General features: G+C 36.3%; 5 protein-coding genes and 1 long non-coding RNA gene across 10 annotated transcripts; 4 read left to right on the forward strand and 2 right to left on the reverse strand.

Annotated features, from left to right (window-relative positions):
* Window positions 1-3,110: 3,110 nt before the first annotated feature.
* On the forward strand, window positions 3,111-3,832 carry LOC104092132 (calvin cycle protein CP12-3, chloroplastic). Its single transcript, XM_009597653.4, has one exon. It carries the CDS (start codon window positions 3,305-3,307, stop codon window positions 3,674-3,676), a length of 372 nt encoding a protein of 123 aa, XP_009595948.1. The 5' UTR covers window positions 3,111-3,304; the 3' UTR covers window positions 3,677-3,832.
* An 8,759-nt stretch (window positions 3,833-12,591) lies between these two features.
* On the forward strand, window positions 12,592-17,632 carry LOC104092134 (chlorophyll a-b binding protein 7, chloroplastic). The gene is made up of 6 exons (XM_009597655.4): window positions 12,592-12,821; window positions 12,890-13,056; window positions 13,442-13,588; window positions 14,176-14,308; window positions 14,876-14,968; window positions 16,878-17,632. Exons 1-6 carry the CDS (start codon window positions 12,705-12,707, stop codon window positions 17,178-17,180), a joined length of 960 nt encoding a protein of 319 aa, XP_009595950.1. The 5' UTR covers window positions 12,592-12,704; the 3' UTR covers window positions 17,181-17,632.
* On the reverse strand, window positions 17,436-18,937 carry LOC104092133 (uncharacterized). Its single transcript, XM_009597654.4, has 2 exons — window positions 18,414-18,937; window positions 17,436-18,278 (listed from the first exon to the last, which is right to left on the reverse strand). Exons 1-2 carry the CDS (start codon window positions 18,880-18,882, stop codon window positions 17,761-17,763), a joined length of 987 nt encoding a protein of 328 aa, XP_009595949.1. The 5' UTR covers window positions 18,883-18,937; the 3' UTR covers window positions 17,436-17,760.
* Window positions 18,938-25,101: 6,164 nt separating this feature from the next.
* On the forward strand, window positions 25,102-30,684 carry LOC104092135 (galactan beta-1,4-galactosyltransferase GALS1). 4 transcript variants are annotated; one of them, XR_004505956.2, is made up of 4 exons: window positions 25,116-26,388; window positions 27,001-27,910; window positions 30,109-30,235; window positions 30,328-30,684. XR_004505956.2 is itself a non-coding variant. In XM_009597658.4 (3 exons), the coding sequence occupies exons 1-2, from the start codon at window positions 25,343-25,345 to the stop codon at window positions 27,359-27,361; spliced, it is 1,407 nt and encodes a 468-aa protein (XP_009595953.1). In that variant the 5' UTR covers window positions 25,102-25,342; the 3' UTR covers window positions 27,362-27,363; window positions 27,522-28,210. The 4 variants fall into 4 exon arrangements, 2 of the variants coding, with proteins under 2 accessions (XP_009595953.1, XP_070056415.1); XM_009597658.4 differs by lacking the exons at window positions 30,109-30,235; window positions 30,328-30,684 and having other exon boundaries at window positions 25,102-26,388; window positions 27,001-27,363; window positions 27,522-28,210; XR_685342.4 differs by lacking the exons at window positions 30,109-30,235; window positions 30,328-30,684 and having other exon boundaries at window positions 27,001-27,423; window positions 27,522-28,210.
* An 8,361-nt stretch (window positions 30,685-39,045) lies between these two features.
* On the reverse strand, window positions 39,046-48,327 carry LOC138909142 (uncharacterized). Its single transcript, XR_011415704.1, has 2 exons — window positions 39,557-48,327; window positions 39,046-39,361 (listed from the first exon to the last, which is right to left on the reverse strand). It is a non-coding gene; the product is annotated as an uncharacterized lncRNA (long non-coding RNA).
* A 1,416-nt stretch (window positions 48,328-49,743) lies between these two features.
* On the forward strand, window positions 49,744-51,876 carry LOC104092137 (protein RGF1 INDUCIBLE TRANSCRIPTION FACTOR 1). Of its 2 annotated transcripts, none has more exons than XM_070200315.1 (4): window positions 49,744-50,079; window positions 50,279-50,479; window positions 50,571-50,786; window positions 51,243-51,876. In XM_070200315.1, the coding sequence occupies exons 1-4, from the start codon at window positions 50,077-50,079 to the stop codon at window positions 51,549-51,551; spliced, it is 729 nt and encodes a 242-aa protein (XP_070056416.1). In that variant the 5' UTR covers window positions 49,744-50,076; the 3' UTR covers window positions 51,552-51,876. The 2 variants fall into 2 exon arrangements, with proteins under 2 accessions (XP_070056416.1, XP_070056417.1); XM_070200316.1 differs by having other exon boundaries at window positions 49,744-49,910.
* The last annotated feature ends 20,213 nt before the right edge of the window (window positions 51,877-72,089 follow it).

The following is a 72,089-nucleotide window of genomic DNA, read 5'->3' on the forward strand; positions in this document are numbered from 1 at the left end:
ATCCAACCACGAGTCCAACCATATAAATTTCACCAAAATCCGACATGAACTCGAACCTCAAATCTTCAATTAAAGTCTATGAAGATTTCTACCATTTTCAACTCAATCTTTACCCATTTGAACCTAACAATCTTTCCATGACCTTATTAATATATATACATAATACTCTTACACCCAAAAATTATACTATAAATCACCCATCTTTACTCCAAACCCGAAATTGAAGAATTGAGGAAATAAATTCTTACCTCTTTGAAGCCCTAGCAAGATCCTTGTGAAATCTTCAAACCTTGAACAAGAAATTGATGGATAAATGACTAAGTCTTCACTTTCTCTCTCTAAAATGCTCTCACCTCTCTCTAAAATATCAGATGAAACCCTTCAAAATGACCCCCAATAGTGTTTTATAAGAATGGGGTCGGGTTTATAAAATCAGAAAAATGAAGCTCCAGAACAAGTTCTGCGGTCGCATATGCGACCGCATATCGGTCGCATAATCGGTGTCCAAAACTAGCAAATATCTGTCTGTGTAGCCCGCATACCTGTTCTGCGGTCGCATAGTGACCGCAGAATAGTTATGCGGTCGCATAGTCGACCGCAGATTTCATCCAAACTGGCCCTCTTCTGCCTCACTTCTGCGGCCATTATGCGGCCCGCAGAGTGATTATGCAGTCGCATAATGGACCGCAGAAACACGTTTTTCTGCCAAAAATTTTTCTTTATTTTCCGGTGCATTGTTCAACCCAAAAAGTCCGAACCGCGGCGAGCTTGCGAGACCACAAAACCTTAATTTCTTTAGCAAAATTTCACTACACATACGTCAACATCTGGTCAACCTTTTCAACTGAATTTCGAAACCTTGGAACTAGGTGTTCCAAATCATTCAAAAACCTCACTGGACCCGAACCAATTACCCCCGGCAAGTCACATAACAAATGTAAAGCATAAATTGAGCAGTAAATGGGGAAACGGGGTTATAATACTCAAAACGACCGGTCGGTTCGTTACACTTTTATTTTTGTAAATGTGGATGGCAATTGATATTTGATGTTTTCTCTAATATTATTAAACACCATTGGTAATTCACTATCTCGCATCTCACTTTATGATCTTTCTACTACGACTAATTTCCTATTTATTATAATTAATTTGTTTGTCATTTTCCATTATTGATCATGTATTTTTCCTTTCTTTTATATTTCTTTGATATTTGATTTTGCATATGTTTGTTTAAATTGAAGATAAATACATTTGATTTTATATTTATTTTACATTTAATTGCATATTAATGTGGCGTAATTACCTTAAATGGCTAGAAACTAAAATGATTAAGGGTGTAAATTTCATATATCTTAATTCCTTTACCTTTAATAGTTGGAAAAACGATACCTCTATCATCTTTTAATTAGGAGCGATAACTTCTCTGAACAATATTTATGGTAAGCTAGAATTAAAACGCAAGCAAAAAACAGTATGGAATATGATTCCAACAATAGTGGGTTGGTTACACTTCTTTTTCTATTTTTCTACTATTTCTTTTTTATTATTCTCTCTTTTATTACTCAATGTTCACATTTATTAATTTAAATGGATTGTTTAATATTTAGTCTATATGTTTATTACATAGTCTTTTATTTTATAAATTTTGCATTAGATGTTAAAAAATCACAAAAATGATAGAATCGTGAACATTTTGTTTTTTTTAGTATAGATTGATTTTCTTCTATGAAATTTATGACAATAATATTCTATCATAATTTAAATTATTTTTCATAACCGCGCGTAGCGCGGCTAATACACTAGTTAACATATAAAACATAACTATGTAGGTAATTTTCAAAATTAATTCTTCGAAACTACACTAGTTAATACTTCCAAATCTAAAATCTTGTTGTTTTCAATCAATAATTTTTTTGGCTTTGTTTGTACTTTTAAGCTTTTTAAATGTTTAGGTAAACATACTCATAATTATAATAAAATAAATCATATGTCTATCTAACGTGAGAGTGTTCATATTTTTAGAGTTAAAAGAATAGTTATTTTACCCAATTCAGATAAGGATTGTATTTATATATATCTTAAAATTTATTTGATTTTAAATTCCTAAATATTAGAAATTTATACGTAGTTCAATTAAGGAAAGACTTAATAGTCAAAACTTTATTTATTTTAAAATTCTAAATATTAGGTATAGTTAAATGACGATATTGTCTAGTATAAAATTATTTTTAACGGGTAAAAAAGTCGAACGATATTTAACTAAGGATCTTTGTGCTTTTAATATAGTATAGATATAGCTATAGACTAGTTTTAGCTTACTTAGCTTATAAACTCATTTGGATTGTTCGTAATTAAAATTTACTTAAAATCAATGATTTTGTAAAGATTCCACTTACAATCCTGATTTTTCGGAGATGAAATATGTTTACAATAGCTTGATTAACATAAAAGGTGTGTTTAGTATAACGGAAAATGTTTTCCGTGAAAAATATTTTTCAAGAAAATATTTTCTTGAAAAACAAGTAGTAATCTTATTCATTTTCTGGTGTTTGGTACGCAAATTAAGAAAAATAACTTCTTAAAAGTATTCATAAATAATTTAGATACAATAAACATGAAATCATAAACTTTTGAACGTACAATAAATATTTCAGCCATAAATTGATTCATGGAAATGGTATGGATGTACAATCAAAATATGTTGGTTTTGATATTTTTAGGAGATTAAATAATATAATACTTATTTGTGAATGAGACATAGTTATTAGTTATTACTTATTATTTGTTTACTGTCACAGTTAAGTGCAATTGTTCAAATATTAAGTTACGTATATATGTTCGCGTATATACTGGTTTTGGAACAATACTTAAAAGATAATAATCACGAGAATTAGTTGCAAATGAGTCATATAGAAATATCAAACTAGGGATGACATTTGAAAGATGATTCGAGGCCCGATCGAAAGTGAAAGAGTGAAGAAAAGGAGAGAGGAAAAGCTAAAGCTTGAAGAACAGTTCCCATGGGCCCCAAATATAAAAGCAGTTAAAGTGGGAACCTTATCTTCAAATACAGAAATATTCAACAAGATGTCGTTTTATATGATAGTTGAACCGTACTAGATAATGATGTTTGCTATGACGACGTGGCTTGAAGAAATAATGGTTGACAGAGATACAGCATTCTAGTTTCACAAGAAATCTGCACATTTTTCTTTTTCTTTTTCACATAAATCAAGAAACAAAAAAGGACACTTCCTAGATCTGCCAATCTCAAAGCTCAGCTTTCTCTACCTTTCCACTCCTAATGGCACTGAACCTGAAGGTATCATGTCCTATTGTTTCCAGTGGTTCTGGGCTGAGATCATGGGCTCTGACGAGGAAAGGTTTGCAAAAGGTGACGATGAGCTCTGGCGGATCAGGAGCGCCGAAGTATAAAGGAACACAGATGAGAGAAAAACAACTGACGGAAATGATAGAGAAGAAAGTGAAGGAAGCTAAGGCGGTGTGCGGGGAAGATGCCAGATCCGACGAGTGTAAGGTGGCGTGGGACGAGGTTGAAGAAGTCAGCCAGGCTAAGGCCCATTTGCGCATCAAGCTTCAGCTCAATCAAGACCCACTTGAATCCTTCTGTCAAGATAATCCTGAGACCGATGAGTGTCGCATCTATGAAGATTAATTAGACCGTTAAGAATTGGGGTTTGATTGTTCTACTTCTATCTAATGTATTTCTCTCTACTTCCTAAATGGATGTTTGAGCTTTCATTGCCAGCATTGCTTATGATTTAAGTTATTTATTTACTATAATAATACCCTCAATTTGGCCCTCTCTCCACTACTCAGTTTATCTCACTATTCCATCACTTAATTAATGTTGCATACCGTAAATTAAAAAAAATATTATTAAAAACCAATAGTATTTGTAGAGGCCGAGACTGCCAAAACTCCAGTAATATATGAAGTTTGAGAGACGGAGGGCATATCCTCCATTCTCTATTTTAAAATAATGCTACAACCTACATTTGGAGATTGTGCGCATTTAGTGACAGCAATAACATTTACGAGATTAGGAACATAATGAGGTACTAAGGCTAGTAAAGGTGTAGTGTTCAACGTCATTAATCTAACCATTTCTGATAGACCAACTTTTGATTCATCATCATAAATTTTGAACATATGTGATAGATTGTTCTATTTGAATATCTGATAAAATAAAATAAAATAAAAAATGGACTCATTCCGTGATACTTTCCTTTTACGATACTTGTCTATTTTTTGAACTACATTGAAATGATAGAAAGTTTGGGCAAAGACTTTCATAGTTGGTCTACCAGTGAGAACTTATAACCGTCTATGTATAATCAAGAAATTCATTATGATTGCATCTTTTGAAATCCTCCATGTCATCACATGATATCACGTAATAGACTTATTATATGATGGGAGCGAGTTTATTATATTTTGAGTTGCATTTGAGTGAAAGAGCAATGTCTATGTGTTTAAATGGTGCTTCTTCATATACTTTCACCTTAATTATTGGTACAAAAATATTTCACAAATTTCAAAACTTAAAGTAACATAAAATTAATATTATATTTGTAGCATCGAGACATCTATATTGTATTTTCACATTGAAGCTTATGAGCCGCATTTGATGTTTGAGACATATAAATTGTGTTTATGTATTGCTAGTTATAAATTGAATGCGAGTTATAAAACGCGTTCGATGAATGCTACTTATAAAATTCATTTGCTTAATGAGACTTATAAAACGCATTTACGGATTGGCGACTTATAAAATGCATTTACAGATTGCGACTTAAACAACGTATTCTACGACTGCGATTTGTGATAATTGTTGTGAAAGCTGAATATATAGAGAGTGATTAAATCACAACTACTATATCTAAATGTAGCTAATAAATTATAAGTGAGACAATAATAAAAAGATAAAAAGAACTCCAGATTTAATGAGGTTCAACAAAATTTAATTTTTGCCTAGTCCTCTGACACAATCAACTCAAACTTTATTTCACTCCAAAAATATAAGTGAAATAATACAAGAGAAAAAGAAGATTCAAATGCCTTAGAAGATAAGAAAGCAAGTGAGAGATGTTTTACAAATGAACAAAACTCTTGCTATTTATAGAAGGTAAATGACACTAATAATGTCATGCATGACATCATATTAAGTGTGATCATGCAATGTAAATGCATGAAAAATGCATCTACCAATTTCTTCCTAAAAAGAAGCTTCAAATGTTCACACTAGTTCACATTAATCTTGTCAAATTCAACAAATCTCCGCCTTGACAAGATTTTACTTTTTTAATTTTCTCTCACTGATAAATTTTGATTGTGTCTTCAACTTCAATCTTCAAAGTTCAACAATGTTGATCAAGTTCAAACAATGTTTAAACTTGATCGTAGGCACTACTTTTGTTAGCATATTGGCAGGGTTGTCTGTAGTCCGAATTTTCTGCACCATGACTCCACCTTCTTCTATAATATCCCGTACAAAGTGATATCGAACATCAATATGCTTCGTCCTTGCATGATAGACTTGGTTCTTTGCTAGTTGGATAATACTCTGACTATCATAAAATAGTGTGATGCTTTCTTGACCAATACCAAGTTCTCTAAGCAACCCTTGAAGTGAAATTGCCTCATTTACAGCCTCCGTAATTGCCATGTACTCTGCCTTAGTAGTAGACAAAGCAACCGATGACTGCAAAGTAGACTTCCAACTAACTGGTGCATTTGAAAAAGTAAAAATATAACCAGTAGTTTATCTACGCTTGTCCAAAGCACGCGCATAATCCGAGTCACAATATCCAACCAGATACTAACTATCTTCCTGCTCAAAAATCAATCAAATATCTATAGTATTACGAATATACCGTAGAATCCATTTCGCAGCTTGCCAATGCTCCTTTCCTGGATCATGCATATACATGCTTACAACTCCGATAGCATATGAAATATCATGTCTTGTACAAACCATTGCAATATATCAAGCTACCAACGACATTCACATATGACACTTTTGACATATACTTTCGTTCTGCTTCATTCTTCGGCGACATAGCAACACTAAGCTTAAAGTGAGGAGCAAGAGCAGTGCTAACCGACTTCGTGTTCCCATTCATGCCAAATCGATCTATTACTCTCTTCAAGTATTTTTCTGAGATAGATATAGTTTTTTTGAATATCTATCTCTTTTTATCTCCATACCAAGAATTTTCTCCGCCTCACCTAAATCCTTCATCTCAAACTCCTTTCTTAGTTGAATCTTCAACTTCTCAATTTCTTCTTGACTTTTGAAAGCTATCAACATATCATCAACGTATAGGAGAAGATATATGAAGAATTCGTCTTCGTGCTTGCGCAAATACACACAATGATTGTATTTGCTTCTTCTGTACTTATGTCGTAACATAAACTTGTCAAATCGTTTGTACCATTGTCTAGAAGATTGTTTCAATCCGTACAACGATTTATCAAGTTTGCACACAATATTTTCCTTTTCAGCAACTTTGAATCCTTCTGACTGAGTCATATAGATTTTCTCTTCCAAGTCTCCATGTAAAAATGTAGTTTTTATATCTAATTGAACTAGTTCCAAATTCAATTATGCTACCAAATCCAATAAAACTCTAATAGAGGAGTGTTTCACGACTGTAGAAAATACCTTATTATAATAAATTCCCTCCTTTTGAGCGTATCCTTTGGCCACCAATCTTGCTTTGTAACGAATATCTTCTTGGTTAGGAAATCCTTCTTTCTTTGCAAATACCCATTTGCACCCAATTGCTTTCTTTTCCTTCGGGAGATTGACCAATTTCCACGTGCGATTCTGATGAAGGGACTGCATTTCTTCATTCATGGAAATCCTTCACTTATCTTCTTCTGAACTTTGGACTGCGTCTTTATAAGTGGTAGGAACACCATGAGCTATAATTGAGGCTGCACAAGCCACCGTCTCTATGAGACGAACATATTTCTTTATTGTTCTTTTTGGGTTGCTGATTGATATTGATTCAAGTTGTTGTTGAGGTTCTTGAGTTGGAATCTCCCTCTTTACTGGCTCTACTTCCATAGGAAAATCTTTTGTTGTTTTCTCGTTTTCTCCCTGTGTTGGGAAAATTAATTTTCCCTCAAACTCCACCTGCTTTGAAGCACCATCAGTTTTGGCATCTTCAACTGTCACCTTATCTGTTATGGCAGATTCATGAAAGGTAACATCTCTGCTGAATATAATTTTTCTTGTATCTAGACACCATAAGTGGTATCCTTTGACTCCAATGTAATCCCCATAAATACAGCTTTCTTTACTCTCGGATCCAATTTTGACTCTTTCACATGATAGTATGCAATTGAACCAAATACATGCAAAAAATTATAATCTTCAGCAGGTTTTTCATACCATTTTTCAAATGGTATCTTGCCTCCAATAGCAGCAGATGGTAGATAATTAATGAGGTGGCATTCATATGTTATTGCCTAAGCCCAAAATTCTTTTCCCAAGCCAGCATTGGACAACATACACCGAACCTTCTCAAGCAAAGTCTGGTTCATACGTTCTGCCACTCCATTTTGTATTGGTGTATTTCTGACGGTGAAATATCTCAAAATGTCATCATCTTCACAAATCTTATTGTAAAATATCATTTTTGTATTCTCCATCGTTATCTGTGCAGAGACACTTTATCTTTCTGCATGTTTGAGTCTCTATCATTGCCTTCTATTTGAGAAAAATTCCCAGTAACTCATCTTTGGTTTTCATAGTATACACCTATACTCTCCGGGAAAAGTCATCAATAAAGGTTACAAAATAGTGTTTCCCACCTAATGTGGATAGCTGTTCCAAATTTAACCCTTGTCTGTTTCCCCTTGACACAATACTCACAAGACTCCAAATTGTATGTCTTTACTCCTTTTAACAATCCTTGATCTGATAAATTTTTCAAGGATTTTCCTCGAGCATGTCCCAAGCGCATGCTCCATAGCTTGGTTGCTTCTGACTCCTTGTCATCACTGGATGTCACTATTGTTGTCCCAATAACTGTACTACCGTGATAGTGGTACATGTTATTATTTCTCTGAATTCCCTTCATTACCACTAGTGCACATAAGCATATTCTCATTACCCCATTTTCTGCCACAACTTTGAATCCGCTTAACTCTAGGGCTTCTATAGAAATGAGATTTTTCGTCAATTCTGGTATGTATCGAACATCTGTTAATGTTCTGATAAATCCATCATGGTTCCTTAATTGGATTGAACCAATACCATATGCGGTAAGAGGATTGTTGTTTGTGGTGTGCATAACTCCACATTCTCCTTTTTGAAAATCAACGAACCAGTCCCCGTTGGGACACATATGATAGCTTCAAGATGAATCCATCAGCCATATGTCAGATGGTTTGAATGGCTCAGTTGTAACTAGTGAGAAATTAGAGTTGTCGCAATCAGCTACATTTGAATCCATGAGAGCCTTCCCTTTGTTAGGTTTGGCCTTGTTTTTCAACTTTGGATAGTCTTTCTTCCAGTACCCCTTTTCTCGGCAAAAGGCGCATTCATCTTTGCTGGGTCTGGATCTTGACTTGGATCTTCCTTTCTTCGTTCTCATATGATTCTAAAAACGACCTCTCACGACCAGTGCTTCTCCTTCTCTACTATTTTGTTTTTCTCCCTTTCTTTGTTCATTACAAGGTAGAACAAACTTCTTTGAGAGACACTTCATCATTCCCATGAAGTAGAGTAGTTTCGAGGTACTCGTACTCATTGGGAAGTGAACTTAATAACATTAAGGCCATATCTCCATCACTAAAATCACATCCATATTCTGCAAATCTGTCGCCAACTTATTAAAGCTGGTGATATGATCATTCATTGTAGTACCAGGAACATATGTGAAGCGTAACAGTCTTTATTTTTCATGTAAAGTTTATTTTAACTGTTTTTCTTCAAGAATTTATCGTCCAATGCATTCCACAATTTACTTGCAGAAGTTTCTTTTGTGTATGGATACTTCTGTTCTCTTACGAGATAAGATCGAATGGTACCACAAGTAATGCGGGTGATAATCTTCCAATCTCCTTCTCCGATATTGTCTGGTTTCTTTTCTTCTATGGCAATATCTAGCCCTTGTTGAAAAATGACATCAAGAACCTCAGTTTGCCACATCCCGAAATGTCCTGACCCGTCAAAAATTTCAACTGCAAATTTCGCATTTGACATAATTCTTGTCATAAGCGAAAATGCCAACGACGTATTACTGACACCCAATGTAGACTCTTTATTTTTATTATCTCCTATTTTTGCTACAGATATTATTTATTTGCTGACAGTACATAACACAAAAGTAATTCTTTTCTGATATCGAAGTTCAGAATATACTGCAACCACAAAGCATACTAAGATAGAACCTTGGCTCTGATATCAATTATTGCGTTAGCCGAATATATAGAGAGTGATTATATCACGTCCCAAAATCTCATCTGTCGTGATGGCGCCTATCTCAATACTAGGCAAGCCGACAATCTCAATAAACCACCATATCTTTTAAGTTTAAAAACATAATAGTTAGATTCAGCGGAAGAAATCTCACAAATACATATATAAACACTCCCAAAATCCGGTGTCACTAAATACATGAGCAACTAAATGAGTACAAGATCTGACTGATAAAATCACTGTCTGCAAATATAAAACAGTACAATAACAACAAAAAAAGGAAGGGAGTCAAAGTATGCGGACGCTAAACAACTACCTTGATAATCTCCATAGAATAAATTCTAAAATCTAGCAACCGCCGTATTCGGGAGCACCTGGATCTGCACACGAGGTGCAAAGTGTAGTATGCGTACAACCAACTCAATAAGTAACAAGACTAACCTTTGGGCTGAAAGTAGTGACAGCCTCAACAAGTATAGTCTAGTATAAAAATAACAATACAGAAATGTAGGCATGCTTTCATGTTCAACAGTTACTCTCAGTACAAATAAAATAGATCAATTCTGAATAATGTGAGGAATATGATATTTATGTATCTACATGTCAATGTACATACTGTATGTGATGCACCTTAGTGAAAACTCTATGTACTCCCGATCTAAAAATACTCAATCACTCAGTATTGTATATGGCCAATCCAGCCCAGGGAAGATCTATCCCAAATATATATATGTATATCCATCAACTAACAGTCAGTCTCTCAGTACTATATAAGGCCAATCCAGCCCATGGGAGGATCCATCCTCGAATATCAATTATTCGGACAAGATTCATGTCCAAGGAAAATTCATCCCTCAATATAAATACTTCGGGCAAGATATATGCCCAGGGAAGATCCATCCCTCAATATAACTGCTTCGATATATATATATATATATATATATATATATATATATATATATCAACTACGCTCACTGCGGGGGTGCAGACTCCGGATGGGCTCCATCAGCCCAAGCGCTATAATAGCCAGATTCAGGCATAAATAAATAAATATAACTATCATTCAGAATCTCCAGTCTCTCGGGCTCTCAATGACATGAAAAGTCAACATGGCATGATGATATGAAGTATCAATAAATGACAAGAGAGACTCAGATATGATATGCAAGTGATAGATGTGACTAAGTACAACATTGTAAATTTAAACAAATAGTTCAACAACAATACGACCCATGTGAGTCCCAAAATATATCGGCGCGTAGCCAAATCATGTTATTTAACATGATTCTCAGTTCAATTTTTCTAACACGTGGAGGATGTGCGGATAATGACATTTATTTAAGCATGCAACTCCACGGAATTAATTAAGTCACAATTCCTATGATGCATTCTCACACGCCCGTCACCTAGCGTGTGCGTCATCTCCAAACAATTCATATAATATGTAATTCAAGGATTCATACCCTCAGAACTAAGTTTAGAAGTGTTACTTACCTCAAACCGTGTAATTTCTCACTCTGCTATGCCCTTGCCTCGTGAATTAGTCTCCGAAAGCCTCGTATCTAGCCACAATTAATTTTATTCAGCCAATACAAATTATTGGAATTAATTCCATAAGAAAATACTAATTTTTCAATAAAAAATCAAAAATAAATTAAAAATCGGTCGTGGGGCCCACGTCTCGGAACCCGACAAAAGTTATAAAATATGAACGCCTATCCAACCGCGAGTTCAACCATATAAATTTCACCAAATTCTGACATCAACTCGACCCTCAAATCTTAAGTTAAAGTCTTTGAAGATTTCTACCATTTTCAACTCAATTTTTACCCATTTGAACTCAACAATCTTTCCACAAACCTTATTGGTATGTATATGTATAAATAATACTATCACACCCAAGAATCATACTCTTAATCACCCATCATTTACCCCAAATCCGAAATTGAAGAATTGAAAAAAGAAATTCTTACCTCTTTGAAGCTCTAGCAAGATCCTTGTGAAATCTTCAAACCTTGAACATGAATTGATGGATAAATGTCTAAGTTTTCACTTTCTCTCTCTAAAATGCTATCATCTCTCTCTAAAATGTAAGATGAAACCCTTCAAAATGACTCAAATAGTGTTTTATAAGAATGGGGTCGGGTTTATAAAACCAGAAAAATGAAGCCCCGAAACACACTGTGCGGTCGCATAACACTTCTGCGGCTCGCGAAATGGCCGCGAAATGTGGCCTCCGGAACTGGGCAAGGCTGCCTCAGTCTGCGGTCGTTATGCGGTCCGCGCACATATTTTGCGGTCGCATAATGCACCGCAGAACTGATATACGGTTGCATAATGCGCCGCAAACTTTCCTCCACACTTGCCCCACTCCTGATTCACTCTGCGGCCATTATGCGGTCCGCAGAGTGATTATGCGAACGCATAGTGGGCCGCAGAAATGACTTTTTTCCGGCAAAAAAATTCCTTTACTCTTTAGTGCATTTTCAACCCCAAAAGTCCGAGCCGCGGCGAGACCTTTGTACTAATTAATCTATCTCGGCACCACAAAACCTTTTCAACTTAAGTTTTAAAGCTTAGAACTAAATGTTTCAAGTCATTCCAAAACCTCACCGGACCCGAACCAATTAACCCGGTAAATTATAAAATAACTGAAAAACATAACTTGAGCAGTAAATGGGAAGACGAGGTTGTAATACTCGAAATGACCGCCCGGGTCGTTACAGATTAAATCACAACTATTATATCTTAAGGTAGCTAATAAATAGTAAGTGAAACAATAATAAAAAGAATACCAGAAATTAACGAGGTTCGGCAAAATTTGATTTTTGCCTAGTCTTTGGACACAATCAACTCAAACTTTATTTTACTCTAAAAATATAAGTGAAATAATATAAAAGAAAAAGAAGATTCAAATGATACATGTTTTACAAATGAACAAAATATTTGCTATTTATAGAAGGAAAATGACCTTAATAATATTATGCATGACATCATATTAAGTGTGATTATGCAATATAATTACATAATACAACTATCAATTTCTTCCTTTCGTTGTGAAAGGAATATTCCCGCTAGTCGGCGTTAATCTTGTCATATTGAACAATAATTACTACTTATTTGCAAAAAACAGTCTACTTTTGGGTTTTTGAGGGTCGGAAGGAACCACGTCAGGATCTCATTGGGCGCACGCACACAAAAGTAAACGTAATGAATCTGAAGGGATGAAGAGCAAAGGGTAGAAGCCATGACTCTGCTCCAGCTTCCCCATCCTTCATCCTCCACTTTCATAACCCTCCCAAAGTTTTCTCCCAGTCGAAGTATACTCAATCCCTTTTCGCGCCACAAAGCTTCATGGCAAGAGGTCTGTGTGTTTTGTTGTTTTTTGCTTCTTCTGGTTGCAAATAACTAACCCGTTTTATTGAATTGAAGCTCGCCGGCGTTTTGGTATTCTCAGCGATTCCATTCACCGCCGTCAAAGCTATTGCCAACAGTACCTTCGGCGAAACACTCCGTAAACGCTTGGAAGAGAAAAAGAAGGTAGCCGTAGAGAATTCCGCAAAGTTCCAGGCACTCGCACAAATGGCGAGAAACGATAGGTAATCATCCTATCCCTATGTCGTGGTAAGCCATGCCCCTTTGTTTTCTGCTCTCTTCCATTTTACTGTATGTATTTATTTTGCCAAGAGTTATTTCCTGCTGGAAGTGAATTATCAACTGTATTAAAAGCGTAGTACAAATGTACAATATGGTGGAGAAACCATGAAAAGGAAGATGCAGACTTTCTTAAATGTAATACTAGTACATTTACTGCATTCAGCCGTGTACATTTCAGGACTATGATAGCCAAACTTTTGTTAGATTAAGCTGTATAAATCTCCGTGCTTAGAATTTTTTGTCTGCCTATAGTAGATACATTTCCACTTTGTTTTTACAACTGCAAGGAATTCACTAACCTGTAAATCTATTATCTCTACTTTGCAGTATCTGGTATGGAGAAGATCGCCCCCGCTGGCTTGGTCCAATTTCTTATGACTACCCTACTTATCTTACCGGGGAGCTACCGGGGGACTATGCATTTGACATCTGGGGGTTGAGCAAGGATCCCGTGGCCCTCCAGAAGTACTTTAAGTATAAAATTATCCTTTTGCTTCTATTAGTTGGTTAGGAATTACTTTTGTTCCGAGTAGATACTGATGATATTCATCAACAAGAGCAGCAGCATATTTCATAAATTGATTTTTGACCTTTTACGCTTAGCTTCCCATTAAATAATGCACATTGCCACTACTTTCAATAAGCTATTAAGAAATAACCATGATAGTTAGCGATTAGGTGATTTGTAAAATTCCCTACCCTCTTTTAGTCGGAAACAAAGTAGACATGTTTCTTGAGAAAAAATTGTAGCCAAAACATGTTAGATATTGTTATTTGAGGGGAAGGGGCAAAAGAGTTGCAAAATTTGTACCTGATGAGGGTTTAGGGCCATGCATACTTGCATAGGCATGAACGTTGCTCTACTGCCATACTTGTTTGGGATGAGAGATTGAAAATCTTCCAGCGTGGTTGTTTAGCAGAGTTCTCAATGTATAACCTTTTGGTGTTCTCGAAATATCAATAAACACTCATTCACACAAACTATTCTTGTTCAGAAACCATGGAGAAGCTCTGTTAAATTTCTCTTGGAACTTATTTCAGTTGTCATGGTTGCTTCACAGTTACGAAATACTGCACGCCCGGTGGGCTATGCTGGCTGCTCTTGGTGCTTTGATTCCAGAACTGTTAAACCTGACAGGACTCTTTCAGTTTGTCGAACCTGTTTGGTGGCGTGTGGGCTATTCAAAGCTTAAGGTTGGTATTTTTTGTGCATCTGCTGTTGCTCTACTTCCTTGTTAACAGCTGATGCTGCCATTAGCTATTTATATTAAGAGTTCCAGATTCTCTCATGATTGATATTTGCCCTGCTAAATTAAGGATCAGACGATCACCCTTTCTCCTACCGTTCGCTGACAATTTGCGTAAATGTGATGCAAAGTATAGTTCTAGCATTTATAAATATATAACACAATGTTTAGCAATGAAATAGTTGTTAGACTCTTTACTTGTCTTTTTTCCCAGAACTTCTAATGTTTCTTTTAGTTTTGATGTACTCAAATGGTCCAAGCCAAAGTTCTCTTTACAAGTTTGGGTCCACTTGCGCTACTTATCATGCTCTTTTTATTTTGACTGCTGAAAGGATAAACCATCTTTCTTCTGCTGGGGGCTTATAGTTACTTATTCTTTTTATGATAATGATCGCTCACCATTCTTATCAAATATCCATTGGATTGTTGAACCCCTAATGACCTGATGAATTCAGTATCCAGAACTTATGGCATGTGCCTTTTCTCTTATTTATTGCTCCCTATCTTTTTCCAGGGAGATACACTTGACTACCTAGGGATCCCTGGACTCCATTTAGCTGGAAGTCAAGGAGTCATTGTCATAGCCATTTGCCAAGCCCTTTTGATGGTGAGTATAAACACTTGCTCTGTGTGTATCTTTCTAGTAACAATCTTGATACCTAATGCTTTTACCTTAGTGCCGTTCTCAATTTACTGCACCGCAACTCCCTGCCAGGAATAGAAGTTCGGTTTAGATAATTCCGTTGATTCATAAAAATTGTTTAACACGCATAATACTCCAGTCTAAGGTAATTTTCCTAATTTTTGTTTCGATTGTTCAAAAAATGTTTCCTCTTCTCAAGGTCGACTCCCTACAATGCCTTTTCAACACCTTATTTATTTAAAATGTAATATGGGATTTGCTTTTAAACTAAATCAGTTAAACTATTCTAAGGGTTAACTTTAAATCAACTTTTTTAAGGTCTACTTCAAATTATATACAGTAAAAACGTTACTTCTGACCTCAAGTGCCTTCTCTAGTAAAAGAAAGGCACTTGGAATTGGGACACAAAGAGTAAGAGTAATTAATTGTGTGCACAACTCCATCCAAAGTCTTTATCCACATGAAACTTTGCGCAATTTTGTCTACCAAGGCATATACGACACAAGATGTGATTTAACAATAGCTGAGGAAGAATGATAGAGATCGACCTCAATGCAATAATTGGTGGTTTCTGGTGGTTGAACCTTTCCATATCTCTGATAGTTGAAGTTTATAGACTTTTATCTGGAAAGGGGTATCAATGGAGTCTTATTTTCTTTTCATACTCCCTTTGTTCCAATTTATGTGAACTTGTTTGACTGGGCACGGAGTTTAAGAAAAAATGAAGACTTTTGAAATTTGTGATCCTAAACAAGTCAAAAAGGGGTCCAGAGTATTTGTGTGATTATAAAAGCTTCTCATTAAGGGTAGAATTGAAAATTTAAGCTAAATTGTTTCCGAATTTAGAAAAGAGTCATTCTTTTTGGAACGGACCAAAAAGGAAATAGGTTCTCATAAACTGGAACGGATGTAGTATCTATTTTCTGGTTGTCTAGGTTCATTTATTTTAATTTTGCTGTAATCCCTTGGCTCCTTTTATCCTTCTTTTGGCCCTTGGTTAATATTGGTTTGGATCTCTAGTGTTTCAGATTACCTCGAAGATCCTGCTTCACATTGCTAGACTAAGCTTTGTGTATGAAAGTTTGTGTGCAAAAACGGTTTTCTGGTTATCTTAATTCTTCTTGTCAAAGGTGCAGTCTGTTTTGCAATGCACTCAATGTGTTAAAAGGTAGGGATTTTGCTGTCAAGGAGATGATTGAGAGTACAGTGAATCTATGAGCCGAAAGTAATATGAGCTTTTGGGCTTTGGCTCATGTTACTATTTTTCAAGATTAAGATAGCAACCCCATAGGTCAAGCTCTTTCTAGAAAGTGAAGTACAACATAGATTTGTGTTCAAATTTCATTCATATAGCTGATACTTGATTGGTTAAAATGATTAATGAATCGCTGCTTTCTTCTGCCATATTTGTCATGATAATTTAATTGTGCCGGTCTCGACCATTGCAGCTGGTTGAGAGAGTGAATATTCTGTTGAGAACTTTTGATGGTGCGTTGAGATAAAGGAGAAATGTTGATCTTAAGTTCCAATTGAATATTTCTCTGTTTTTGCAATCAAGGAACAATTTGCTACTTATTTCCCTTAAAATCCTAGACTCCTAGTGTCTGATGACATATTGGATACTTGCCTGTTTGCCATAGCTGATGAACACGTTGAAACAATTTCCATGGAGATAATCCCATGCGTAGGGAAGACTTTAAAGGATAATAAATTTTTATAGTCGATAGTTGGCAATTTCTACTCAAAAGAAACCACAGATCTGTAGGAACTGGACTTGGGAAGTGGCTTTTTTTCACATTATTAATGAGGAATGTGACTTGACTTTCTTCTTGCCTTGTAATTGGCTGTTCTTGTCATACTTTTGCGCGCATAGGTTGGACCAGAATACGCAAGGTATTGTGGGATTGAGGCTTTGGAACCCCTAGGGATTTACCTGCCTGGTGATATCAATTATCCTGGAGGTGTTCTTTTTGATCCACTGAATCTCTCTGAAGATCCAATGGCTTTTGAAGAGCTAAAGGTGAAAGAAATAAAAAATGGCCGCCTTGCTATGGTTGCCTGGTTAGGCTTTTATGTCCAAGCGGCTCTTACAGGTAAAGGCCCTGTGCAAAATCTTCTGGAGCATATTTCAGATCCATTTCATAATAACTTGCTCTCTCTTCTAAATTCTCTGTAGAAAGTTCACTTACCCAAGTTGTGACAGTGGGGGTTAATCCTATACCCTCCAGCTATAATTGTTGTCTTATTTGTATTGTGACGCTGTTATACATGAGCTCCCTAGTTTATCTAAACTCTCTTCTAAAAATGACATCGTATGTTGAAAAGGGGAAAACATTTTGCACCCAGAAGAGTATTCGAGGTTGTCCATATCCAGCGCAATTAACCTTATATGATCTTGTTTGTAATGGGAATGTAGAAAAAACTCAAGTGCTGGAATTAACCATATAGCTTGTATTTATGATGCGATGTAAATGATAGGGAAGAAAATATACTTCTTTTACATGTTATGTGGCACGCATCCTTTTTGTAATATGTAGAAATTTGCTCATTATGTATCACTTGAAAGTTACAATAAGCTAACTTACTAAACAATTTAATGAATTATTTTTTCAAGTCCTTTAAGAAGAATATTAAGGAATTTTTAATTTGCATTTTTCCCACTTTCTTGAGAGTCTGAAAGAAAATGGGAAAGGGAAAAGGGAGAAAGGGGTTTGGAAATATTAGTTGGGAGATAAGGGGGCTCCCTACGCGATCCTTCATGCAATCCTTCTTCTGCTAGTGCTTCTCCTTCCTCTCCCGATGTTCTGAACCAGAGCTTCTCCGACCCCTTCTCCTAATCCTTCAATAAGACCTCCAATAAATTCAATAACAACCTGAGAAGCAAGACGAGCAGCAGTCCCAAGCACATTGGGCTTTTCAGGAGGCTTGATTCCATATTCTTGGAGGCCGTTGATCATGGATTTAGCACACAATGCATGAAGATGGTAGTCACAAACTGTGCAGCTATACACTCGACCTGATGATCTTTTCTTCTTGCACGCACCGCACACCATTCCTGATTGAACATTACCACCTCCAGCCCCACCTGATAAAGCATTTCCTGGTGGTACGACTTTAAGTGGGTGTGGGTGAATGGGAAGTTTAACCTCGGTGGAAAGCATGGCACAACAGGGATGCATTTGGAAATTGCAGGAGTTGATTCTGCATCTGAATGTGAATCCTTTGGTGGATTTGCCGCAGACATCACACCTTGGCCACGTTATTCCAGCTTTAACTGATTTGTTTAGGAAAAGAAGATATGGAATTCTGGGGATGAGAAAAGTATACCAAAGAATATAGAGGCATTTAAGTTTGTAGAAGCATATATCTTAACAAAAAATGTACCATTTTGTTCAGGAAACATGTGTACCTTGTTTAGGTTTAGCATGGAAGACGAGTTGGTGTTGGCCATGGAAAGGATGAGCCTTAAGAGAGGGTGGAGATAAGGCACAAAAGTGATGAAGCTGAAAATCACAATCTTGGCATGCATACCTACGGCCAGCGCCAAACTCCTTGCAACCGGAGCAAGTAAATAGTTCCGAGAGAGTAATCTCAGCAAGTGGGTGCTTTGAGTGAGTATGATGAACAATGGTTCCATTGTGATGAGCATGAACCCCGTCGTGATCATCAGGTGGCTGGGGCGATGTTGGGAACTCTATGTAGGTTGGAGTGGGAGATGGCTGGTTACCACCCTTGGTCTTTGCAGCCGAGGAATGAGCAGAGGCAGCTGAGAGTGGAGCTTGTGTCAACGAGAACGAAGAGGTATTATTGAATCTTTTCATTGCTACTAGAGATGTCCCTGATCTCCTTAGGGGCTTTATGTTGGTGTTCTTCATCATGTTTTTGTTTGGTTCCAAAAGCGAAATTCTGAAGAACCTTAATGAGTTGAGTGTGAGCTAGCTCATATATTTATGCTTGGTCGGATGCTGGCAGAGAATTTTGTACGAAATTCAAAATAGCCAGATTTACAAGTGGTAATTAAAAAATAGTCACAGTTTCAAAAAGTAATCGAAATTTACCCATTCTTCATGTAAAGATAAGTCTGAACGAAAACACTGTTCAAAATCCGGAAAATATTCCAGCATAATATACTGAAGTTTGAATTTTTTCCATGTGAACTTCCAGTATAATATACTGGAGTTCCAGCATAATATACTGGTCCAACATAATATGCTGGAAGTTCATACAGAGGTGCTCCAATCTCTAGTATATTATGTAGGAACTTTTCGTGTTGCAGCAAAATAATGGCTATTTTTAATGACTTTGCAAACGCTGACTATTTTTCAATTACCAGTCCGAAAACTGGCGAGCCCGTGCTATTTTTACGATAATTTCTCTTGGCGTATCAAGTTAAATTAGTCGTGGATACAGTAGGTTGATTGACAAATTAAAAATAATCTAATTACGACGAATCATTTGAATGAATAGATATAGATGAATCATAAGTTGATACAACTAATTTGGAATTGAGGCATAAGGATTGATTTATCAGGTGAAACCAAAATGAAGCAATTACATTTGGTCGATAAAGTCAAAGATTAGCTTTTAAGGATTTCTTTGGTAGTGGACAAGTTTGAATTTTGAGGGAAAATGAGGCCCCTCTACCTAGTCCCTTTTATTCTCTGCAACAACAGGAGCAATATTTTTCAATCAAGCCTGTCCTTTTTTCCCTTTTTCTGTCTTTCTTACTACACCAGTAGACAACAAGAGCCATGGCACGAATCAAAATCACTTTCTGGGAAGATACTTATTCTGGTATAAAGTAAAGGTGTGGAAAATGTTAACAAAGCTGCCTTCTTAATTTTCTTTGGGGGTATTGCTTAAAAGAGTTGGCCACGTTCACTAAGGGGGCTTCGTGTAGATTGTGGATTAAAGATCAAGATCTTTACCCCCATTCCAATTTGCACAAAAGCTAAACACTACTACCGTATATGGTAGAATTTGAGCAGAACCTTTCTCTGTTGTCGAATCTATTAATTTCTGCATGATTAATAATTTACTGTAATTGGTTGGACTTTGTGTTCCCTATGATACCCAATTATTGCTGCTAATTCCATTCCGGAAATATTGCTACTTTCTCATACATATATACACACCAATTACAAACTAACAGCATATATCTTTTTCTTTATTTTCCCTTTTAGTTACTTGATTTGAAGATAATATATGGCATTTAATTATGTCGTATGTACTTCCAATATATCTGCATAATGTTACTGTAGGATCAGGAATTTCAATATTAATCTTTTCAAAGTTGTATTATTCGCACTTTATCCCTCTTTCTTCCATTGTTGATTGTCATCTCTCATTCCCACTTTGGTTACGTATTAGTGCCATATGGTTCCCAAATATGTGAATGCCCAAGGGCCAAAACGGTCGATCACTCTCTCTTTAGGATATGTTTGGAAAGCCACCCTATAATTGGAATTGATGTAATTACTAGGTGGTAATTACACAACCTAGTAATTACACAATATAGTAATTACGCTGACATGTTTGTTTGTCATAACGTAATTACAGTGTAATTACAAGCGTACTGTTTGGTTGCACAGTGTAATTACTCAATTAGATTAAATTTTAAATGAAGTAATTATCAAAACTTAAAAGTTAATATCATAAATATATGCTTATAAATGATATTAGATTTGGTATTTAAGATGCATTAATTAATTATAAACTTGAATATAACGAACTTGAATATACATTAATTAGTAATCATATATTTAAAACTAATATTGTAAAAATAATTGATATATATTTTTCAAATTAATAATATTTAATAGAATTAATTATAAAAACTAAAAACATACGTTTTGTAAGAACATCTGGAATGCATGTTTGATAAAATAATATAATGTTATAACATTATTCAAATGTTTGACAAAGCTAACTTATCAATTCTAACTAAAAAGATCGAACAACATGCAATATGAAATAACAAGCCAATACTACTACGAGATGAAAAACAAATACTACTAAAACAAGTAAATTAGAACCATAAATATAACATAATTTCAAAATCCAAAAAAAAAAAAAATTGTTTAACATATTTCAAATTTCAACATAATAAAAATAAGTTCCAACACAACTTAAGAGTAGGAAACATAATAAGTTTATAACCTCATTCAATAATGAAATTCTAATTTATGACATTGCTCATTAAATGTCAAGTTTGTTAATGACTCATTATTTTTAATATTAGGAGGTATAATTTCAAAACACTAGAATAACAATGAAGTTGCACTAAATAAATAAAATAAAATAAATAAAAATTAAAATATACGAGCAATTACATGAAATCACAAGAAGTAAGGTAGAGAAATAAAAGATAAATAATGTACAAAGAAAAATATATTTTAAAATTTAAAAGGAAATTAAAAAGTAAAATAAAATTAAAAAATTAAAATAATGGAAATAAAAAGTTATAAAGGAAATAAATTAAAATAGAAACAAAAAAGAAAGAAATTAAAAAGTAACCTTGTAATTACATGGTATAATTACTACCAATTCTCACCTCCCCTTGAGAATTGGAGAGTGTAATTACACCTCTCCAATTATACTCAATTACATGCTGACCAAGTAATTACTTAGCGAGACAAATATGCCAAATTGTGTAATTACATCCAAATACACCCAAATCCAATTCCTAGGTGGCTTTCCAAACAAGCTCTTAATGTCAAACCAGTTCCCTCCCCCAAACTCCTCACCACAAAAAAAATAAGTTGTTGTATGTAGGAGTGTACATGGGTCGGGTTGGTTCAAATTTTCTAATTACCAAACCAAACCAATTGTATTGGGTTATTAAATCTAATTACCAAATCAAACCAATAAAAGTCGGGGTTTTTAATCTCAGTTTTTCTCGTTTTTTCGATTGTTTTTTCATAAAGTCTTCATAGCACAAAACGTAAAATTTGTGCTCCAAATATTTCTTTAATCCTAGTAAGCCAGAACTATATAAGGTGGTTTTCAATAAAATGACATAAATATGAGATGAGTCATGGCATTGTACTAAAGTATTCAACAATAAAGATAATAAAATCGCATAAAATAAATATTATTACTAAGCCATAATGAAGACAAACATAATTTAAAAAGAAATTTAAATTATGCAAAGAGGCATAATTTAAATAAAACAAGTAAGAAATCATGCAAAAAGGAAACCAAATATCACTTATGAAAGAGATTTCACCATGCGAACGGGCCTCCCATCGGCCCTTTGAAAGCTCGTGCCACGAGCGCTCGGAATAAGGCCTTTGCGATACAATGCCCTAGACCCACTCCTTGAGTTGGGGAACCGCGTTTGGGATCCGGGCAACAGCTGCACCGTCATAGAACATCGATAAGAAGGAAGGAAAAAAACGATAAATAAAACCTTGAAAACAAAATTATATACTTACGTTTCATGTTCCACTTCTTAGGGAACGACATGTGCTCGGCCGGGATCAAGTCAGAGGTCCTCACTCGGATGAAACGGCCTAGCCATCCTCGATCCCTATCTTCATCGATACTCGAGAACGCAACTTTACTAGCCCGACGGGTAAGCTTGATCAGTCCTCCCGGTAGAGTCGGGGACTGTATAAACGCATAAGGTGGTCAATCGTGAAAGGGCACCCCTCAATCTTGCTCACAAAGAAACGGAGGAGGATTACGATCCTCCAGAAAGAAGGGTGAATCTAACCGAGGGTTACCTCATATCTCTTGTAGAAATCGATGATGACCGGGTTCAAGGGATCCAACGTGAAGGGATACGTGTAAAAACTTAAAAATCCCTCAACGTGGGTGGTGATGGCTTCGTCAGGTTCAGGAACCACCACATGTTTGTCAGCCCAGTTGCAATCCTTTTTGACTTCAACGAGAACATCCTCGATGATCGAGCAGATGTACCTCGAGACCGCCTCACATCGGCCTGGTACGGAAGAAGGCTTTTCAACCTTGAAATCGGCATTGACCGGGTACCCCCCGGGAATAAACATTTTCAGAGGAGGCTCCGGTGACGGTTCCTCGATAGCAGTGCGCGAGACAGTTTCCTCGGTAGGCGGCCGCGAGGAAGAGGGAGTTTCTTCGCCATTTCTTTGAAAAAAGAAGGGAAAAAAGGGAGTTAAAAGAGTATGCTTCATGGTTTGGGATAAGACACAGCAAAAGTTCTTATAAAAGGATTTCAGAGTAACCAAAAAATCAATGCTTGGAAGTGTTGAAATTTCTAAGGTACGAGGTCAGAAGGTTTGAAAGTAAAGTTTGAATGAACTAATAAAGGGGGTATTTATAGTTTCTCAGCGACTGTTCACATCTGGGAGTGGCCGACCGGCAACTGACGGGCATTTAATGCCATTAAGACGTGATTAACGAGACGTTTCGACTGTTTTGTCGTTTCTGTCACAAAATATCGAAGTTAGGATCGGAAGTTCATGTCGTTTCTCGTTATCTACTCTCCGAAATACGAGGGGACTATCTGTATACGGTCGAAATCGAGCTCGCCTACAACTTGGTAGATTAGGCTTGGAACGTGGCAACCAAGTGAAGATCAATCTCGAGTCCCACCGATCTAGAACCCGATGTCGGAATGCCTACCTTCGAGGAGCAGTGAGTCCGTTGTCAACCTTAGCTGCGAACGAGCTCAGAGAAACATTGTTGAGTTAACTAACAGAAGACCAAAATATCCGCGACCAATCGGATATTGCGGCGGGAATCTCGGCACGTATCAGTAAGTAACCGGCAATCAGCGAATCAAGTGATTTTTACCTTTTATGGAAATGTACCTAGAGTAGGACTACTCTACTATAAAAAGGGTATCTGATAATTCATTCAACACATTGTAACATGCATCCCAAAACAATATATTATTATTCTCTTTAAGTTCTATTATTCTCTCGTTGTTCTCTTATGTTATCAATCAAAGCACTTTTGGCTCGAGGGTGGCTAACCTTCCAGGGCTAAGATTGTTCAACTTATGTGGTTAGCATTTACTTTTTCATTACTTATTCCAATTGCACTCTAATTTGTCGTTTTGTACCAAGTTAAATCACGTATTCTTAAACCCACTTACAAATTCAATTGTTATCCGATTTTGAGGGTAAACATAAACCAAATCAAACCAAACCATAGTCGATTTTTTTCTCGGTTTGACTCGGATTATCGGGTTGGTGCGGTTTGTCAGTTTCATTTGTACAACCCTAGTTGTATGTGCAACTTATCTATTTTCTTTTTCACATGTTTTTCTAGTCCGTGCATCTGTTTTGACTTTACACTAATTTAGTACAAAGTCTAAATATTAATTAACTTTTTATTGTATTAATAATAGTAGAAGAAAACATAAAATTGTTTTTACAAACTAGTTTAACAAGGAAACATCACATTAAAATAATTAAATAGATGTAAAGGTTTTAAATCAGAGTTAGGGGTCAATCCATAATTTCTCTCTTTTCCCCTGGATTAGGCAAACACGAATTTTGCCTCCGTTATGAAGGAATTATAGTCTTTGGTCAAGTCTAGTTTGTGTAATCCAAGAGTATCCATGTAATGATACGTAAAATGCGCTATTTACTCCCTAACTTTTCAAATAAAGTTCTATGTTTCGTTTTTAACTTTTAATAAGTTTATCTACATATTCAAATTGTGATCAATCAGAATCGGATGTTCTTACTTAAACTTTAGGGAGGTCATCAGTCTCCAGAATGCTACCAACAGAATTTTTTGAAACACTATACTCTATACTAGTGTTCAAGTTATCACACATTGTAGAGTGAAAATATTATTTTGTTTTAGAAAGTAATAACATTGTAAGAACACAAATGCACCTTTTTATATTTTCTTAAAGTAAATAATAAAACCCAAACACGATTGAGGGAGTACCTGAGGAAGATAACATATAGTATCATATACTATTTGAAGTAATGACTAAAAATAGATTCAATGACATAAACTAATTACTTTACAATCAACACAACTGTATTTAAGAGCTGGTAATGATAAAAATTGAAAAGGAGGTGGTGAAGAAGTGAATTCAAGGAAGTAGTATAGTACAAGTCCAAGAGGGAAGAGCTATTAATTTCAGCTTCATAAGTACTATCCAGACTCGAGCCCTGCGTTTATGTCGTACTAGTATAATATTTCCAGATCAAGAAAAAGAAATGGCAAAACCGGTAATAAAGTAAAGATCCAAGTGCCTAGTGGTAAGAGGAGGAAAGCGTGGACAGAAATGTTAGATTGCATAGACGACAACTCAATACAGTCTCACACTCACTCAATAAGACCCTTGTCTTTCTGTCTCTTCCCCTTCACTTTCCTCTGTTTTCAGCTTCAATGGCTAAAGACCCAACTCTCTCCGCAGGGAAAATGTCCTTCTGCTTCGACACCAGGCCTTTAATGGCCACATTGCTCGCCTTCACCCTTGTTATGCTCATCTGGAATCTTCAGCCTTACTACGATACCATCATTAATTCCCCTGCCCCTCCCTCTTCTTCTAAACTCTCCATTTCCGACCCTAACAAACGAACCTTCCTTGCCTACGGCAATGCCGCTTCTCTCTTCGTCCAGATGGGCGCCTATCGCGGCGGTCCTACCACTTTCGCCGTCGTCGGTCTTGCTTCCAAGCCCCTTCACGTCTTTGGCCGCCCTTGGTATAAATGCGAGTGGATCCCCAACAGCAATGGCAATGCCTCCTTCTCTGCTTCTAAGAAGGCCAAAGCTATTAAGATCCTCCCCGACTGGGGCTATGGCCGTGTCTACACTGTGGTGGTTGTAAACTGCACATTTACCGTGAATCCTAACGCTGATAATAAGGGAGGGAAGCTCATTCTCTACGCTTACTACGGGGAGTCACCTAAAAGATATGAGAAAATCACAGTATTGGAGGAAGCACCGGGGTCTTACGACGAGTCCAAGTTCAGCCCGCCATATCCCTACGAGTACTTGTATTGTGGTTCGTCCTTGTATGGGAATGTGAGTGCGTCAAGGATGAAGGAGTGGATGGCCTATCACGCCTGGTTTTTCGGACCTAGCTCCCATTTCGTGTTTCATGATGCCGGTGGGGTGTCGCCGGAGGTAAGGGCGGTGCTGGAGCCGTGGGTACTTGCTGGCAGGGTCACGCTTCAGGACATTAGGGACCAGTCTGAGTTCGACGGGTACTATTACAACCAGTTTTTGGTGGTGAATGATTGCCTCCATCGCTACCGACACGCTGCCAATTGGACCTTCTACTTTGATGTAGACGAATACATTTATCTTCCCGACGGCAACACTCTAGAGTCCGTGCTAAGAGAGTTCTCCAACAATACTCAGTTCACAATTGAGCAAAATGCCATGTCCAGCATGCTCTGCTTCAACGATTCCTCTCAGGACTATTCCAGGTATATATTCCACAAGTTCCAACTTCTCCTTTCTCTACTTTTATTACTCCGTAGACTTCATCACTGAGCTGATTAATAGTTTGCTTATTTTCCATTTATATGCCTTTAGTCATTGTTGTTCTTGTTATCATAGTAACTGTTGCTACTGTTACTAGTTGCTTCCAATTTTCTCTCTTGGGCAACTAAGCAAGTGCATTTGAGCTAATCAGGAACTAAGACTTTATTGATCTTTTAATACCTATTCGTTTATTAGTTAAGAGGCATTTTTGTGCTTCTTTGGCGTCATCAAATTTAGGAGTTGCTGATCTAGTTTCGTACCATCAATGCCTGTTTTATTGGACCTTGAGTTTTTCTGATCATCCATTTGACATTATGGACGACTGTACAAGTACCTGAAGCTTTCCTTAATCTTCAGTGCATTTGGTGTTTGCATTTAGAAAATAAAGGATGCAGTCAATAGCATTGTTCAAGTAGTTACACTTCTTCCTAGGACTGACCATCAAGTCAGCAATGAAACTAAAAATCAGACATCTCTGTGCTCATACATAACCTCCATTTGATAACCCTGGGTTGGTTTTTCTTTCCTTTTCTCATTTATAGTGGTTGTTACAGGCAATGGGGCTTCGAGAAGTTACTGTTTAGGGACTCAAGAACTAACATTAGGAGAGATCGGAAGTATGCCATTCAGGCAAAGAATGCATATGCAACAGGTGTACACATGTCCGAAAATGTAATAGGGGGGACGTTGCACCAGACAGAAACCAAGATCCGCTACTATCATTATCACAACTCCATCACTGTACACGAGGAGCTCTGTCGCGAGTTTGTACCCTTGTCTTCTAAGCATAACATTACCTGGTTCGATAAGCGACCATATGTATACGATGACAACATGAAGAAGCTCGCCCAAACCATCAAGGATTTTGAGCGCAATACCATCAATGTTGCTCCCGACCATACCACCAACTCATAGGAGTACATTATTTCTTTCTTTCAACATCACATACAATATTAAATGATTTAATCTGATTATAGGTTTTTACTACAAGGTAGGTGTAAGGTCTGCATACACACTACCCTACCCAGACCACACGGAGTGGATTAATACTGGGTATGTTGTTGTTGTTGTATAGGTTTTTACCACATTTACCACAATGAACAGAAGGAACAACCTTGAATTGGTGAAAAGTATTGTATGTAGTAGAGTAACAGATATTGGCAGAGCTCTTCTTTTCCTCTTTGTGGCTTCAGTGTGTCTGTCTCATCTGGAGTGCTGTTGAAGCGTGCCCTACTCTTCAATGTTGTCAGTAGTTGGTTCTTGCCAGCAAAGCAACACTCCACCTCTTGTGGGGTTGGGACATAAGGCTGACCACAGTTTTGCTTCCGCTGGCTCGATTGGTTTAGAATATGGAATCATTTGTATCCACAAATTGCCAAAAAGGAAACTTAGATCTACTGGTTGATTTGGGAAAAGAGGGAGATCAGGGGCCGCCAAGTCCCCACCAGGATTTGTCCGTAAATGGTAAGCGTTCTTGTTTCTTATATATTACTATTATGTATTGAACTCTTCCTCGTTAAACTTGGCCAGATATCTCATATAGCCACTTAAATTGTTATTGTAGTGACTATTTTCACTCATTTAAGTAGCAGTTTGTGGATTTAAACAAGTTACTTTAAGAATAAATGCCACTGCTATGTAAAGAAGCTCTCACCAGTTGGCCTTTTGTCTGTTTGCAGTTAAGGGAGTATTAATTCTGTGTAGTACAGTACTGAAAATATATATTTTGACATGAATATGTAAAACTAGTAGCGTTATGCATCATTCTTATGTCTTTCATTTTTGGGGAACCACTATTAAGATCATTATTGTTTAATTGATAAAAAAGTTGCTCATTTGTTATGTTAATGGATTGTAATGATTGATAATGGGTCGGCGATCTACTATTTCTTAAAATAAAATAAAATAATTATATGGGTCCAACAAATGATGAAGGGGCACATGTCCTTTTGCATAATTAGTTCTCTAATCTTTCCAATCAAAATGTTGCAACCAATTTGCCCCACTTCGAGATAGCGGAGGATCCCCTCGCATGACACAAGTCATAAATTTTGTGGTATAAAGCTTTAGCCTGTTGGTTAAGACAAGACTATGAGTGTGTTTGGCTAACCATTTGTCGGTTTATTTACGCATTTGGTAAAGTTAAAAGTGTTTATAAGTCAAGTGCTTATAAGTCAAAAATAAGCCAAAAGTCATAAGTTGGTCACCCCCAACTTATGAATTTTTAGCTTATAAGCACTTTAAGTTTGACCAAGATTTTTACTATTTTATCCATAATTTTTTTTTTTAAAAACAAAATTATTACATCGATACTCACTGCCTCAAGTATTTTTATAACCTAACCCCTCCTTCCCCCCGCCTCTTCAAGTCTGCAATTTTCATTGACTATTTAAAATTATCTATTCCTTTTGCATATTTGTATCTATATGATTGTGTATTAATCTTTGAACTGTATGTAATAAATGAGGACATATAAAATTTTTGGTGTATTACTTTCTAAGTATTGTAGTGATGAAGACAGTCCTTTTCTAAATGGGCTAAACGGTCCTTTTTTAGGAATTGGCCCCGGGATCGGGCCCGCGAACTTATAGTCCCGAGCTAAACGGGCCTGGCTCGCGGACTAAACGGGCTAAGTGGGCCCAGCGGCTAAAATATTATTTTAAAAAAAAATTAGAATTGAAATTAGAGACAAAAAGATGTAAAAAAAATATCTAAGGCAATGCCTTGTAAATTTTATTATAGAATTGTGACCTAAATTTTTTGATTCAAAATTTAAAGACAAAAATATTGTAAAGAGATATTCGAAGCAATGTCTTGTAATTTTATTATAGCATTAAAAAAAATATGACAATATCTTTCTTAGTCTTCCTCCCCCTATGAAATTAGCACAACAAGATGGAACGAGTTTACCGAATTAACGAACAACTTGTTGAAAATTTATTATCGTTGAAGATTTGAAGACTTCAATTCACCAACTTCATAATTTTTTCACAAATTGTAACAATAAAGTAAGCAATAGTAGCAAGTATAGAAGAAAATTAGAGAGAGATTGTGATAGATTGATATTGATTTTGTAAGAAAAATGAAAGAATGATGGGGTATTTATAGTTGAAAATAGGAAAAAATATAATTATAAAAAGTTTGGGGTTAAAATAAAGTTGGGAGAGGGGGGTTAAATGGCTATTTTATAAATAGCCAACGACTATTTTTGATAGCCCAATGGCTATTTTTGATAGCCTAACGATTGTTTTTAAATTTTTCATTTTTTTTGTGCGAATATATAGACGGCCCCTTAAACTTGGTTCCAGTTTACATTTTGACACCTTAACTTAACGATTTTCCTATTGAACACTCTAACTTTATTTTGGTCTATACCATTTAAACACAACGCATGACCGGCCAAATGAGCGTTATGTCCACACATGGTAAGCGCGTGAATGTTATTAATATTTGCTTAGGTGGATATTCCAACGGTAAAAAAAAACTCATCCGTTAGACCCACTTCAAAACACTCGATTTTCCCATTATTTCTCTCAAAAAAGCCCTAATTCCTCTTTCGTCTTCTTCCCCTTTCAAAGTCGCCATTTTTCCCTTCAACTGAAGCATAGGTGCCCAAGCTTGAATCTTTATCTGATTTCTTCCTCATCTTTCTCGTTTATCAGTTCCATGTCACAAAAATCAACAACTTCACGCAATGGAATGGATATTTGCCACTGTGGATTGAATGCGCCACTGACTATATCATGGTCACCTGCAAACCCAGGTCGTCGATTTTATGGTTGTAAATTGGTAAGTCGATCGTATTGCTTAGACCCTTGGATTTCTTAAAAAAGAAATCTGTTTTTAGTTTTTTTGGCCACATTTCTTTTTTAATTTTGTAGGGTCGAGGTGGATGCAAATACTTCAGATGACATGCTGATGAAATGCCCGACCAAGCTAAGAGGATTATACATGGTCTGTTGAAGAGAGTCGAAAGAACTGAGAAAACAGTTGCGCGGTTGAAGTGGTTATTTGTTGTTGTGGTGGTGTTGTTTCTATGGATTTGGCTTTGCTGATGCTGGTGGTTTGAAGAACAATGTAGTATTTTTATGATATGTTGGTGATAATGGTGTTGTAGTTGCTGCTATTAGTTCAAGAACAATGTAGTATGTTGGAAGTGGGTACTAGGAATTTGGTCTTTTGTTAATGTACACTATCTTGTTATGAATGAAATGGCAATGACCATTTTTTGATGCAAATTGAAGTTCAGCTGCACTTCCATATTGTGTTATGAATGAAATGCGAATTCATATTCATGAACTGAAAACATAACTGTCCAAACATATTCATGAATTGAAAACATAACTGCCCAAATATTCAATTGCATAATGTGATGAACTAGCATTACATCGAGGCTAAAAAACAGAGCATTATTTTTGTCTACAAATTACAAAAAACAAAGCATTGTTTTCCCAAGAAATAACTGCCCAAACTAGTAAACTCTATCAGAGCATAATGCATCAAATAGAGCATAACTGCCCAAACAAAAAACTAGCAGTGACATCTTAGATAACATAAACAAAAGCTGGGCTGCTTCACAGTGTAGATGCAGCTGAACTTGTTTGACTTGAAGGACCTTTTTTCCTTGCTGCACTCATCTGCTGAAGCTGTGACCTTGTCACTGCATTTCTTCCTTTAAACTTCAATCCGGGGGGCTTAAATCCAATTTCTATGTTAGTTGCAGATGTATCCTTGAATGTCCCAGCTGATATGACTCTCTCAAATGATATACCAGGCTGTAAAATACAATGAATTAGTAAAAACAGAACAATTCCAGCCCACAAAATTGCATTACAATAAACTATACACCCTTATATTCAGGATAGTAGTTCCAGTCATAGTGTCGGTGAAAATCCCAAAATCAGTATGCCTTGGCCTTTTATGTCCAATGGTTGTTGCATTAGCCGAGCCTCCTCCTAGTGTAGTTCCTCTTCCTTTTCCCCTGCCTAGTCCAGGGCCTTCTGTAGATTGAGATGTTGAAGGTTGTGTGGTAGTAGAGCTTCCTGTAGCAGATGTGAATATACCCCTACCAATGCCAAGTATAGTTCCTCTTCCTTTTCCTCTTCCCCTACCAAGCCTAGTTGATTGATTGTTACTTTGTCTTTTTGACAACACTTGTATTCTCACATATAGATGATGGATTGCTTTGTTGAGATGGTATTTCCTGAGATGATCTTGGTGGAGGTGGTGACATATTTTGACTTTGTTGAGTAGCACTTCTTGGAACATGCTGACAAAAGTAAAAGAAAAGAATATCAGAATTGCAAAAAAAGAATGTAAAAGACAGAATTACAAATATGAGAACTTACCATATTCCTGCATCCAGATTTGTTGTGGCCTGTTTGTTGGCAGTTTGAACAAGTCATCTTTACCCCTTTTTTGATAGTTTACCATGCTTTTTCCTTGGTTCATCCTTGATTTTTCTCCTACATCTCTTTGGTCTACCTGGCATAGGTTTAGGTTCCAGAGGCTCTATACATGAATTTGTTGAATCTGGCCACATCTTCATGTTGGGAATTGGTTGAATGAAATGTCGATAAGCTTTAAGGAAAGTTTTCTTCCTATACCAGTGGGCAACATAATCATCTGGGTCCATTTCTCTATTATAAATGCATATACTGCATGTTGACATGGAATGCCCCTCAACATCCATGATCTACAGGTACATGTCATGGTCCTAAAATCAACAACGAATCTGTACACACCTTTATCAACTTCAAACCCATATTCTGCATTCCACATAACCTTACACCTTCTAGAGAGGGCTTTATTCTCTTCCAGTATCATCCTAGCCATTGGTGCAATGTCAGTAACCCAAGTCTCAACAAACTTCCTCATTTCAATGGTCCTATTCATGATTTTGTGTCTAATTTCTTCCAACATAGTTATAACAGACTTGTGCCTAGGACCTACTATCCAAGAATTGAATGTTTCACACATGTTATTCTCAATGACATCACACTTTGAATCTTCTCTAAAGTATGCCCTACACCAATACTCTTTATCATACTTCAACAAGTATTCACATATCTTATAACCAACCTTATTCATTGCTTCAAGTTCTTCCTTGAATTTCAATTCATAAGATGCTTTGGCACATTTCCAGAATTGTTTCCTCCTTTCTTCACCTCTCCAGTTTTTGGACCAGTTAGACTAAAAGTGTCTAGCACATATTCTGTGTTCTGCCATTGGTAGTAATTCTCTTATAGTTGGTACTAGTCCCTACAAAAAATAGTAATAACTGTTAGTGGACATAACTGGAAAAAAAAAATTAAAAGTTAATTGTAACTTTATCTTTTGCATAGCTGACATAATAGTTAAGCCAACACCATCTCCTAACTGTAAATCTGCAATCAAATATGTGATGAACCAGCTCCAAGAGTATTTTGTCTCTTGATCAACTACAACCCATGCAATAGGAAACATTTGATTGTTCCCATTTCTACCAACTGCAACAAGTAACTCACCCTTACAGATTCCCTTTAGAAAACAACCATCAAATCCTATGATCCTTCTGCACCCTTCTAACCATCCTCTTTTCAAAGCATCTAAACATAAATAGAAATAGACAAACAGATTCTTGCCAGGAAGAGTCTCACTATCTGTTCTGAGACAAACAGATTTTAGTTGCACTTTGTTCTCCACAACATATGAGGCTACTGCATTTTCTAAACTCTACAGCATTTTCAAATACCATACCAAGCTCAGAAATAGCAAGGTAACAGTCAGGGTCAAACCTTTCCTTTTTACTTCTCCTTCTAGGAGGTAAGTCAATACCCCTTTCAGCTAAAACATCTAAGTCATCTGTGTTATCATCACTTCCAATATCAGAACTAGTGTAGTAGTCTTCATCCCCTCCTAATTTTTCAGCAAACCTGTCCTCCTTAGATGGCCTACTAATATCCTCAAAGCCTTTATCTATTCCAGCTTCTCCTAGAATAATATCTTCGGTTGGAGTAGGTTTCTTTCTCTGTTTCTTCTATTTTTTCTTGTTTCTTCTTTCATGCCTTAATGAAGTGAGCTCTTCATTCACATCACTATCATCTTCATCAGGAATGTTGTCTAATTCAGATTCACTACTTGACAGATCTGATGCCAAACCAACATCTATGTTTGTTGTTTCTTCAGCCACAAATGTATTATCTGCGGCACTTTCTTAGACATTTATATCCTCTAGAACAGTAGATGTTGCCCTAGCCTCTTTATTTAATGTATTTTCACTTGGTTCAATAACTTTTGGCCCACATAAAAGGCCACATGGGACAATCTCATCAACCAACAAAGGCTTATTAATTACATGCTTAATAAACAAATCTAAATGATCAAGATAATTAAGGTGACAAACTATATTATACAGCTGTTCATCATTTTCAATCAAGACAAAGTCATTAGATTTCGGATTAATTAAATAGAAACCCTCTACCTCAGCATACCCCATATCCTTTGTGTAGGACAGAAGCTCAAAAAGAGAAAAGTGGTCTTTGTCTATCATGTGACCATCCTCACCCCTCTCTCCTATATATCTCGAGTCAGGATCCTTGACAATATGTCCACCATGGTGAAAATCGACAAGAATATATTTGTCTGCAGACATGTCTAGATTTACCACTATATTAAAAAATTAAAAAGCGAAATAGAGGATGTCAGTAGATTCCCCGACCCAAAATTATAAAAAAAAACCCTAATTTTCACAAACTCCAATCAAACTAAATTACAACAACCAAAAACAACTATGTTTTCAGTAAATAAAAGCTTACCACAAAAGAAAATTTCGATTGAAATAGCATAAATCACGAAACTCTAGTCACGACTAACTCCAGTTACGACCAACTCCACTCACCACCACAGTCGAAAAAAGCAAACGATTACTCGTACTAGTAATATAACCGACCAAGATGTTGACAGACAGTTGAATCTAACTCAAAATCGATGAAGATTCCACCGAGAATCGGTCTCAATGTAGTTCATTAGGGTTTATTAGGCTAAAAAGGAGAATTTTGGGTGGAAGATCGATTAACTGAGGCGTGGTAAAAAAGGGTTTTTTATCCGACATGGATAAATAAACACATATCAGACTGTTCTTGGTATGTTATTCCACGTGGGAAGTATTTAAAAATACACGCTTAAGTTTTTACAGCCCGGTCATGCGTTGTGTTTAAATGGTATAAAACAAAATAGAGTTAAAGTGTTCAATAGGAAACGCGCTAAGTTAAAGTGTCAAAATGGAAATTGGAGCCAAATTTAAGGGGTCGTACACCAATTTGGCCTTTTTTAATAAAATTTTACCGTTGGGATCGTTTGGCCCGCCAAGGGACCGATCCGGTCCCGATCCCTGGCGGTCCCAAAGCACAGGATCAGCCCACGAAACCGGCTCAGGCCCACTAATACCGGTCCTACCAGTCCTGGCCGGATGTAACCCGATAAGGAAAAAGGCTGTTCTTTTCTCTGTCAACGGTTAAAAAGAACTTAATCGTGACATTTTTTATTAGCAAATCGTCCACGTGAAAAGGAAAAAACTTACTTGCACGAATTTAATGAGAAACAAATAATTTTGTCGTGTCACTACGGTTAAGTGCCTTGCATTCCAATTATAAATTGTAACTAGTTAAATTATCTTTTTATAAATTCAGTTGACATAAAAGAGAAAAAATATTAAATTAATCAAAAGTAAACAAAAAAGAAATATATAATACATACAAATGAAAATTTTGAAACAGAAATATACAAACAAACAAATACATACAAAAAAACATCAAAATAAAAGTAACTTCTCCACTTCACTATCAAGAATTCAGGATATAAAAGATACATGAATCACCAACCAAATATAGGAATGGTAATAAAAAATTCAAAAAACATAAAAGGAAATTTACCTCCAGCAAGTAGTAGTGTTAAAAGTTTCAGCACTGGTACATTACTTACTAACCTTCATAAATTAAACATTTTAAGTTTTATTAGATAGAGCTAGTTGAAGTCAAAAAAACCAATAAAATAGACATGTGTTATAACCAACCGATCCATCCATAGAGTACATGTTTATTAGAGGACTATTACTTGCGCATGATAAAAGCAAAATACACCCATATCAGTCTATCACTTGCATACAATTAGTGATATTACATACTGGTGACACATTGTACACAAATACAATAGATACAAGCCAAATTGACACACGTAAAATCACTGAGTAAATCGAAGAAATAATTAACTTACGCAATTTTATAAACAAATGCAGTCTTAAAGGTTAAAGAGCCTACGAGATAGTATATCATCAAATACACGCCAAGAAGGTTTTGGCGTTCTGGATGATCACAACAATAAATATTACATTAAAAGTTGTAAAATTCCGGTAAATAAAAGTGATAGTTCAGATGAATGCAAATCCTAAAGGTGCATGGTATGATAGACGCAATGTAACGACCCGGCCAGTCATTTTGAGAGTTGTAGTCCCGTCCCTCTATTTACTGCTCATTTTATACTTTATAGCTGTTATGTGACTTGCCGGGGTAGTTGGTTCAGGTCCGGAGAGATTTCGAAATGAATTGAGACACTTAGTCCCCAAAATAAAAACTTAAGTTGAAAAGGTTGACCGGATATTGACTTATGTGTAAACGACCCCGGAATAGAATTTTGATGATTTCAACAGCTCCATATGGTAATTTTGGACTTAGGAGCGTGTCTGAAATTTTATTTGGAAGTCCGTAGTTAAATTAGGCTTGAAATGGCTAAAATAGGAATTTAAGTTTGGAAGTTTGACCGAGGAGTTGACTTTTTGATATCGGGGTCGAAATCCAGTTCTGAAAATTTTCATAGCTCTGTTATGTCATTTATGACTTGTGTGCAAAATTTGAGGTCAATCGGACTTGATTTGATAGGTTTCGACATCGAATGTAGAAGTTGGAAATTCTTAAGTTTCATTAAGCTTGAATTGGGGTATGATTCGTGCTTTTAGCGTTGTTTGATGTGATTTGAGGTTTCAACTAAGTTCGTATGATATTTTAGGACTTGTTGGAATTCTTGGTTGAGGTTCCGGGGTACTCGGGTGAGTTTCAGATAGTTAACGGATCGAAATTTGGACTTAAACATCTATTGAAAATTTTCTGATGCGTGTATCTGGTTTCCTTCATCCGTTCGCGATCGGGGGCATGATCGGGGGTAGCGATCGAGGGTAGCGCCTGGACAGAAACTTTAAGTTATAAAAAGGGGATTTCGTCCCATTTTTCATTTTTGACAAATTGAAACTTGGGAAGAGGCGATTTTTGAGAGATTTTCAAGGAAAAACAGCGGGATACGAGGCTTTCGGAGGCCAATTCACGAGGCAAAAGCATAGCCGAATAAAGAATTACCCGGTTCAAGGTAAGTGACTTGTATAACCTTGTGTGGAAAAAATTCCCCTTAGGATTGGTATTATATGAAAATGTTGATGTGTTGAAAGTCGTGTGCACGAGGTGAAGAGTGTGTACACGGGCTAAATGTGGAAAATTATGTATTTAACTTGTGTAGAGCATTGTTGCATATTAATTAAATTATTTTATTCTGTTATATTCATCTTCATTGATCTATTTTTATATTTTTAAAATTTTCCTGACATGTTCCTGCTAAGTGTTTTACCTGTTTAGTTAAAACTCTGTTTCTTTTGTTCCATGCATTATTTGAAGGTTGGATTTCTTAATTTAAATATTATTAAAAATAAAGTATTTTATATTTAAAATTTTTATGTTAAGTCAAAATGTTAAATTTGTGAAATATTATTTTTGCTGAATATTTTGTGAGATTTTTATATTTATTGTGATTGAGTCGTGAGCTCCGTATTGTGAAAATAATGGATATTATTTTTGCTGAATATTTTGTGAGATTTTTGTATTCATTGTGATTGAGACGTGAGCTCTGTATTGTGAAAATAGTGCTCTTGTTGATTTATTTTGGCAAATTGAAATATTTGGGCACTTGAGGTGCAAATTATGATATATTGTGATATTGATATGCATGCGGTAGTATAAGGTCTGGGTGCAGTGAGATAAGGGTGGCTTGATACGCGTGGTTAGTAGGGGAACTACTAGAATTCATGCGGTGTGATAAGGGTGGCTAAAGCGCGGGATGCTATTTCGGAAAAAATATTTTCTTGAAAATTAAATGTGAAGGCCCGCGGTGATATAAGTAAATGAGATATTATGAATTTATTTATGATTTGGGACTACGAGGCGGTATCTCAGGAGTTCCCTTGTTGATATTTCTTTATGGCTGCATTTATCTTTGGTTATTTTGGTGATTTCCTTAAAGTTGTAAATTTCTGTTTTTCTTTCCGCGAGATATTGTTTGCCTTTATTCTGTGTAGTTAAATTGTTACATACAACTTACTTGATTTATTCTCATTGTCATTTTTTTTTGTTAAACTTTCTACCCTGTTTTTTATTATTCCAGTATGGCCTGACCTGACCTCGTCACTACTCTACCGAGGTTAAGCTTGGCACTTATTAGGTACCGATGTGGTATACTCATACTACGCTTCTGCACATCTTTTTGTGCAGATCCAGGTACTTCCTACCAGACCAGGTATCATAGAGCTAGACTGTACGCGGAGACTTCAAGGTATATCTGTCATCGTCCTCAGACCTCGGAGTCCCCCTCTATCCATATTATGTTGTTTTCCTTATTCTCCATAGACTGTGATGTATAGAGATACTTAGAATAAATTCTTAGAAGTTTGTGACTTATTCCTATCGGGTTTTGGGAGTTGAAATTGTTAATTTGCAGTTCTTATTTATTCGACTGATAAGGGTTAAATTTCAGTTTATATTCCGCATTGATAGGCTTACCTAGTTTTAGAGACTAGGTGCCATCACGATATCCTACGGAGGGAATTTGGGGTCGTGACACACAAGCCGAAAAAGATGAACATTCAAATCAACCAAAAGTTAATAACTAATATTAACAATTTGAGGAACACACGTTGGAGGGAAAATAGATGGGTTATTATATTATAACTGACCATAATTTCTGAAAAAGGAAAAGGTTCCGTGAGATTTGAATATTTTAACATGTAATGCACCTTCAAATAGCAAAACACATAAAAGAGTGAATACAAATGCATAGAAACAAATGAAACAAATATAAATGTGCTAGAGAAGAATCTACTATAAATCTAACTAAATAATTGAATATACTGTTAACCAACTCTTTTGAATCTGGTATTATTTAATTTGCTAAAAGTTGACATAATTCCCCTAGAAATCTATTGAAGTCTGCCCTTGGCTTTCTTAATGTGTCCCACCTGAACAAATAAAATACAACAACAAATTATTCATTACAAAAAAAGACACAACTAAATAATCTTACCTGAAGCAAGATAGTCAATGTCATCTAGAATCTCATACAGATATAATGATTACTTTAGAGCATTAAGACCAGGTTCCAACAGCTTCAAATCCAGCAAGGGCCAATGTATATGTCACTTCCCAAACTGATGGGCCACAACGGGCACTAGTTACCTTATTCAACCGAGTATTAACCTAACGTATCTTTTCGTATCATACCATCATAGGAAAATGAGACGGAAAGGCTGTCGTGAGATAACTAGAATAAAACATGTAATACCAACTTATACATAAGACATACGGCCTATAAGACCAAAATTATTACTCGTACACTCAACATAGGCCGATAGGGCAATACAATCTTTCATATAAATGACATCTGTCTACAAGCCTCTAAGAGTGCATAATTGTCATAAGGGTCGGGACAGGGCCCCGCCATACTAACTAATACATATCCAAATCATACTGACCAAATAAGCAACTCCGGAGCAAATGGAGCGCACAAATACCTTCTGCTGAGCTGATAGCCTACTTGGAGGACTCTCAACCTGTCTATCGGGACCTGCGGGCATGAAACGCAACGTCCCCAGGCAAAAGGGACGTCAGTACAAATAATGTACCGAGTATGTAAGGAATGAAAATCAGTAAATAATAGACATGAGAGAAACATGGAGTAAAAAACTCAACATATAAGTTTGAATAACTCTGTGAATCATTAACATTTACAATGTCATACATATGCGTATAAATGTCATACCATGCTTAGGTATATGCGTTCATAACATCATCAAGTCTCGGAGGGCATCCCATCATATCATCTCGGCCACTGTGGGTAAATCATCAACGTATACCAGCTGATCAGGTCATGGTGCGTATATATAACGCCATAACCTTTTTTTATAGCCCATATACATATAATATACGTGTATATAACGCCATCTGGTCATGGATCAATGTTCATGTATAAATGAATGAAATGCATATGAAATGCGTTAATAAGATTTCTCGGAATGTCATAAAATTAATATGCCTTTCGGATAAACTTCATCAACTACGTATTTTTCTGAGATACATGAACAGAAAATATAATAATAATTCACATGAGGAATCAATAATATAGACACCCCTAGTATTTCTATGAATAGAGTCATTTATGAAAGTTGTGCATGTGCTCGTTTCGTTTGTATCGTATTGATCATGCCAAAAAGAAAGAAGGGATAGCCTTAATATACCTAAGCCGATTCTCTTGACAATCTCTCTAACATACATCAATTACAACAACATGCAACGGCGGATCGAAGTAGGAAAAATTCGTATGATATTCTTGAAAAAGATTGCACCGTATTTTTTTAAAATTGTAAAATCTCACGCTATATTGTGTTATGAAATTTCAAACGAAATATTTTGAGGCTCCATCATTAGCAAGCTTAGCATAACGTTGCTGGTCTAATTCTAAGCATGCCATAACGTTTCCTATTTTCTACGTTACATTACCAAATAAGGAACCAAACCAAGGTAGTTATCCAAAGGACTCTTACGCGTAAACAAGGCAACTTGTGTCTTATAACTCATCATCCATATTGGTGACACTTTATCTTGGCTTAATGTCACGTGGCATCCTAAAAAAAGATCCTTATCCATTTAATCCTATCTAATACCATAATTATCCCCACAATTAAGAATTATTTCAAATTACTTAAAATACTACTCATTTTTAACACACTTTATACATCTTATTATCATGGTCATGTGGTATCTTGTATGGTACTAGTCCATAAATATCGGGTATTATAGCTCGCACCGTATTTTATCTCAAATGACAAACTTCGACGAAACTCATTTTCTTCGATTTGCTTACTCTCTCACCTTCACGAATTCACTCATCACTTGTTTAAAATAGCATAATGCTTATAATCTCAAAATAATCTCATTCCCGAACTTATGTCGATTAACTTACGACGAAACTTTAACATACGAAAATATGGGATGTAACATCATTCCCTCCTTTGGAACATTCGTCCTTGAATGTTGACTGATGCATTTATCATTATCATAACCTATAGTTCTTGCGAATGCTTTAGTACTCTTCTTGCCATCTAGGCAACTGTTCTGTGAATACATCCAAGGGCCAGGGCATTCCCCCATTTAGGCATCTTTCTCACACCACGACTTGTGGTCGGAATCCTTTCAATCTCGTAACTATTGTTACCTTTTATCATGCAGCATGTACGATTCTGACCTTGTAAATGTGCCTATGCGACTCTTCTCTCCTTTTTCCTCCAGCTTTTAGCCAATCTCTAGGCCTCACTTTGTAAACATATACAGAGCTTGATAAGATGTTCCTCTGGGCATCTATAAGTACACTGAAGTTCTCTGCTCGGTTCTTTGTTGAACTTACGAATATTGCTATATCTTATTTCATAGACCCAGTTATTCATCCGTATGACTTTACTGTATCTAGGTAGGTCATATTTTACCATAACTATTACTTCGATTTATCGTTACTGAGGTATGCTACCAAACTCTAGGTTACTTTCGTTGTTTATCCTATATGTATAAATCTAAGTCCTTTAATGCTTATTCATCACTGTTCATTTTAAGAGTGATGGCCTATTCTCATCTCATACTTTGTAACTTTTATCGATCCATTGTTGATTCACCTCAGTATTGATCTATAATCTACCATTGATAACTTGAAACCTCTTACGTAATCACTAGGGCTCACGTTGCATCGTGGAACATTTGAAGTGATTTTTCTAATCCACCTGGGGGCGATACAATACTATAATTCCATAATCGTATTTCATAGCATCCCAATGTGATTTACCTCACGTGGGTATTTTAATCCTGTACAATTCATGAAATCATTACCCAAACGTCATCCTTTATCTATCACAATTACACCATCATTCTACTACCAGGACAGCATTCCACCTCTGCTACTAGTCTTAGACTCCTTTGAGTTCATTCAGGCTATACTGAGCTTTTTATAACTTAGAGAAACCATCAGCTCTCTTGTTTTCATGGGCTTAATCCCGAGGACTTATCCATTCTCATCACCTTCTCACTTTCCTTTTCTTATCCTTACTCTTGTCTTCCTAAAACCTTGTCGTTCTACCATACTTTAGCTTGCGAACTACATATATCTATTAATACTACTCGTAACCTTCCTTCAACTTGCTTGCACCATATATTTCCTTATGTTATTCTGGAACACCAAGCGAGATATCACATTGTCTCTAACTCTTCTTTATTCTTGACTAGATCTCTCGGTACCTAGAAACCATAGGTTGGAATATATGCCTCTGACGCCGCCGCTATCATTCCAGGATACTGAATCCCAGTGCTTCTAGCCTTCTATCTGAAGTATGGACTATTCACGATCTTCTGGATTTGAGTATCTCGTACATTGTTCACATTTACCTTACTTACCTTAAAATCTCGCATCATTTCTTCCATCTCTTTCATGACCTCCCTTCCACATAGGTATAATTCACATCCACAACTTAAAGCTCTATTATAACACTTGCACCTTTGGTGCATACATAATCCGGTGGAAGCTTCATACTGACTTCTTATAAGGCTGGTACTCTTCTAACTGGCTTTATCGTAGAGCCGTTATAGAATATGGCTATTGTACTATCTCTCGTGTACCTCTGATATTAAGAGTGATTCTGCAATGTTCTCAATCATAATGTCTATAATTTTCTGGGTCCAATAATCAGACTCCTGATTTACTCAGTTAATGTAACTCTTTAGTTTCCTCTTCCCTCTGATCAATCTTTATGTAGGCTAAAGCTATCTTCCAATCTGCGGCTCATGGTATTAGTTATTACTTTAGCCTTCTGTGGACGCTAGGGAATATCCATGATACAATCTTCTAACAATTCAATCCTTTGTCTATGACCTGGACTCAATTCTTTCTTTTAACTTATACCGAAGTCTTTTACGGTTGTATGATTGTCAACATATATGCTGCATGGATTATACTCCGAAATCTTGAGTGCATTCATAACGTAACTAACTATGGATCATCGATCGAATAATTCCTTTCGTTCCTTCTCAACTCTCTTTAAATGTAAGCAATTATTTTTCCTGATCGTTCTACAACTTGTTTCATGAATACTTGGCTTATCTTAGTACCCACACATATTGGAATTCCATACAACCCATATGATCTTGAATATCACCTTTTGATTTTTTTCTTCTTCTCGTTCATTAGCCACACGATAGGTGCCACATTCTTATGGAGTGCATACAATGTTGTTGTGAGATTGTTATTACAAGACCATTTCTTCTTCAAGTTACTACGTTTAGGTTGAAGCCTTCTTCCTTATTTCCTTAGCTAGTCTTTCATTGTAGTACTTAGAGAGGACATTCTGACTCTTGTAAAGCTGTGAGCTTATTACATCGTATACTCGACGAAATTTTTGTTATCCTTCCTCGCCTATAATTATCCGTAGTTACTTATTTTCACGCCCTTGTGCTTGTAGGGTTGCTTCTGAACTAATATTTTGACTGTCTTCCCAGTAGCATTCTCTTTTATTTCCGTAACACTCATATAATACCTTTAACTACCCCAACTCCTATCTGAATATTTCTCAAGGATCACGATGTCGTATATGCGAAACTGAATTCCCCATGCTAGGGCTCACTATGTTTATCTCACGCGATCTGTTGATTTGTCATTATCCTATTGTCTAGCCATAACTAGGCTCTTGCTGAATCAACTACTGTTGGCCCATTCTCATATCAATATTCTGCGTAATCTTTCTTGGGTTATTTCCTTTGTCTTATCTTACCTCTTGCACTAGCTCTTTATTTATCCATAACATCCCGGGAAGAAACCCTTACTTCCCTTCTTTGACGTCATGCTTGCATAATGTTCTGGAATCGTATCATATCTGCAGGGTTCAGATAAGTGAAATCTCATTCCTTTCTTATTTTTATCGCATTCTTCCTTTACCCATAGTTACTAGAACCACTTTATTCTGTCTTAATGCCACATCACTCCATATTCCCCCCTTTAGGGGAGTACTAACATTTAGTGCTACGGTAATCTACGTATAAAGCCTTACCTCTCCGTCTTTGGCATCTTTTCACATCATCGATGACCCTTACTCGCCTCACGATAATCCTTCTGTACCAAGGACAACAAATTTCCTTACTCGCGAGGGTGACACTTAGTATAACTGGCACATACAGTCTCTTAAGCTTAACTTTGCTCATATTGCTTGCTTTAGGGAAGTGTTTTCCTGAATGACCACTCTCTGAATTTCTCATGAATCTTCTTCTGTTGTCCATTCTATTATCGCCGGAACGAAATCTGAAATTCTCATGATGTCGACCATTATCAAACCACTCAGTCCCTAATTCATGTTTAGTTTATCTTGTTCACCAGTCCATACTGATTTCTATTATTCTAGGGTCTAACTTTTCCTTCCGGTAGTCGCGTTGGAGTCACGAACTTATTTCTCGAAATGAGGATATGACTTTATGGCCTATATTCTTTTGTTGTCTCAAGGCATGTCACCTCTCTTCTTTTCCTTTACTTGACTATAGACTCTATAATACTGTCATTGTTTTTTTCTACCGTTGTCATCCATGTATCACCTCTTACTCATAATGCTTCATTATCTCTCTTCTTATTTTTCTGCTAATATTTCTGTCTATCACTTTATTCTGAAAACTTTCACAAGACATTCTTTTGCTTTTAGCTCCCTTTGCTCCATCCACTGGCTCTTCGGGTTGCCTAACATTCTCTCTCTACTAGGGACGTGAGCCACACTAAGGTAATATTTATCCCTTCTAGGCTTCCAGTGCCTATCTTTGTAGTACTCATATCTAGCTGTACTATTTTAGAGTGTACCATCTGGGTGTCTCACAAGGAGATCTATTAGCACATTTGCAAATATCCTTCGGAAATGTCAGCTAACGCTAACAATCCATCCACAATTTTGGGTTACCCTAACCCCAGCTAGATTCTGATATCCTACATTCTCTTATACTACTTCTGTTAGCCCCCATAGGGCATAAAGAGATGGGTGTGGCCAATTGTACATACCTCTGTTATTGTTGAAGGTAACTCAAAAGGCTTATATTCCTCTGCGATAATCTCAATTAGTTGGGTAGCTCGTACCCTTTTTCATCTTACTTCTTTTACTTGCTGAAACTTGTGTCTACCTTTCGATTCTCTTATTCTTTTTTACCGTAAGAGTGGATAGACATTCTTGCCTTAGGGATCCTTATCAAGAAGCTTACACATCTTAGTACACACATGATCTGTTGAATACCTCATATTTATCCATCATAAGCATGATACAAAAATTGAGTTCCTCTAACTTAATTCTTCCATAACTATATCTCTTACCAACCGTCTTTTTGGATGTAGGCATCGTCGTATTATGAATAAGATAGAGTTTAGAAAATTGAGCTCTTATAACTGAGCTCTACCACACGATCTAGAGTAAGAAGAAAGAGCGACAGTCCTAAATGCCCTGTAGCCTCCTGCTTATAAGTGTGGTGCACAATACACCCATAAACAAGACTCTACTAGACACGGCTAGCAGACTCCCTAGGACAGAACTGCTATGATACCACTTTTGTCACGACCCAAACTAATGGGCCACAACGGGCACCCGGTAACTTACTCAACCGAGTACCAACCTAACATATCTTTTCGTATCATACTATCATAGGAAAATGAGACGGAAAGGTTTTCGTGAGATAACTAGAATAAAACATGTAATACCAACTTATACATAAGACATACGGCCTCTAAGACCAAAATAATTACTCGTACACTGAACATAGGCCGATAAGGCCATACAATCTTTCATATACATGACATTTGTCTACTAGCCTCTAAGAGTGCATAATTATCATAAGAGTTAGGACAGGGCCCCGCCATACTAACTAATACATATCCAAATTATACTGACCAAATAAGCAACTACGGAGCAAATGGAGCGCACAAATACCTTTCGCTGAGCTGATAGCTTACTTGGAGGACTCTCAACCTGTCTATCGGGACCTGCGGGCATGAAACGCAACGTCCCCAGGCAAAAGGGACGCCAGTACAAATAATGTACCGAGCATGTAAGGAATGAAAATCAGTAAATAATAGACATGAGAGAAACATGGAGTAAAAGACTCAACATGTAAGTCTGAATAACTCTGTGAATAATTAACATTTACAATGTCATGCGTATGCGTATAAATGTCATACCATGCTTGGGTATATGCATTCATAACATCATCAAGCCTCGGAGGGCATCTCATCATATCATCTCGGCCACTGTGGGCAAATCATCAACGTATACCAGATGATCAGGTAATGGTGCGTATATATAACGCCATAACCTTTTTCTATATCCCATATACATATAATATACGCATATATAACGACATCTGGTCATGGGTCAATGTTCATGTATAAATGAATGAAACGCATATGAAAGACGTTAATAAGATTTCTCGGAATGTCATAAAATTAATATGCCTTTCGGATAAACTTCATCAACTACGTATTTTTCTGAGACCCATGAACAGAAAATATAATAATAATTCACATGGAGAATCAAGAATATCGACACTCCTAGTATTTCTATGAATAGAGTCATTTATGCAAGTTGTGCATTTGCTCGTTTCGTTTGTATCGTATTGATCATGCCAAAAAGAAAGAAGGTATAGCCTTAACATACCTGAGCTGATTCTCTTGACAATTCCTCTAACACACGTCAATTGCGACAACATGTAACGGCGGATCGAAGTAGGAAAAAATTAGTATGATATTCTTGAAAAAGATTGCACCGTATTCTTTAAAATTGTAAAATCTCACGCTATATTGTGTTATGAAATTTCAAACAAAATATTTTGAGGCTCCATCGTTAGCAAACTTAGCATAACGTTGCTGGTCTAATTCTAAGCATGCCATAACTTTTCCTATTTTTTAAGTTACATTACCAAATAAGGAACCAAACCAAGGTAGTTATCCAAAGGACTCTTACGCGTAAACAACGCAACTTGTGTCTTATAACTCAACATCCACATTGGTGACACTTTGTCTTGGCTTAATGCCACGTGGCAGCCCAAAAAAAGATTCTTATCCATTTAATCCTACCTAATACCACAATTATCCCCACAATTAAGAATTATTCTAAATTACTTAAAATACTACTCACTTTTAACACACTTTATACACCTTACTATTATAGTCATGTGGTACGTTGTATGGTACTAGTCCATAAATATCGGGTATTATAGTTCGAACCGTATTTTATCTCAAAATGACAAACTTCGATGAAACTCATTTTTTTCGATTTGCTTACTCTCTCACCTTCACGAATTCACTCATCACTTGTTTGAAATAGTATAATGCTTATAATCTTAAAATAATCTCATTCCCGAATTTACGTCGATTAACTTACGACGAAACTTTAACATACGAAAATACGGGATGTAACAGTATAGTTCTCTAAAAATTTGGACGTTTATATAACCAAATCTTAGATTATTCAAAATATGGTATTAAATTTGAAAAGGATGCAAATAACATGATATAAGCAGATATAAAATGTGCTGGTGAAGACTATAGATGCTTAATATATTGACAATTGCCAATATTTTGCGGATATTATTGTATTTTAAAGTGTTTTCATCCCTTTATATAAATTTTATAGCCTTAGTCATAAAAGTATGGTCTAAAATTCACTTTTAAATATGAAAATAGTTTAAAGAAAATCCCGTTTTGCAAAAATGGCTATATTTAAGACCGAAAAAAGTGTGAAACTATTTATTTTCTTCTTCCGAACCAAATTGTAGAGCAAAAAGAAGGGTGGAGTTGTGTTAATAGATGGAAACAAGATTTGTGTGTAAATCAAAAGGAGCATATTCATGAGAAAAGGTCATGTAGTAAAAGAGATAGGGTCACGTAAAAAACTATGGCAAAACTCATGTCACAACATCAACTCATAGTTTTGGTCAAAATAGGGCAAACTATACGAGTAAAGTAAAATATTGGCATGAGTAGAAGAAAAAGAAAATCAAAAGAAAGAACTAAAAACGTACCGCCATTGTCCTTCTCAAAACTTTTCAAAACACCAAAAGATAAGCAACGATTTCTCAAGAAAACCTTAAAAATAGCGAACAGAATTGAGAGGGACAGAGAAAGATAACGCGGGCTAACAATAGGTGTAGAGACAGGATAGTGAAAAATATGGGGAAGTGAGAACCAAGAACAGAAGAAAGAAGAATGCGGTTTGTTTCACTAGAACGGACTGAAAACAGAGAGAAAAGAAGAAGAAATGGAGGCCAATTAAGAGACGTGACTCTTCAATATTTTTTTTTTAAACGCACCAACACATAAATAGGGGAAATAACCTAAAGAACAGGAAAAAAAATAAATCTAAATCATGCATTATAGAAGGTGCCACGTAACAATTCAATGCCCCTCACTTTTATATATATAGAGAGAGAGAGAGAGAGAGATTGTTGTGATGAATTATTTGATTTGGTGCAAATAATTATTTTCCATCGAAGACCTGGATGATGATATGGCAAAGTCATGTTCTGTTTCCCCTCTATATCTCTCTGGAACGAATGTTCCTCCACCATCACTCTATTAATATCAATTTGTCACAATGTAAGTGAAAGCAACACATTAAACACACAAATTTTTGGCAATCTATGATGTGGTAAAGATAATCAAACTATAATTATTTATTGAAACCCACGGGCGATCACGATTTTATATTATTTTAACTAACAGTAATTACGGATGACAAAATTTATTGAACCAATCATCAAATTGTTCATTATGGTGTTTCATATTACATTAGCATCAACATGATAAAGTACAATCGCGTTTAGATTTCATCTAAACAAATGCTGGAAAAATAAAACCCATTGTTGAACATTCACGACAAACTTTAACCTTACAAGTTATTTACGTGATTGATAAACAAAACAAACGAAAAAGAAAAGAGGAAAATAAAAAACATGCGGGGCTCGAAATCGAAATTGATAATTTAAGATTATGGTTTTCTTGGGGTAGGATCCTCGTTTAGGGAAAGATAGCAAGCCCATTTCGACATGAATGCCTCTTATTAACAAGTCCAAAAAATATCGGGTTGTGATCCACCCAAATACCTAGTTGGACATCTTCTGCTCAACTATTGAAAACAAAAATGGAATGACAATTACTGTCAATGATCGTTTGGTTCGTAGGGGTAGGAAAGCAAATGATTTATCCTTAAAAACAATTTTTATATATGGTTGGAAGGGAAAACAGTGCTAAATTATTCTCTTTGAACCCAATGACTAACCACACTGACCTACCCTCTACACTAACTACAAGTAAAGAGACCTCCCTTTTAGTTTATAAAAGATTTTCTGACCTTCCCTCCATTTTTTAACCTTTGTTGATATATACAGGCTACAGTATCAATTTTATTCTTTAAAAAATACATTTATTTATATTGGATTGCAAGTGTAACTTTAAACTCTTAGAGCCCGTTTTGGATTGGCTTATTTCAAGTGCTTTTAAGGCAAAATAACTTTAAAGTCATTTTGTAGTGTTTGCATAAAGTAAAAAAAGTACTTTTAAGCACTTGTTTTTAAGTTAAAATGACAAAAATAAGCCAAAAGTCAAAAGTTAGAATTACTAACTTATTGATTTATCCTTACAAGTCACTTAAAAAAAAGCCCATCCAAACGGACTCTTAATCTCTCTTTGTCTTCTTTTCTTATGCAACAAAACAAAACATATACTATTTGTTTGTTCATTTAATATGGGAAGCAATAGATGATGCTATGATATCACTAACCTTTTTCTTTTTTTATGAGACGATCATTATCATTATCATTATCCTTTTCGTTTTTTAATTTAGTATGAATTATTACATGGTGCTTAATAAATATGGGGAATAGTAGAATAAGCATATTTCTAATTAGTGACCGCCTTACAAATGTCTTTCAGTCGCTTTCCTTCTAGTCTTTCCCTCTTCCCTCACCACCGTCTCTACCTTTCATTTCCCCTTAATTAACTGCTGAGACGTTTTTGTTCTTCCTTTAGCTCTCTGCCCCCAGCTCTTATCCATCTCTTGCTCAAGGTTGTTTCCTAATCCTCTCCTCTCTTTCTTTTTTACTTCTTCTTGAAACTAGGAGTAAGTATTAATCTAGCTTTGCTTCTCATCCCCCAAACCAATTTTCCTTTGACTAATTGGAGCTACGCAATCACCGCCAAGGCACCAACTATAACATTATTATCAAATTATCATGGTAATTAATTTTGATTTTCAGCCCAATGGTGAAAACAGAGTGTGGATATGCAAATTTTTTGTGTGACTATTATCTTTAATCCTGTGTATTTCTTTTGTTTTTTGGTTTTTTGCTACAACCAATATTTGTACTGGTACAGAATAGGCTTAAATTGATACTCATATTTTGTACTAATAAGTTCTGTGTGGGTGCCCAATAGGTGAGTGAAGTGGTTGGAATGAGGAACGATGATTTTGGACCGCCATGGTTGAAGCCACTGCTCAAGTCTAATTACTTCCATACTTGTCCAGTTCATGAGGATTCAAATAAGAGCGAATGCAATATGTATTGCTTGGACTGCATGGGAACTGCTCTCTGCTCTTACTGTTTGAGCAATCACAAAGACCATCGCCTTGTTCAAGTCAGTAGTTTTTACTCATGAGCGATGGTTTGCTGTTAAGTTAATTACTACTCCGTATAAATGTTTAATGCTTTTTTTTGTGTGTGTGTAGATAAGGAGATCATCGTACCATAATGTGGTGAGGGTGAATGAAATTCAGAGATACATCGACATTTCATGCATTCAGACATACATTATTAATAGCGCCAAGATTGTGTTTCTGAATGAGCGGCCGCAGCCCAGACCGGGAAAGGGTGTAACCAATACTTGTGAAATCTGTGGCCGCAGCCTACTTGACTCATTCAGATTCTGCTCCCTCGGCTGCAAGGTAAAATCTTTTGTCTCGTAGATGTTCTATATATACTTGCTGTGCATTTCGTAGATGTTTATATATGGACAGTTTTGGTTATAGCTGATTCAATTTGATATTAATCTGGAAACTGGAAAGTTGGAAGCAGTTATGGTTTCTGTTTTCCCTGTTTCATATGCTCCCTAGCTCATCCAAGATGACTCTTGGTCAAGATTTCCATATTCAGTTTTGTTCTAAATTGGTTATATATGGAACATTTTGGTAACGTTATTTTACTCTCTTCCTGTTATATATTTTACTTGGGGGGGGGGGGGGGGGGCAATTAGTGTGGCAGGATATATTCATGCTGTCTCGTTCGTAGCTCACCTGTATGAGAGTTATTATTTTGCTGGGCTGGAGTGTTTCACTATTACAACAAACTCTACTCCTAATACTCATAGTAACTAATTTTAATGCGATTTTGGGTTGGAGCAGCTGAATGGTATAAAGCGAGGTGATGAAGAGTTGACATTTACACCGAAGGTAAAGCCTAATCAAGGCTTTGAATCCGATGAATCATCGACCCCTAAGAAGAGACAACGCAGAGTATTTGGGTTTCGTCATCTGAATATTGAGGGACATATTGCATATTCCGATCCCCTTGAGACGGACAAATCGTTTGGCTCTAATTATGGAGATGAAGAAGCATTCCGCATCTACAATATGTCTCCTGACACGCCTCCTATCTACAACCACAGGAATTCAAGCAGGAGGAAAGGCATCCCGCATCGTGCCCCTTTTTAATACACAGCAAAACAATAAGCCCTGTCACATATATATATATATATATATATATATATATATATATATCTTAACTATACATACAAGCATGTGCATTATAGGTAGCTAGGAGAAATTTGTATAGGAGTATGAGGCCGCTATTTGTTATGCATGTATAGGATGTTTTAATGAATCCTTTTATGTTTAATTTACTAGCAGCGGTAAGAAAACAGGAGCAAAGAAGATAAACACAAGTAACAAGATGATATACGTAGAAAATTAATGATGTATATATTACAGGTTGGTATATATTGTGCCTGCTAGAAGGATATTTATACGTTTCTATTCACTTCTTCTTTGCCCTTATGGAAATGATGGATCTTGGAATCACTAAAAGTTGGTGGATGTTACTTGTTACTATTAACATGGCATTTCATTTCATTAGAAACTTAAATATCTGAGTATAGCTTAAGATCCTCAATGGCCTAGTTGTTCAGACTTCAGAGTAGCTCGTTGAAAGAATCGCGCGAGGAAAAAAGGGACACGTGTATGATTGAGGTTAAAATTAGATGGCAGCAAACGGCTTTGACATGAAGGGAAAATCAAACAGGCCGTCTGACCGCTTCACTGTAGCTGCGCACGTGCAACTTAACCGTTTGACCACTTCACAGTTCACAGTTGATGGCGCACAGATTACAAGACAAAAGAGTTCGGTTAATTATGTACTCGTAATTGGCTCGGCAGCTGGGCTTTTTTGTTCATAATTGTATCATCAGAAATAGTAAGAAGACACAGATTGAATACTGGAGGGGTGTAAAATGGAAAGAGTGATGGCATCAAATTAAAACTTCTATAGTGTTGAGATGTGTATCCAACCATTGTCATACAGTTGTCCATAACGAAGAATTGATACAAAACTAAATATGTAGGCTACTACGTGAAACGTGAAAATGACACTGATTTTAAAAGCAAAGATGGATAAGGGGAAAGTAGTACAGTAGAAGACACTGGGGCCTACTTTATAAGCATTCATGTCAAATTAAGAGAAGCTTTGGGGGACGCCTAACAGTGTTACGTTACGGCACCGAGGTGAAGTGGGGGGTGACTATTTCGAGTCTGGACAGGGACTAGGCGCTTTGTCCTCATCTGCATGTATCCGTAAAAGGCCTAATATCAACAAAAAGAAAATAATATACTATAATCAAATGTCTCTATAACAGTTTCATTTGTTTCGATATTTTAAGATGATATAGTGAAGTACTGTTATAAAAAAAAATATATTATAACATAATATAAATATCGATTTTAGACAAAATATGACTTTTATAGTGAATGTCTATTATATGAGGATGTTGTTATAAAGAGGTTTGACGGTATATAATTGTGTAATGCAACTATAGCACTTTCTAGCTAAGAGCCTGTTTGGATTGGCTTTTAAGCTGGTCAAACGAGCCTTTAAGTCATTTTTTAGCTTATTGAGGTGTTTGGCAAACTTAAAATTTGCTTAAACGTCAAATGCTTTTAAGCCTAAAGGTCCAAAATAAGTAAAAAGTGATAAGTGTTATAAAATATAACTCAAAGTAACAATATAGAACAAGGAAAAACAAACTAAGAGATATAGAGAAAAAGAGATGAGAGATTCTTATTTCTTCTTCAATTGTGTGTATTTTTCTATCTATTACAAGGCCTTTATATAGGCATGAAAAGTGAAGAAAAATATGTCATTGAATATGTCATTAAGCATTTGAGAAAATCATGGAGGAAGAGTAGACATCCATCATAATTTGATTTTTCTTGTAACACTCCCCCTTGGATATCCATAGATAATGTGCCTCGTTAAAACCTTATTAGGAAAAATATCTATGGGAAAAAAGAGTACACATGTTTAGAAATACGCCTTTTGGTTGCCTCGTTAAAAACCTTGCAAGGAAAACCCAATGGGACAAAAACCTTGTAAGGAAAAAAAAGTACAACGCGTATTAACTCCCCCTGATGAGAGCATCAATTCACATCCTTGAGCCTTCGCATCCCAATCTTATACACTAGTTTCTTGAAGATTGACGTCGGTAGAGATTTGGTGAACAAATCAGCCATATTATCACTTGAACGGATCTGTTGCACATTGATATCACCATTCTTTTGAAGATCATGTGTGAAAAATAACTTTGGTGAAATGTGATTTGTCCTATCCCCTTTTATGAATCCTCCTTTCAATTGGGCTATGCATGCTGCATTGTCTTCATACAAAATTGTAGGTAGTTTGTCATACTTCAAACCACATTTGTCTCGAATAAGGTGTATTATAGACCTCAACCATACACATTCTCGACTTGCTTCATGAATAGCAATTATCTCAGCATAATGAGATGAAGTAGCCATGATTAATTGCTTAGTCGATCACCAAGATATGACAGTGCCTCCATATGTAAACACATAACCTGTTTGAGATCGAGCCTTGTGTGAGTCAGATAAATACCCAGCATCGGCATAACCAATAAGATCGGGACTACAATCATTGTCATAAAATAATTCCATATCGGTAGTCCTTTTAGATACCACAATATGTGTTTGATTCTATTCCAATGTCTCCTTGTAGGAGCAGAGTTATATCTTGTTAAGACATTAACTGAAAAAAGTTATATCAGACCTTGTAATGTTAGAAAGATACATTAGTGCACCAATTGTATTAAGATATGGTACTTCGGGACCAAGAAGCTCTTCATTATTTTCATGAGGTCGGAATGGATCTTTATTTATATCGAGTGATCTCACAACCATCAGGGTACTCAATGGATGTGCTTTATCCATATAGAATTGCTTTAAAAAAATTTTAGTGTATGCTGATTGATGGACAAAAATTCCATCTTTCATATACTCAATTAGTAGACCAAGATAAAATTTTGTCTTTCCAAGATCTTTCATTTCAAATTCTTTCTTTAAATAGTCTACTGCTTTAGGAAACTCCCTAGGAGTTCCAATGATATTTAATCATCAACATACACGGCGATTATAATAAATTTAGATCCAGATCTTTTTATAAAGACACAAGGACGAATTGAATCATTCTTGTACCCTTCTTTCAACATGTACTCACTCAGGCGATTATAACACATGTGCCCTGATTGTTTCAATCCGTATAAGGATTTTTGAAGCTTTATTTAATAAATTTCTTGGAAACCTTAATATGCTTCAGAACAATTTAAATCCTTCAATGATTTCCATTATACGCATATCTCGTTTTTCTTGTATTGCCAGATTAAAATCTGAAATGGCGACATCCACCACAGAAGAACATGTATCTATATAATCAATACCAGGATATTTACAAATCTTCTTGTGACACAAATCGTTTTTACGTCTATCGACTTGACCTTTTTTCGCATAAAAATACATTTATACCTCCACTGACTTTATACTTTCAGGTGTTGGGACTATCCGTCCAACTTCATATTTTTCAGGTGAAATCAATTTTCATTGCGTATTTTTTATTTGGCCAATCATTTATCTGTCCAAATTTCATGACAGATTTGAGCTCAAGATCCTCGTCAATATTAATTATACTGAGTGCTACATTATATTAACAATATCATCGACGATCATTTTATATCAATTCTACTATTACCCAATAAAGATATAACTTATTGAGATCTCTTTATCTTATTATTTTCAGGTACCTGAGCCTCTCCCATGAGGTCTTATGAAGTGTTATGTCGTGGTGCTCTTCTAGAGCACTTGCCTCCTTATTATGACCATCTTGAACATTTGCTCATCTCCTTCTTCAAGGAGTTTTATCTTTGGAACCGATTAGTCTATTATGCTTCATGCATGCTATAGACTCTATTCATTATGAACTTTATTTTATTTGGACCATTAGCACCTGAATATGACATTTAGTTTTGGGTCAGCAAATACGCCTGGCAATATTTTGCAAATGAATTACCACTTGAATTTCAAGTTCACATTTTCTCGTACGAGGATCTAGATGTACTCATAATAATTCATTACATGCATTACTTTTTTAGCTGCCCATTTTCTCCTCCTATTGTTGGGATCACCAACATATATCCATAGCCTTATTTGGGGATCCATCTTTGTGCATTGTGGTGGAATAATTAAATCATATAGCACATTCATATTTCTAGATGGAAATTATTTGGTTCCTGACCCTGAACCGATTGTGATAGGGAGAACTTATCATAACTTGGCTAGATGCGTACAAGTGTTGTTGTATATTAAATAATACATCACATACAAAATTTTATTTTGGCAGTTTTTTCTCATAACCAATGGTTTAGATATAATTGAAGGCATACAATTTCTGCTAAACCAACTTGGATTTAAACCAGTATTATCAAGATAAATCGTCATAATTTATATTTTCTGGAACTGTGCTCTAATAATTTGAGCAATCAATCTTGCAAAAGTCAAACTGCAAGTTGATAACAAATGCACATGTGACCATAGAATAGATGCATATATTAAAATTATATAATAGTAAACGGTCCACATGGCAGGTGACTGGGCCCATATATTTATCACCTTTTATTTGTTCCAGAAATCAAGGGATTTAATCTCAACCTTAACTAGTATATCATGAGAATAAGCAGCACAAGAGAATTCTCGAAGAATCTTCTATTTCTTCAATATATGCCAATATAATTCTCAATTAATTTTTCGCATCATAATTGAACGGGGATGGTTAACCGGTCATGCCAACTAATATTTATTTCAATAAATCTCTAGTTTACTTGTGACATATGATTCCATCATCATACTTATATTTGTGTAGTACAAATAGAAAAAAAATCGGGTAACCTGTCATATTTACCTGTTATGATTATAGAAATATGAAGATATTTAATGTTCCTTTCATTTATAGCCGCAATATGCCAACTACTTTGACTTATACATTTGAAACTCAAAAAGTTTATTTTGAGACTTTATAATATCAATGTCGTGAATAATTTTATTCATCCGGATAGTAACAAATTAATTTTTCCGAAGCTATTAACGACTTTTGTACTACAAGATCTTTTATCACACCATTCATATGGTAAATGTCTCCTTCACGGAAAGAATTATATCATAATAAATTGTCATGGTCAAAATCATCATAAGCAAAATTATTTCTTACTTTAATTTTGCCTTTAATAATCTTTTATAAGGCACAACAAAATATATATTTTTGGCGTATCACATATACGCGACCAATGACATATTCATGTAACCACACAATAATATTTATTCTCTTTATTTCACTCAAACCTCCCTTAGAGGTGAGTTGTGTGGTATTCATCTAATCATGCATTGCATGTCATTATTCATTACTTTTATCATATATTGCCACATTCACCTTTAGGAATGGGTTTGCATTCTCAATGCTTATCACAAGTCACATTCTCTTTTCATATCAATTTGATGGTAAATATTGCTTTCACATTTTGAAGGACTATTTTGAGAACCCTTATTGTTCTCCTTTTATAATCATAGTGATGATTATTATTATTTTGATCTTTGGAACGCCCACGTTCATTGTTCAACTACTTGTCTTCATTTAGACTTATTATGCGCCGCTACCACATTCTCTTCAAGAATGGAGTAAATCAAGTGGAATAATATTCGTGCCTTTTCATGAAAAATATATTATTTTTCTTTAGTTATCATTGTATCATCAATATGGTATAGTGGGACTCAAAACCGATGTCTTGCCAATATAAAGGCATGTTAGGCCATAATGAATTGGGACTCAAACCCAACTCTTTATCATCATGGAGCATCAGGACTTGATCCTGATGTCTTACCCTCATGGTACATTGCGAATTGAAGTTGATATCATTAATAGCAAAGGACAAAAATAATTTCAAATACGAAGGAAATGCTTACCTCTTGAGTTAAACTCTTCATAATGTCATTTGGATATAATTCTCAGCAATAGACTTTCGTTTACTCAAATCAGCTAAGTAATTAGTGTCAAACAGATATATGAAAATACAAAATAATATTGAAAATTCACATATGGTCTTTGCTGCAATAAGATTACTTCAAGATAAAAGTGATATGACCAGAATATTAAGGAAATATTATGTATCAAACTGAATAATAGTACAAAAAAATAGTGGACAAATCTCTGTCTACTATCTACTACTATATGCTTTCCATTTAGAAATGATTCAACATGTTAATTTGATAAGAACTATCATCAATGAAAAATTTGGTGTAGTACATGCTTCTTGTACTAATATTTTATCTTATCAAAATAAAATAGTTACGAATATTATTATTATTATTATTATTATTATTATTATTATTATTATTATTATTATTATTATTATTATTATTATTATATTTTACGGTAAACTAATGTATAATCATTATACTAGGCATACTAAAATCGTATTATAAGGTAAAATCATAATAAAGTATAATTTTAATTTTGTAGATTATTTAGTATACCGCATGCCACCTATTATTTAGTTCATGAAAATTTAACAAGGTGACATCCATAGCAGCCACATAAATACTAATTTTCTAATAATCAGACCATTGCTTATTCTAAATAGTGGTACAAACTTATCTGGTTTAAAGCTCGGACTTGTTGATGTAGCAGAAAGATGTGTGTGTAACACAAGTGGAATTCAACCTTGAGGTTAGAGACTTCGTGCTGATAACGTGTTATAAATTATAGCTCAAAGTAACAATATAGAACAAGGAAAAACAAGCTAAGAGATATAGAGAGAAAGAGATGAGAGATTCTTATTTCTTCTTCAATTGTGTGTATTTTTCTATCTATTACAAGGCCTTTATATAGGCATGAAAAGTGAAGAAAAATATGTCATTGAATATGTCATTAAGTATAGAAATATGTCATTGAATATGTCATTAAGTATTTGAGAAGATCATGGAGGAAGAGTAGACATCCACCATATTTTAATTTTTCTTATAACAATAAGTTGGGTAATCCCAACTCTTTTTTTTTTAGCTTAAAGCCATCCCTCTTTGGCTAAATATTTTACATTGTTGTCCCTGATACTTATGTATAATTTCCAAAATATCCTAATTTTTTCCTTTTCTCCTTTCCTCCTCCATTTCCAATCTCTGCTTTCCAAATTCCATCTCTGTCGAACTGAAGTCCTTGGAGCCTTTTATTTTTCTTTAAGCAAGTCTTTGGTTGCTTATTTTTTGTCTAACAGATAAATTAATTCTAGTGACTCTTTTGGTTTTGGATTCCTGAGAGTGAAAAATGAACAACGTTTTGTCCTTTGTAGAGTTGTCTATTTCCTTTCTCGTGGTAGATGGCTCTGGGTTGGGAAGAATGAAGCTTTTAAAATAAATATTGGGCGAAACTGAAAAATCTATACGAGAATGAGAAAAATATGAGATCTATTAGGTGAACCATGTTATAAAATACTGTCAAATTATTAATTATAAGAATATGTTATTCAAATTAATAGCTTATGAAATTAATTAGAGCTCAAATTGAATTGAGAGATAAAATTAATTTATGTTTGAATTAACTTCAAATTAATTAGTCTTCATAGTTTCAGGGCATTTAAGTCATTTTAACAAAAAAAGTATTTATAAGCATATTTTTTTCCAAATACATCACTGTTTATTTTCAGCTCCAGCACATTTATCCAAACACATAACTGCTTATTTAAAAATTAAGCTCAAATACATAAAAAGTGCTTTTAAGCACTTAATATTTAAAAGCTACTTAAATTCAGCTAATTCAAACGGGCTCTAATTCAATTACAGCAAGCTACTACATGATTGGAATCTTACCCGAACAGGTCACAAGTGGACACAAAGAGCCGTGAGGAATCTGCTAACTCTTTTTCTTTCTATCAGAATTGAAAGGCTGATCATATTTATATATCCGCAATTAAAGTAGACTATTAATTCGCGGCCATATAATTTTAGTCTACGGATTATGAAGCGTTGAAGTTTTGGATAAAAGGATGAGTCGGCATCAGGGCTTATTACAAATTTCCAGCTCCATCACCCTTTTCGTCATTGGTGACCTTTTGTTATAAGCATCTCCTCGTCACTGGAGCCCACAAATTAATTTATGTTTCAATACTTTAAGGCGGTTATATATATATATATATATATATATATATATATATATATATCTGTTTGATCAAAAATATAGATCTTGGTTCAATCAATTAAATTCAAATAAAGAAGAGTTAATTTTAGTTAAAAATAATATCCAAAAGATAAGGTTATCGGTCTCAAGACAAAATAACTCGTATATTTTGTCCGAATAGCAGTGAATAATAATAATAATAATAATAATAATAATAATAATAATAACAACAACAACAACAACGATATTCAATGATCCAAGAAGATGGAATATGGCATTAAATAGTAATAAATAGTAATAAATGGCATTTAAGTAAATAAAATGTGTGAGTCACCCGAAAAAAGTATGAGATCAATGTTTATTCTTTCTGACAATGATGAATGATTGATAGACCTTTGAACACTTGGATTGTTCTAGGATCTAATGGGAAATGTGAGACAAGAATCTTAGTGGGCGTTTGGACATAAGAATTGTAAAATTTTAAAAAAAGTGAAAAAAAAATTCAAGTGAAGATGGTATTTGAAAATTAGAGTTGTGTTGGGACATGAATATAATTTTGGGTTGTTTTTTAAGTTTTGTGAGTGAGTGAAAATTTTGAAAAATAGTTTTTTGGAGTTTTTCAAATTTTCGAAAAATTCCAAAATCCATCTTCAAGTGAAAATTTGAAAATTTATGGCCAAACACTGATTTCGAAAAAAAAGTGAACAATTTTTGAAAAAAAAAGTGAAATTTTTCTTATGTCCAAACGGGCTCTTAGTAAAAAAGTAGTTTTTGTATACTTGTAATAGAATCAGATTCTCTCTCAAAAGTCAATGTATTTTTTACAAATGAATATCTCTCATCTCCTATCATTGTCTCTTTCTATTTATAGGGAATATGTTCCTAGAAACCCTAATAGTACAAGTGCAGAGAATATTTTTTAGTGTCCTATCTTAAAACTAGCCGTTATAATTCTGTCAAGGGTATTTGACCTCGACCTCGATCTTTGATAACTCCTTGACCTTAATCCCTGCTGACTCTTCGACCGCAATCTTTATTGTTCCTAGAACCACTTCGACCTTGGGCAGGTTTCTATTGGAGTCGCATCGGCGACACATGGCGGCCTGTGAATGCCTCACTAATACTCTCATGACTTAAGTATTTTAGAGATAAATTTTGACCACTTATTTCTTTCTTTCCTCTTTTCATGTACGTACGTACCCATCAGGCATTATTATTAAATTATTTAATTATGTATAACATTCACACCTCATACCTACATCGCTACTGGAGTTTATTCTTTTATTTTACGAATTATGTAATTATCACACTATTTAGATTCCCTAATTGGGGGATCAGAGAATGAAACTTTGTGAGAAAATTGATGTTTGGAGATTGATTGCGAGGCAGTAGCCTGGTTAGATCAAGTACAGACGTCCACGCTGCTTCGTCCAAGCTCTACCACGTTAAGCTGCAGGCTGTCTCCTTTCGCCTCAATGTCCCTTTCATCTTATTTTTTACTCTTACAGCTGTTGAACGTAAAGGAACTAGGAAAAAACATTGAAGACAATGAACATTTTAAAGCGATTTTGGTATAATTGGGACCGGCTTAAAACTGTAGTGCATCAGTAATAGAAGCATCATATGACATTATCCAGTAAACTGATCATTCTTTTCACTTTGTAGAATAGTCGTACCAGTCAAGTTTGCCTCTAAATTGTATCCTCTATTTGATAAACCTTCGCAAAATGTTCAGGTGTACCGCAAATTTGTGTCCAATGACTTCTCTTACCACATTGATGACATCGCTTTCTTCGTCAGTTCTCCAATATTTTACAGATAATTGTAATAACTTCAGTGTTAGTCATTATTTTTCTTTTGTTGGTGTACAACTTAGCACTTAATTTTCTCTCAATGGGGTCATATATAGGGCTTCAACCATATAGATTAGTGCTCTTCTGTATTATAGGGAGATCTGGTTTTACATTTCACCGGTTAGTTAATTATATGACTCTTTTCATAAAAAATCGAGATAGGTAAAAAAAATAATACCATGAGTCAATAATTAATAAAACACAAGAGTTCTTTACGAGATCATTTTCTTCTATTCAAATTGTAATTAATCATATATACTAATCATATATATGTAGATATATGATTAGTTATCTATGGATACTTTTTAGTCCAGAGACAAACATCTCGTGCAGCTCTTGACAATATTAGTTCAAATATCCATATATCGCTTGCATTTTCTCTTCTAAACTGTGGGCCGAACAGGCCTAAAGTGCCCTGGAGCCCAAGAATGGTATTATCGGTCCAGTTTCATATGTGGGCCGTAAGTAATTTGGATCAAGTGTATCTCGTTGCATAAATGGCATGATATGACCACATATAAAGAGAATTGGTAATATTTTAGCTTTATAGGAGTATTAGGTTTGGAAAAGACGGTCCCAAAAATTAACATCATACAGCCAAATCCTAAATAACCCTAGTTTCTTATATTCTCTCACTCCAAATTTTTTCTTCTCTCTCCCGGTATTTCTTCTCCAATTTTCTTCTTTAATCTTTTCTTTTTTTCTTCTTCTTCAATCTAGGTACGCTGAATTCTTTTTCTTACATAGAATGAATGAAAAATGAGTGCTTGTGTTGTGGTTTTTGTAGTAGCAAGAATTTTTTTTCGAGAAAAGGTCTTGTCAAGTCGGTCCGCTAACGCCTTATCTTCCTATTTATAAGCCATAGCTTACTTCGACGTTTTCAATTTCCCATAGAGGAACTGCTTCCTGCATCTGCGACTGTTGCAGCTAAACTAACGGAGGAAGGAGGAGGGGAGGGGGGGGCTAATTTTCTTCTTCAATCTGGATTTGGAAGGGCATGTGTTCTTTGATAATATTTGGAAAGTTGTAATGGTTGAATACATTTTTCTATGAAGTTAAGATCTTTTCATCATGACGGCAATTACGTAAAAAGATTTGCTTCTTATCTAGTTTTCTTCTTGTCTTCATCCGATTGTTGCTTTGTTCGATTTGATTTGTATCTCTTTGGCAGACACCAATTTTCTTCTTCTTCTTCCCTATTATTTTTTTAATTGTTAAAAGGAAAATATATGTGTTTGAGGTAGTGTATATCTATGTATATCATATGTACTGTCATGGGCTGCTTTCCATCATCGACCCATGACCCCTTGGACGCGCCCCGTGGCGTCCCGGCAAGCCTCCCAACGCCTAGCGCCACGGTCGGCCCCGTGGTCTCGGCAGCGCCAAGTGACAAGCGAGCATGCGCCTCTGTCGCCCCACCGATAATCAATGCCAGCGCCCAGCGGCTGGCCAATGCCATCAGTGCCGCGCGCACCGACAATGCCGCGCGCACAAATCATCCTGTTGCCATCAGCGCCGCACACCCAGACAGTGCCCCGCGCGCAGACCCAATGCCAAGCACCAGCGCCCAGCCGCTGGCAGATCCAAACAGTGCCGCGCGCGCCCACAACAATGCGCGCGCAGACCCTGCTGCTCAAGACAAAGTTGCTGCCATCGGACTTGCTTCCATAGAAGACTAAGTCCTTTTCATTGTAATTATAGATTAGTTTTACTTCATTCATTTTCAGTGTGCTTCTACAGCTTTCTTAGGTCAACTCATGTAACTTTGGTTTATTTTTTTTAAGCATTATTAAGGGGGACCAAAGCATTCAAACATTCAAGCATTCAAACAATTTTCTGTACTGGTGTCTCCCCCCCCCCGACACCGCATCTCATCTTGTAATAGCTTTCATCATCATCAATACAATTATCAGCTTTCATCATCAGTTGCTCATTTTCCGCTGCTCAATTGCTCATGACCTTGGCTTTCCCGTACGGCACTGACAATCTAGTCTAGCGTACGGCGAGGGCCTCAGTTGGCGCATAGCAACCGCACTGACATCGGTTGCTTAGCCTTACGTCGCCCTTCCAAGGAACTTCAGGAAGGCGCCGCGTAACAGTTGGTATCAGAGCCTAGGCTCGACATCGGACGAGGGAACTCATTGGCATCATCATCACCATTTCTGACCATGGTGAATCACGGGGATCGCATCACGACCCTAGAAGAGATGGTTGACGCATTACGGCCCATCGTGGATACGTTGCCTGATCTAAAAACCAGCCTAGTGCAAAGGTTGGACGACCTGGACCGCAGAATGCGGTAGGCCGAAAATGACATAGCAAACATCAGTCAAGACTCTGAGAAAGACCGACAAACGGCTGCCTTCGAGGCAACCAAAATTCATGGCCAATTTGAGGACCTCCAACAGGAGCGTGCCGAGGATTTAGCCCATCGGGAACTAGAGGCAGACAGACTGACAGTCATGCAGCAAACCATAGACAACTTGATAGGCCAGCTCAATGTTGTCAATGCTGCACTACAAAGCCTGCTCAAAGGAGGCAAAAACCATATCAGGGGTGCCATGAACATTGGCCCCACTCCACAAAAGCTGAAAATTCCGGAGCCCAAGCCATACAACGGAGCCCGGGATGCTAAAGAAGTGGAAAATTTCATCTTCGGCATCGAACAATACTTCGATGCCGTTGGACATTTGGAAGAATCCAAAAAGGTAGCAACTGCTGCCACGTATCTTCAAGGCGATGCAAAACTCTGGTGGCGAGTCAAATACGAAGCCATCAGGGCCGGTGAGGATACTCTCCAGACATGGGCAGAACTGAAGGCCGCCATACGCTTGCAGTTCTTCCCCGAAAATGTGGAATACAATGCACGGAGAAAGTTGCGTGAACTCCGCCACACCAGGTCGGTGCGGGACTATGTGCGTGAATTCTCCGCACTCATGCTAAACATACGGGAGATGGGGTACAAAGACAAACTGTTCGCATTCATAGAAGGTTTGAAACCTCATGCTCGTATGGAACTGCAAAGACAACGGGTAGATACCCTGCCCAAGGCCATTCAAGCTGCAGAGTGCCTTGGGGATTATTAGTTGGAAACTCAGAAGGATAGGCCCCAGCCGCCTGTCCGAGGGGGATACAACGGGAGCCAACCTAGCAACGGTGGCCCCAACAGAAACGGAGGAGATCGAGGTACATCCAAATCCAAGACTCCTTCCTCAAGCAGTAACACTACTGCATCAGTCAACAATCATCAGGAGAAAGCCCCCATCAGAATGTCGTCATTGCGGCGGGGAACATTGGAACAATCAATGCCCCAATACACAAGTCAATGCTCAACAAACTGTTGACGATGACGAGACAGATACCGACAACTCAGACGGCGCCGATCAAGTAGGTGCCTTCAACGCATTTGTCGGCTCCATTCATGACACCTTGGCAGGACCCAGCACTGGCAACCCCAAGGAGAAGGCATTCCCAATCGATAAGAAAGGGAAAGGAAAGGCGGACGAGAGGCCTCCCACATCACAAAAGAGGACCTTAATGTTCGTTGACATGAAAGTAAACGGCAGACCTATTCGGGCATTGATAGACACGGGTGCTAGCCACAACTACCTGGCCTCAACTCAGGTGCAACGCCTCGGTCTAGCATTGCAAAAATGCAAGGGTCGTGTCAAGGCTATCAACTCTCTATCTCAGCAAGTGAGTGGAATAGCCAAAGAAGCGCCAATCCAGCTTGGCCCATACAAGGGAATATTCGACCTACGCATAGCTATCATCGATGACTTCGAATTGATAGTGGGATTGGAATTCCTCAGGCAGACCAACACCATCCCGGTACCATATGGCAACATGATCCTAATGATGGGAGACAACGGGGCCAAACCCCACACCATATTGTGCATATCCAAGAAGATGGCCGCTGGAAATATCACGGCCATGCAGTTTAAGGAGGGAATCAACAGACCTGAACCCACAGTTCCGGCTGACCTCAACATCATCAAACAGGCATCACATCATCGGGGTCCAACAGCTCATGGCGCCCCTCAATGTGTGAAGACTTGTCAAGCATTCCCAAAGGACAAGTCGGATCACCCAGCACAAGCGGGACTCTTGGAGCTGCTACCTGTCCCACAGAGACCTTGGGAAAGCATTTCCCTGAATTTCATCACAGGATTATGTTGCGACCAAACACACTCACGCAAGTATACGCGGTCGTCAAGTAATAAAGTGACTAAAAGTCGGATGTCGAACCCACGAGGACTTATAATTAACTATTAACTAAATTAGACTATCCTTATTATCTAAACAAGAATTAAATCTAAAAATATTTTATTTCAACTAATTAAATAAGAAAAATATAAATAATAAACTGTGAACAGAGAAAGAGCAGATTTTTATGATATCAATGTAATGAAAACGATCTAGGGTTATGGGCTATCTAACAATCCTATTGTATTCTTCAATTGAATTGACCGACTAATTTATCTAGCTTATTGGTTGACAGGGTTAATGCTCATAAGAATCTGTCGAGTTCTTACTCGCCTATTCAAGCTAACCTAACGCCTATATGTCTATGGAGTTAGAATCAACAAGAACGCATTTATAATTCCTGTAAATCAACCAAGCAAGGCAATTAGGTATATATCTATCCTAACTACGAATCCGTTCCCCGATGCCCGAGTTCAAGAACTTGCCCTACTCAATCCTATATGCAATATAGAATTCCCACTTTCGAGTTCAATTCTAGATTCGTAGATAATATTCAATTGGTGATCAAGCAATTAAATAATTAAGTGCAAGATTGAATAAATAAACTAATATGATAAATCAAGAAGTCAAAATCAATATCCGAATAACAATAGTCATGAAAGAACCACAACCCTAGAACGTGAAGTTTAGCTCCACATAGACATGGTAGCCAAACAAATCATACAAAGAAACATAAAAATTACTAAGTTTGGTAGGAGAAAGATGAAACTTGATGAATTCCGGCCTCCACAGCTTTGTCGTGGCTTTTTCCCTCTTCCCAATATGTTAGATGACCTAAAAGAGGCGTTTTTGGCTTATATATTGCGTACAAAAGTCGTGGGCTTGTCCTCTATTTCAATTTTTGCCTGCGAAGGTGGATGCGACGCATCCACCTTGTCCTCTATTTCTCAGCTTGCATGCGATGGTGGACGCGACGCATCCAGCTTCACTTCTACTTCCCAGTTTCGCACGCGATGGCGGACGCGATGGCCCAACTTCACTGCTAAGGTTGCATGCAGGATGATGTTTTCCTAGGTTGGATGCGACGCATCCAACCCTTCTTCCTCTAGCTAAACCACCTTTTCTTCATATTTTGCACTCCGAACACCTTAAATCGTCACACATAACTTAATTAGTCATCAAACCAATAATTACACCATGTTGGGTGTTTTAAAGATTAAATAACATCAAAAAGTGGTTAAAGCATGGGCAAAGTAACATCAACACATATCGAAATATGCCAAACATCACTACCCCACACTTAAACCTTTGTTCGTCCTCGAACAAACCATCCTATAGTAGACGAAACAAAATTAAGCTCTGATCATTCAAAGCACACTGCACCTATGACCGTGGTTATTTGCAACAATTAGGCTCTAGGCTATGCATCACATACCCTTCCCTTTACTTATGCCATTCTTTAAAAATATTCGAACAAAGACAACATGCTCACAACAATCCTAACCTCAAAAACCGACTCAATGTCACTATGCACTCATGGCTTGAACACCCAACATCATAGAGAAGTCTAATAACGTTACCTATCCCTCGTGAAACCATGTGCCCTCACAACAAGAACAAGAGAGCGAGTTCAATCCACACATTCGAATCTCATGATCAAATATATTTTAATGACTCACATATATCAAAGAAAATCGCTCACTCTCACAAAGAAGTCACATGCATGAAATTAGTACCATAGGCTTGCCCTTAATGTAAATCTCTACTAATGTAAGCTCGCTCGATCTAAAATCAATTAGGACTTTTTCATGGTTGTAATGTGGGCTAAGGGACGGGTAGGATATATTTTAGGAATAGTGACTCAACCTCCTAAGCACTTTAACACATCATCAAATAACTTAAGCGCAAATTCTTCAACACCACTTCAATTCCACAAATAATATCACCCCAACAATATTTCCTCTTTCTTTAAGCACTACTTTAATTCATACCCACTAGCAAGAATAAGACAACAATTTATTCCTCTATATTTTTCTTTTTTTCTTTTTTCTTTTTTTTTTTTTCTTTTTTCGCTAGTGGCGTATTATTTTACAAACTAAGTGCACCCTTCTTTCTTTCATTGGTTCCACTCAAAAGTCACCCCACACTTAGTCCCTTCTTACTTCTTTTAGCGCTCATCTAACAATTAAAGTGCTTTAAGAGGTAAAAGGATCAAAACAATGTCAATTAAGAATAAAAAGGGTGTAGGCTTGTAATGCGGGTACCAAACAAAAGGTCTACAGGCTCAAAAGGGTTAACTAGGGATAGATTTTATTTGTGATAAGCAATAAGCTCAAAAAGATCAAAGAAAGCCTAAAATCATTTTTCAAACCGAGCATCACCTAAAATTTCGCTTCAACTCACATACCGGGCAAGTTCTAGACACAAGTACAATACATGGAGAATACAAAAACCTTACCACACATGGCACATGACTCACTAAGGACGATCACATTCCGACTCTCAAACAATGCAAGTATTCACGGAGCAACGAGATATTAAGTATTAAACACAAGGTGAACATAAGTCATGTAAACGAGACATAGGCGCCACAAAACATGCTATCCAATTTAACAAGGCATCATCAATAAATTCAAATCATACAGAAGATACTACACATGCGAAAGTATAAATATGTTACTATCAAACAAGTCAAGGGCGCCTAGGTTCATCATTCTTGCTCCTTTTATTCCCTAAATTCCTAATCTACTCGGAAAGAAAAAAACTACCCGGTTCAAACTACATCCTATGGAAAAGAACCGAGGCACAAAGAAAAATCACAAGGGATTATTACTACCTAAAGAAAGCTAAAAGACATATTTTGAATTTTTGTTTAGACTTTAATCCCTCAAGAAAACTGTCTAGGAGATCAATCGTCGGGAAAAGTCCAATTTTTCTACTTTTTCGTTTTTTTTTTCCTTCACAAAAGCTACTACACTTAAGAATGAGTACTACAACTAAGTTAAAATAGCACAGAAACTTATCCAAACGATCTCCTCACCCCACACTTAAAATTTTGCAATGTCCTCAATGCACATTATAAATAATAAGAGGGTAAACGAGACTCCCTGGTAGGCCAAAGGCCGAAGCAATAGCGGCTCACGAGGTACTCAGACTTCCCCCAGACATCGTCCTTTGTGTGGGCACCCCACACTTAGTCCTCACCATCTAGCTCGCTTTTGCACTCTTCTAATGGCTTTGCTTCCTATGCTCATAATCCTACAAAACAAAAATAAATACTACAAAATAATAAAAATAAAATAAAATAAAAAGTGAACAAAAATAAAAGAAAGCAGTAACGCTGGGTTGCCTCCCAACAAGCGCCTGATTTAACGTAGCGGCACGACGTGAACCACTTTTTGCCTCCACCTCGAACTTATGAATTGAGCCCCTAACATGGCATCCAGTTTGCGGCTATGCTCCAGTGGTGGGGCTACAAAGATAACCAGGCCAAGTAATAAATTTTTCACTCTACACTTCTCGGCCTTTAGATGAGGAATGTATTTTTTGCTTTTTGGCATGACAAATTCAAAAATATAGGCATCATGTTCCTCTTCCATTGACTCCTCCAAAGGCTTAGATGACTCGATTTCCATGTCATCATCCAAATACAATGTCGAAAAATGTTTAGAATGAGGACCAACACGCCCCAACTTTAGAATTGTATTACTATTTATATCCTCATATGTGCACACATTAGAGTCTTCAAATATAACATTATCTGCTACCTCGCATGGCTCTAGTGTACTTTTCTCAACATGGGCATCATCAACAGAAATATGCTCGAATGATTGGCTCTCCACTTTTAGCTCCTCAATTTGGCGTATAAGCTCCTTTTCAGCTTCTGACAACTCATTACTATGTTGTTGGGCGATAGACGCAATAACCTTTGCATTTAATTTATCTTGCAAGTCGTGAATAGTAGTGACAAATTTATAGATCCCTTGTCCCAGTTTAGATCTTCCCTCTATAAAATGTCTCATCCCATCAGTAAGTTTCTCATGTTGAGCTTCATATATTTCTAACTTTTCAGCCTGTTCTGCCAGCCAAGTTTGGCTCAAAATCTCCTCTTTTTCAAAAATTTTCTCTTGTTGGTACTCGCTCTCTTCATTCAATTCTTCCATATTGGCCTTCATTCTTGTGATTGCTGCCCTCATTCTTTTCATATCTTTTTTGAGTTCATCCTGTTGCTCTGCTACTTGCCTCAGAATATCCCTAATATATGCATCAGGCTCCATATCCTGCACTTCATTGCCCCTATCAAACTCAGAAATATCATTAGAAAGATCATAATAAGGGCTCAGAGAAGGATGAACAAAATTAGGACAACCATCCCAATGGCCATCTTGACCACCACACATATTACAAATATTCCACTCAAAGGATTGAGATTGTGCGCACAACTCGCTCCTGGGAACATTCTGACAATTTTTCCACCAGTGGGGTCCTCCACAATATGGACAAGGATCATCAAAATAAGAATAACCATCATTCGAATAATTTTTATTCCAAGATGCCATGCTAAAATAAATAAAAAATACTAACTAAAATAAAATAATAAAAAAACATGAATAGATAAAAAAATGTCTAATCTAGAAAAATAGCAACTTTCTAAGTCCCCGGCAACGGCGCCAAAAACTTGTTGCGACCAAACACACTCACGCAAGTATACGCGGTCGTCAAGTAATAAAGTGACTAAAAGTCGGATGTCGAACCCACGAGGACTTATAATTAACTATTAACTAAATTAGACTATCCTTATTATCTAAACAAGAATTAAATCTAAAAATATTTTATTTCAACTAATTAAATAAGAAAAATATAAATAATAAACTGTGAACAGAGAAAGAGCAGATTTTTATGATATCAATGTAATGAAAACGATCTAGGGTTATGGGCTATCTAACAATCCTATTGTATTCTTCAATTGAATTGACCGACTAATTTATCTAGCTTATTGGTTGACAGGGTTAATGCTCATAAGAATCTGTCGAGTTCTTACTCGCCTATTCAAGCTAACCTAACGCCTATATGTCTATGGAGTTAGAATCAACAAGAACGCATTTATAATTCCTGTAAATCAACCAAGCAAGGCAATTAGGTATATATCTATCCTAACTACGAATCCGTTCCCCGATGCCCGAGTTCAAGAACTTGCCCTACTCAATCCTATATGCAATATAGAATTCCCACTTTCGAGTTCAATTCTAGATTCGTAGATAATATTCAATTGGTGATCAAGCAATTAAATAATTAAGTGCAAGATTGAATAAATAAACTAATATGATAAATCAAGAAGTCAAAATCAATATCCGAATAACAATAGTCATGAAAGAACCACAACCCTAGAACGTGAAGTTTAGCTCCACATAGACATGGTAGCCAAACAAATCATACAAAGAAACATAAAAATTACTAAGTTTGGTAGGAGAAAGATGAAACTTGATGAATTCCGGCCTCCACAGCTTTGTCGTGGCTTTTTCCCCCTTCCCAATATGTTAGATGACCTAAAAGAGGCGTTTTTGGCTTATATATTGCGTACAAAAGTCGTGGGCCAAAGTTCTCCTATTCCTAATCCGACTTGGCTACAGGGATTGATGCTGGGGTGGATGCGACGCATCCACCTTGTCCTCTATTTCACAGCTTGCATGCGATGGTGGACGCGACGCATCCAGCTTCACTTCTACTTCCCAGTTTCGCACGCGATGGCGGACGCGATGGCCCAACTTCACTGCTAAGGTTGCATGCAGGATGATGTTTTCCTAGGTTGGATGCGACGCATCCAACCCTTCTTCCTCTAGCTAAACCACCTTTTCTTCATATTTTGCACTCCGAACACCTTAAATCGTCACACATAACTTAATTAGTCATCAAACCAATAATTACACCATGTTGGGTGTTTTAAAGATTAAATAACATCAAAAAGTGGTTAAAGCATGGGCAAAGTAACATCAACACATATCGAAATATGCCAAACATCAGATTACCCAAGGTCGGAAATCATGCAACCATCATGGTGGTAGTAGACCTGTTTTCCAAGTATGCTACCTTCATCGCAGCCCCACAGAACATGTCGGCAGAAGAAACAGCTCGACTCTTCTTCTCCCATGTTGTCAAACATTGGGGTATGCCCAGCAACATCATTAGTGACTGCGACCCACGCTTCACTAGCAAGTTTTGGACCCAACTCTTCAGTTGCCTCGGATCCAAATTGAGTTACAACTCAAACCATCATCATCAGCAAACACATGATCAAACAGACCGGTTCAATGACATGCTGGAGGAATATCTCCGCCAATTTGCTACCGGGTCACAAACACATTGGGTGAAGCTTCTGGATGCTGCTCAGTTGTGTTTCAATTCACAAATGTGCGC

The sequence above is a fragment of the Nicotiana tomentosiformis genome, chromosome 4 (assembly GCF_000390325.3).
Source record: "Nicotiana tomentosiformis chromosome 4, ASM39032v3, whole genome shotgun sequence".
In the NCBI taxonomy this organism is placed as follows: Eukaryota; Viridiplantae; Streptophyta; class Magnoliopsida; order Solanales; family Solanaceae; genus Nicotiana; species Nicotiana tomentosiformis.

Coding starts and splice junctions, on each gene's coding strand:
- LOC104092132 (XM_009597653.4), top strand. CDS start 3,305: ATGGCACTGAACCTGAAGGTATCATGTCCTATTGTTTCCAGTGGTTCT.
- LOC104092134 (XM_009597655.4), top strand. CDS start 12,705: ATGACTCTGCTCCAGCTTCCCCATCCTTCATCCTCCACTTTCATAACC. Junction 13,057..13,441: donor CAAATGGCGAGAAACGATAG/GTAATCATCCTA, acceptor TCTACTTTGCAG/TATCTGGTATGGAGAAGATC. Junction 14,309..14,875: donor TGGGCTATTCAAAGCTTAAG/GTTGGTATTTTT, acceptor ATCTTTTTCCAG/GGAGATACACTTGACTACCT.
- LOC104092133 (XM_009597654.4), bottom strand. CDS start 18,882: ATGATGAAGAACACCAACATAAAGCCCCTAAGGAGATCAGGGACATCT. Junction 18,279..18,413: donor CCATGCTAAACCTAAACAAG/GTACACATGTTT, acceptor TAAACAAATCAG/TTAAAGCTGGAATAACGTGG.
- LOC104092135 (XM_009597658.4), top strand. CDS start 25,343: ATGGCTAAAGACCCAACTCTCTCCGCAGGGAAAATGTCCTTCTGCTTC. Junction 26,389..27,000: donor TCCTCTCAGGACTATTCCAG/GTATATATTCCA, acceptor TGGTTGTTACAG/GCAATGGGGCTTCGAGAAGT.
- LOC104092137 (XM_070200315.1), top strand. Junction 50,480..50,570: donor AAGACCATCGCCTTGTTCAA/GTCAGTAGTTTT, acceptor GTGTGTGTGTAG/ATAAGGAGATCATCGTACCA. Junction 50,787..51,242: donor TCTGCTCCCTCGGCTGCAAG/GTAAAATCTTTT, acceptor GGGTTGGAGCAG/CTGAATGGTATAAAGCGAGG.